General features: G+C 40.6%; 2 protein-coding genes across 8 annotated transcripts in view; both read left to right on the forward strand.

Annotated features, from left to right (window-relative positions):
- Positions 1–12,428, forward strand: part of LOC128693925 (uncharacterized) — a 13,419-nt gene extending 991 nt beyond the window's left edge. For 5 of the 6 annotated variants that reach the window (XM_053783824.2, XM_053783821.2, XM_053783820.2 and 2 more), the window contains 5 exons: positions 1,217–1,260; positions 2,251–2,353; positions 2,496–2,788; positions 5,219–5,399; positions 12,175–12,428. In XM_053783824.2, the coding sequence (XP_053639799.1) occupies positions 1,217–1,260; positions 2,251–2,353; positions 2,496–2,788; positions 5,219–5,399; positions 12,175–12,247 (694 nt within the window). In that variant the 3' untranslated portion in view covers positions 12,248–12,428. The remainder of the gene's footprint in view (positions 1–1,216; positions 1,261–2,250; positions 2,354–2,495; positions 2,789–5,218; positions 5,400–12,174) is intronic. The other variant, XM_070090973.1, reaches the window with a different exon arrangement.
- Positions 12,429–31,041: 18,613 nt separating this feature from the next.
- On the forward strand, positions 31,042–52,384 carry LOC128693927 (uncharacterized). Of its 2 annotated transcripts, none has more exons than XM_053783828.2 (5): positions 31,042–31,229; positions 40,947–41,057; positions 44,093–44,327; positions 44,888–45,285; positions 50,332–52,384. In XM_053783828.2, the coding sequence occupies exons 2-5, from the start codon at positions 40,955–40,957 to the stop codon at positions 50,478–50,480; spliced, it is 885 nt and encodes a 294-aa protein (XP_053639803.1). In that variant the 5' UTR covers positions 31,042–31,229; positions 40,947–40,954; the 3' UTR covers positions 50,481–52,384. The 2 variants fall into 2 exon arrangements, with proteins under 2 accessions (XP_053639803.1, XP_053639804.1); XM_053783829.2 differs by lacking the exon at positions 50,332–52,384 and adding an exon at positions 49,812–50,215.
- Positions 52,385–72,089: the final 19,705 nt, after the last annotated feature.

Genomic DNA, 72,089 nt, shown 5'->3' on the forward strand with positions numbered 1-72,089 from the left:
GTCAATAAAGAGAGGAATAGTATTAATGAAAACTGGATGATGCGAACAATGAATTGAGAGTATAGCACAAGAGAGGAAATGGGATATTATTTAGTGGTATTTAGGTCATTCACTCTTCATTCTTACTTTATCTCTTCTGTCATTAAGACTCCTCAAATATGTGTTGGCTGTCTTCTGAATACCCTGTTCTCTAGGTACACCACTATTCTCCTGATTATCTTTTTCCATTATTTAAGACAATGCACATGTCAAGGTTACAAGTTTGTAGTTCAGTTCGTGTTTGTACCACTTGCTCGAATAGTTTTAAATACATTCCCTGTTTTCTATCTTCATAGTCATTGTCCTGTTATCAGTGACAGTTTTTTTTTTTTTTTGCTAGTGACTCACAGTGTGTATGCACTTACCTAGTTGTACATATGTAGCTGTGTTTTCAAAGGTCTATTTAAAATGTTTGATCCCCCTCTTAGTTCTTACTGACCTACTTTACTGATGATCCCTAGTCTCCAGAGCGTGAGCACACCTATTCTTGGAACTGTGTTCGCTTCCACCGCTTCTTCATCTAGGTTATTCGGCTTATTTACCACCATGAGGTTGAAAATGTACTCCCTAACGTTCCAGAGGATCTTACATCTTTAGCTGTCATCTGTCTCCCCTGGGCCCACTCTGTGTATTCCATACAGCCTATCCCCTCTTCATGATCACTACTCTCCTGATCCTCATCTTTTCATGTGATTTTAGATAAGGTTTGTTAATTCTTTCCTTGTAGTTTAATTCCTTCAGTTCTGGTATCAGTCATCTCGAATCTTCAATAAAGACCTCTTTGAGCTTTCTAATAAATTGTCCACACACTTCCCTGTTGTCCTTTGTCAGTTCACCCCCTCTGTTGAGCCTTATTACTTGGCACCTTATTGTCTTCTTTGTTTTATGTTGCTGTGCAACAGCTTAACCTCTGGTTTAACTAACACTGCACTTATTTTAATTGTATTTTTTCTTCTCTTCTTATCCTTGCATTATAATTCTTAGCTCTGCTGCCTATTCCAATCTTTTCTGCCATGCATCTTTGCTTGATGTCTGGGAAGGATGGTCTGGCAGAAATATGAGAGCCTTTTCACTCTGCAAGCATGTGCGGAGGAGGGCTAGAGATTGTAAAATATAATATATACATGTTAGCACACATGCTGGATTGAGGCACTCATTGTGCTGTGACTGTCTACAGCGGTTTCCAGCAATATGGGGAGCGGTGTACCCGCAACTTGTTGGGTGAGTTTGACCTGCAATGTCTACTGTAGACCGCTAGCTAATGTATTGAATATTTTTGACGATTTCAACTGCCTGTTCTGTCACTGCTACTACTCCTTGCTTTCTCACAGCTGCTACTGCTACTATTTGTTTTGCCACTGTAGCAGCTGTCATGTATTGTATATGGGTAGCAGTTTAATTTGTTGTACTTGGGTTTTCCGTGCTTATATTTTATTGAGATATCACATGTATTGTTGCAGGTTTACATTGTATCGTAACTGCACTATGTACCGGTTGTATTGTGGTAGGTTGTATAGTGTATGGTAATTGTATTATGTACGGGTTGTATTGTGATAGGTTGTATATTGAATAACTGTACTATGTACAGATTGCATTAGGATATGTTGTATACTGTATGGTAGATGTACTGTATATGGGTTGTATTGTGGTAGGGTGTGTATTATATAGCAGTTGTACTATTAAGGGGTTGTATCATGGTAGGTTGTGTATGGTAACTGGTGTGTATGGATTGCATTGTGGTACAATGTATAGTAATTGTACTATATATGGATTATAGTATAGTGAGTTGCATATTTTTATGATAGTTGTATTATGTATGGGTTGTTCTGTGGTACTTTTTTGTATGGTGGTTGCATTATATATGATAATTGTAATATGTATGGGTTATATTGCGGTGAGTTGTTGAGTGTATTGTTGTTGCACAATGTACGGGTTGTATTATGGCAGGTTGTACCAGGACTAGCAGACTGTATGTTGTACCAGGACTAGCAGACTGTATGTTGTACCAGGACTGTAACAGACTGTATGTTGTACCAGGACTAGCAGACTGTATGTTGTACCAGGACTGTAACAGACTATATTGTACCAGGACTGTAACAGACTGTATGTTGTACCAGGACTGTAACAGATTGTATGTTGTACCAGGACTGTAACAGATTGTATGTTGTGTTGTGCCAGAACTGTAACAAACTTAACGTTGTGTTGCACCAGGGCTACAGCAGTGGGAGATGTTGCTGATCGCCTTGTTCGTCACCCTGCTCTTCCTCGCTGTCTTCCTGGGCTGCATCTACTTCCTTGTATCCAGACTTGCTAGGTAGGTACTACTCTTTAATTATATTACTTATAATGAATTAATCATATTTATTTCTAACATACGTATATTTATTTGTTCCTATTTGAGCACAGGAGTTATAGTACAGAGCTTGCCGTTAAGGTACGCAATTTCCTTCTTGCAGGCGGTACCGTCAGACCCTTCCCGCGGGAGAGCTAGTCCCCGGTAGTTTCCAAGACAGCTCCCCCAGCAGCAAGCGAGGTAGCATCGAGGACACCAGCATCAAGAGTATCCGGATTGCGGAGACTCAGCTGGTGACTGGGGCCATGGAGAGCAAGATGGTGGAGCAGATGGCGCTGACAGGTCAGCTGGAGGGCAGAGAGTTGGTGCTTGATGCAGAGAGGCTGTGGCCTGCCTCGCCTACGCTGCCTGCCACACAATTTATTCTTCCCCTCCAGTACCAACACAACACCATTGGTAACAGCAACAGACCATGTGGATGTTTGTATACACACCAGATCTATTTGTCTTAGAATGAGTTTCCATTCCTCTGGTGGTTCCACAGGATGGGTATGGAGTGCATAAAGATACTAAACTAACTTCCCAAGTTAGCCTCTATACAAAAAAAGTATAATTCGAGGCCTATAGTGTGTGTGTGTGTGTGTGTGTGTGTGTGTGTGTGTGTGTACTCACCTAGTTAAGGTTGCAGGGGTCGAGTCCGAGCTCCTGGCCCCGCCTCTTCACTGATCGCTACTAGGTCACTCTCCCTGAACCGTGAGCTTTATAATACCTCTGCTTAAAGCTATGTATGGATCCTGCCTCCACTACATCGCTTCCCAAACTATTCCACTTACTGACTACTCTGTGGCTGAAGAAATACTTCCTAACATCCCTGTGATTCATCTGTGTCTTCAACTTCCAACTGTGTCCCCTTGTTACTGTGTCCAATCTCTGGAACATCCTGTCTTTGTCCACCTTGTCAATTCCTCTCAGTATTTTGTATGTCGTTATCATGTCCTCCCTATCTCTCCTGTCCTCCAGCGTCGTCAGGTTGATTTCCCTTAACCTCTTCTCGTAGGACATACGTCATAGCTCTGGGACTAGTCTTGTTGCAAACCTTTGCACTTTCTCTAGTTTCTTTACGTGCTTGGCTAGGTGTGGGTTCCAAACTGGTGCCGCATGCTCCAATATGGGCCTAACGTACACAGTGTACAGGGTCCTGAACGATTCCTTATGTGTGTGTGTGTGTGTGTGTGTGTGTGTGTGTGTGTGTGTGTGTGTGTGTGTGTGTGTGTGTGTGTGTGTGTGTGTGTGTGTGTGTGCGCGGTTTGGAAGTTCGTATCAGTTGAGTATTCTCGCAAATGACAAGGTTTGCGTCTGTGTGTAGAGGAAGGTTTAAGTAATATACACACTACAAAGAGGAATGGCAGCTATATTTTGGAGATAACAAGAGCTTCATTTTGATTATAATAATAATAATGGAGATAACAAGAGCTTCCAGATTATTGTATAGAATAGGTATAGTCAGTATTTACACTACATATCCAAGTATATCATACGATGCAGCCAAGTAATAGTGCTGTCACATTCCAGAAAATGCAATACTACATACATATGCTTGAGGGGTACTCCTGGTAACGTCACCTCAGATTACACATGCCTAATATAGTTCCTGAATCATTCAGGACCTCCAAAATTCTGCCCTTTATCTCAAGAAGGGACAAAATGACTAACGCAGCCAGGATTTCAATCTGGAGTGGGGTGGGGAAAACATCAAAGAAATCATTTAAAAAAATGTGAATTTCAGAATATATGTGAAATATCTTAAGCTATTGTGGTCACTGGTCAATATAACAGTAAAATTAGCCAATAATTGAAAAAATGTCTTTGTATCCGGGGGGCTTAGGCCTCTCTGTGGCTACGCCACTAGACACACATGACCTTACCTGGACGGTGTTCCGGGGGTCAACGCCATGACTGACATTAGTTTCCCTACACAACCTCTCCGCCCAGTCGCATTCTCCTCGTATAACTGTTTACCATGTCTTGTCAACTGTCAGTAACCTACGCAACAATATTTCCATTGCCATCTTCAACAATTATTTACTGATCGTATTTGTATTCGACAGTTTACTTGACCAAGGGCATTGTCCCATATGGGTACACCAGGGCCGGGTTAGGAGTAGGCTAGCCAGGCAGCTACCCAAAAATATTAAAGCCAAAAAAATAAATAAATAAAATACACTCCCCCCAAAAATTATGTGTAGCAAGTTATAATGTTACTTATAGTAAATCAGTTGTATCTGCCACCACTGTGGAAGTTTTAAACAAATATTTTAAATGATATTGGTACTGGTCTGTCAGGGCGCCTAAACATAAGCCTGACCAAGGCACCCAAATTTGTCTGCCCTGTACTGCAGGGCAGTTAAGGTCATACTGTGGAAGGTGAGTCTATGATGGGAGGGAGAAATACAACCAGAACATACACACATACTATACCATTAATTCTCACAGCCATTACACCCTTCGAAGGGAAGAAAGTACTTTATTGCTGTTGAAGGGCTTTTGATCCAAGGAATTGGATCACACTTGATTAACTTTCTAAGCACCGTATGACCCTGAGGGTTCATACAACTTTTACGAAGATTTACTATAATTTAATAAATAACAATAAGAAAGTATAATTTCAAGTAATAATTAAGAAACAATATTCTTTATATGACCTATATTTGGAGTTAATCTGGCTGTGCTTCACATAAGAAGGTGATGGAATTAGAAAACAAGCTCAACGTCTTTAATCATGGCTAATTAATGTGTGGTAAGTCATAATCTGGCCTTCAGAGTGACAGTGGGAAATCCATGAAAGAAAGCATGTTACTTTACATAGATGACTGATTGTATTTTTAGATTTTCAGACAATGAAAATGGGAAGTAGCCTTGGCTCTGCGGCGGACACGTCGAGCCTGTCTGGTCAGAGCAGCAGTGGTGGGTCACGGTCATCACGGGGGTGGCAGTCTATCTCCACTGAGCAGGAGCTTGATAATTATATCCCCAGTTGGCGATATTATCGCGTACCAACTGCCTCCAGGTGAATATCAATGCCTCTTCTTCAGTTTGTTGATAGTGGAGTTCATTACATTTGTAAATTGTGAGTTCATTACCTTTGTAAATTGTGAGTTCATTACCTTTGTAAATTGTGAATTCATTACCTCTGTAACTTGCTCAGCTATCAAAACTTTGGAGTCCAGTCCCTGGACCAATTATGTACCTCTAATCTTTTGACTACCGCCCACAGGATGGGTATGGGGTGCATAATAAACATATTAAACTAACTGTTGATACAGGTAAACTCCAGGGAAGCCCTCCTGATGAATTCTCTTGATATTTCGAGATTGCTATTATTATTATTATTATTATTATTATTATTATTATTATTATTATTATTATTATTATTATTATTATTATTATTTATCCTTGAAGGCATGAATGATACTTTACGGTCAGTGTTTTTTTTTCCGCTATGTTACGTATGTGCCATACTTAAAGAATATCTTTTAACGATTTAGATTTTTAGATTTTGCCAGAACTAAAAGCCATAAATGAAATCGAAAGAAACCCAAAGTATTTCTTCTCCTATGCCAAATCAAAATCGAGAACAACGTCCAGTATTGGGCCCCTACTTAAACAAGATGGGTCCTACACAGATGACAACAAGGAAATGAGTGAGCTACTCAAGTCCCAATATGACTCAGTTTTTAGCAAGCCGCTAACCAGACTGAGAGTCGAAGATCAAAATGAATTTTTTATGAGAGAGCCACAAAATTTGATTAACACAAGCCTATCCGATGTTATCCTGACGCCAAATGACTTCGAACAGGCGATAAATGACATGCCCATGCACTCTGCCCCAGGGCCAGACTCATGGAACTCTGTGTTCATCAAGAACTGCAAGAAGCCCCTATCACGAGCCTTTTCCATCCTATGGAGAGGGAGCATGGACACGGGGGTCGTCCCACAGTTACTAAAAACAACAGACATAGCCCCACTCCACAAAGGGGGCAGTAAAGCAACAGCAAAGAACTACAGACCAATAGCACTAACATCCCATATCATAAAAATCTTTGAAAGGGTCCTAAGAAGCAAGATCACCACGCATCTAGAAACCCATCAGTTACACAACCCAGGGCAACATGGGTTTAGAACAGGTCGCTCCTGTCTGTCTCAACTATTGGATCACTACGACAAGGTCCTAAATGCACTAGAAGACAAAAAGAATGCAGATGTAATATATACAGACTTTGCAAAAGCCTTCGACAAGTGTGACCATGGCGTAATAGCGCACAAAATGCGTGCTAAAGGAATAACAGGAAAAGTCGGTCGATGGATCTATAATTTCCTCACTAACAGAACACAGAGAGTAGTCGTCAACAGAGTAAAGTCCGAGGCAGCTACGGTGAAAAGCTCTGTTCCACAAGGCACAGTACTCGCTCCCATCTTGTTCCTCATCCTTATATCCGACATAGACAAGGATGTCAGCCACAGCACCGTGTCTTCCTTTGCAGATGACACCCGAATCTGCATGACAGTGTCTTCCATTGCAGACACTGCAAAGCTCCAGGCAGACATCAACCAAATCTTTCAGTGGGCTGCAGAAAACAATATGAAGTTCAACGATGAGAAATTTCAATTACTCAGATATGGTAAACATGAGGAAATTAAATCTTCATCAGAGTACAAAACAAATTCTGGCCACAAAATAGAGCGAAACACCAACGTCAAAGACCTGGGAGTGATCATGTCGGAGGATCTCACCTTCAAGGACCATAACATTGTATCAATCGCATCTGCTAGAAAAATGACAGGATGGATAATGAGAACCTTCAAAACTAGGGAGGCCAAGCCCATGATGACACTCTTCAGGTCACTTGTTCTATCTAGGCTGGAATATTGCTGCACACTAACAGCACCTTTCAAGGCAGGTGAAATTGCCGACCTAGAAAATGTACAGAGAACTTTCACGGCGCGCATAACGGAGATAAAACACCTCAATTATTGGGAGCGCTTGAGGTTCCTAAACCTGTATCCGAAGTGGCTAGTTTATTGTGCACCCCATATCCATCCTGTGGACGGTAGCGCGAGAGCATATGGATACACAAAAGGCCTAGGAACTAGGCCCCAAAGGGTTAACAGGAATACATATGGATTTATATCTACATATCTATAGTTCACTTATCTGTTACAAGCAAATTTAGGAAATTTGCTTAGTATATCTGGTATCTTATTTTCATTAATAAGATATCTTGACATGTCACATAGGTTATTATACTGTCTGTCTCTGTATTCCTCAATAAGTGGACAATTAAGCACATAGTGTTCAGTGACCATATGCCTGATCACATAATTTACATTTAGTTTGATCATCATCTGTGTCTCTCCCAAACTGCCAGAAGTACTTGTAACTAAGCCTAAGCCTGGCCACTACAACATCAGTCAGTCTGTTCACATTGCAAGTTGCTCCATAAACATACTTATCTACGTTCATGTTATCATAGTGGGTTATAGATCTACTCAGGCTTCTAACTGCATTCCTATAACAATCATTTTCATTATTTACTTCTCTCCTAATATTATTCCTAATGCTAGACACAGTTATACCAAAGTTATATTCTACATTCTCCTTCTGGGTACTCTTCTTGGCTAACATATCAACTTTATCATGAAGGAGTAATCCAATGTGTGATGGGATCCATAGCAATTGTACATTAATTCCTTTGTCCCTAATTTTTGAGTATCTATACCTGGCTTCCCCAATGAGCATGTTGTTGGAGTCATTACATGAGTCAAGAGCCTTCAATGATGACATAGAATCAGTAATGATGATAGAGTCAAGCTCAGTGTCATAGGTTAGCTTTAGCGCCACTAGGATTGCAAACAATTCAGTTTGCAGTGTAGACGCCCAGTTGTTAATTCTTATGCCTAACTCAACAAATTTATTATGGTTCTTAACTAGGGAGTTGGCAACAAGAGCAGATGCAGCCCTGCCAGAAGACTCCTGTTTAGATCCATCAGTGTATATAACTTGTGATAACTTATTACTACCGGCTAGGTGAGAAATTTCTTCTTGAGCAGTTGCTCTAACAAGAGATTTAAGGAAGGGATTACTAGCAATGAGCTTCTTGGGAGGGACTTGTAGGTATGTGATATTAAATGAACACATCTTCCATGGAGGGGTGAAATGCTCTTGTTGCCTACAGTGATACAGTTCATGCAAGTTATAAAACTTAATGCAATTGCACGTTTTCACAATCCATTTAGATCTGTGTATTTACCTCTAGACACTTGGTAAGATTCACTGTGACAGTGTCTGGTTCGTTTCTCAACATTCTAATACCGAGTACAGTGTTAATTTCAACAATCCTATCACTGATACTAGAAATACCAAGCTTAAAACTTTCAATAATTGTATATCTTTACAAAAGTTTTGCAACGAAAATGGCGAGTCAACTGAGAGCTGTTATGTATTTATTGCTGTCATAGCAGTATCACCCTCACCATTCTCACCTGAGATGGCGCAAGCAAACCATGTCACCTACACACAGTTGCTTAAGTAACAAACTCCATACGTCACAAAAGAACTCATTAATGACGCCAGAGGCGTCGCTAGAGTTGGTGTCACCCGGGGCGGAATCTCTGGTGTCACCCGGGGCGAAATCTCTGGTGTCACCTGGGGCAGCATCTTTGGTGTCACCCGCATGAAATTCAAGGGCGAGGGAATGGGGGGAGTAAACTCCAGTTACGTCACTACTTGATGACCAGTGACTAATGTTTAACAATAGGAACGTTTAAGGGCCATAAACTAAACAGGAGAATACTTCTCAACTTTATTAATGATAAAATAAATAATCGTAGTAATATTGAGGAAACATAAACTCAAATATCACTTTGAGTACAGGCAACAGATCCTACATTTATTCACCTTCAACAATGCAAAAAACAAAAAAAAACTTGAAAAATAAAGAAAAACATTGTAATATCAGAGAAACGCTAGTTCCGATTTGATCTTGAGTACAGGTAACATCTCAGTGAATCTGATCTTACATTTGACCTTGAGTACAGGTAACATCTCAGTGAATCTGATCTTACATTTGATCTTGAGTACAGGTAACATCTCAGTGAATCTGATCTTACATTTGACCTTGAGTACAGGTAACATCTCAGTGAATCTGATCTTACATTTGACCTTGAGTACAGGTAACATCTCAGTGAATCTGATCTTACATTTGACCTTGAGTACAGGTAACATCTCAGTGAATTTGATCTTACATTTGACCTTGAGTACAGGTAACATCTCAGTGAATCTGATCTTACATTTGACCTTGAGTACAGGTAACATCTCAGTGAATCTGATCTTACATTTGACCTTGAGTACAGGTAACATCTCAGTGAATCTGATCTTACATTTGACCTTGAGTACAGGTAGCATCTCAGTGAATCTGATCTTACATTTTCTTACCTTCAATTATGCAAAATCATCTATCACATCAAAATCAATGATTTTCCCTACATAGACTTATTTGTACTTTGTTATTATATAATAGGCTATATAGAAACGAAGGATTCTTCTCTTACGTTGGTGCAACACTGTTTTGTGCATTAGTGTCACCTTTAGAGACTGGTGTCACCCATTAAATGGTGTCACCCATTAAATGGTGTCACCCGGGGCGGCCCCCCCCCCCGCCCCCCCTTACGAGGTCCCTGAATGACGCATATTATCTGTCCGGTACTTCCTGTATAGAGATAGTGTAACTTGTATCTCTGAGAGAATGAGAAGTTTTCAATTTTATCTTGAAGTCTGTCTTTAAAATAACCTAGAGACTGTTGCATTGCGTTCCATACACTTATACTCGTATATCATATATCCTTCTTTAACCAGTCTAACAATTTAGTAATTTTAGTAATTTAAGCATACAAACAGAGGTACAAAAAATACAGGTAAGAGCAGCATGCCAAAGCCACTTATATGCATAGCATTACGGGCTGGCTTAAAATTAACTTAAGATTAACTAAGCAATGATGAAATCAGTGATAAAACATTATTGTAAACAGATAACTATAAAGCACAAATGAGTATTACAAAGACAGGTCATATGGTTGCTTGCATTGCTGTACATTCAGTCGAATGGAGTATTCTGTTAGGTAGTGTATTTAAAAAAATAATAGTTAGATTGGGTCCTAGGTTTAACATTTGTGTGATATAATTGTGAGTAACATATAGGATATACAATTTATAAGGTTCAGTTATTCAGTATTTATTTGATTTTGAGTGAGTAAGTGATCTTTGAGAAGAGACTTGAATTTATAAACAGGTAGTGTTTCTTTTATATTTACAGGTAATGAATTCCAGATTTTAGGGCCTTTTATGTGCATTGAGTTTTTGCATAGCGTGAGATGGACACGAGGAACATCAAAGAGTGATCTGTGCCTTGTGTTATGGTCATGTGTTCTGTTGAGGTTGGCAAGGAGATGTTTGAGGGGAGGGTTAATATCAGAGTTAAGTGTTCTATGTATGTAATAGGTGCAATAATAAGTATGGATGTTTTGTATGGTGAGTAGGTTGAGTGTTTTGAATATTGGTGGAGTGTGTTGCCTGTAGTGAGAATTTATCATTCTAACTGCAGCCTTTTGTTGGGTAATTAGTGGTCTGAGATGGTTAATTGTTGTTGAGCCCCATGCACAAATTCCATAGGTGAGATAGGGGTAAATAAGAGAGTGATATAGGGCCAGGAGGGCTGACTGTGGAACATAGTACCGTATCTTCGATAGTATGCCTACAGTCTTGGAGATTTTCTTAGAAATTTGTTGTAAATGTGTATGAAATTTGAGTCTATTATCGAGGTGGATTCCTAGGAATTTTCCCTCTGTTAGCTTTGTGATAGGTGATACGTTTATTGTTATGTTAAGAGGTACATCTGTAGCTCTGTTACCAAATTAAGTTATATCTGATTTTAATATTATATTCTTAAAGCTAAATATATTACATTATATGAAAAAAATCAGTATATTGATAGTAGTTTTTTCCATCATGTTAATTTTCATATACGTTTTCCAGCATCAATTTGCAATCGTTCTCTGTAAGCTTACAACTGGTATTTAATTTTGTTGGTTTAGGTAAATGTGTTGGGTTGCTAACGATATATATATATATATATATATATATATATATATATATATATATATATATATATATATATATATATATATATATATATATATATATATATATTTTTTTTTTTATTATTATTATCACACCGGCCGATTCCCACCAAGGCAGGGTGGCCCGAAAAAGAAAAACTTTCACCATCATTCACTCCATCACTGTCTTGCCAGAAGGGTGCTTTACACTACAGTTTTTAAACTGCAACATTAACACCCCTCCTTCAGAGTGCAGGCACTGTACTTCCCATCTCCAGGACTCAAGTCCGGCCTGCCGGTTTCCCTGAATCCCTTCATAAATGTTACTTTGCTCACACTCCAACAGCACGTCAAGTATTAAAAACCATTTGTCTCCATTCACTCCTATCAAACACGCTCACGCATGCCTGCTGGAAGTCCAAGCCCCTCGCACACAAAACCTCCTTTACCCCCTCCCTCCAACCCTTCCTAGGCCGACCCCTACCCCGCCTTCCTTCCACTACAGACTGATATATATATATATATATAAATATATATATATATATAAATATAATATATATAAATATATATATATATATATATATATATAATATATATAAATATATATATATAAATATATATATATATATATATAAATATATATATATATATAATGTGTGTTTCCTCTACAGAAGCGCAGGCAGAGTGTATCGTCCACTGCTGCTCAAGACTTCTACTTTCTCTGAGAGTGATGAATCTCCATGACTGATGAACTTATGCGACACATCATTACTTCCATGCATGGATGTCATTCTTATTACAGTTTAATTTGGAACAATGAACTGAAAAGAAAAAAAATCACGAAAACATCAGTGTTTATGATATTTTCGTTACATTAATATAAAGTTAAATCTACAAGGATCCCAATGAAAATAAGTAACTTTGACTTTTTTTAATTATCCTAGGTAATTTACACCCGTTACTAGGTATGATAATTGTACTTATGTGTACTTGTACCCAAATAAACTTGCTATCATAGATTGTTGCGTAGGTGGCAGACTTGTCGGCTGGCTAGCGCGCAGCGTTACTAGCTTGGCTGAGTCAGGGCATCTGATTGGCTACTGGGGAACCAAGTAATCTTATTGGCTGCTGGGGAACCAAGTCATCTTATTGGCTACAGGGGAACCAAAGCATTTTATTGACTGCTGGGGAATCAAGGTATCTGATTGGCTGTTGGGGAGCCCGGTCGTATGTGGCTGCAATCCGGTATACACGGAGGGTGTTACAGGGGACAACGCCCCCGCGGCCCGGTCCATGACCAGGCCTCGCGGTGGATCAGGGCCTGATCTACCAGGCTGCTAATGCTGGCCACACACAGACCGACATACGAGCCGCAGTCCGGCTGGTCAGGAACTCACTTTAAGTGCCTGTCCAGCCCCTCTTGAAGACAGACAGGGGTGTATTGGTAATCCCCCATTTGTATGCTGAGAGGCAGTTGAACAATCTTGGGCCCCTAACACTTATTGTGCCGTCTCAGCCTACTAATGGCGCCCCTGCTTTTCATGGGGGGGGATGTTGCACCACCTGCCGAGTCTTTTGCTTTCGTAGGGAGTTACATATTTCCGTATGCAGATTTGGGATTAGTCTCTAGGGTTTTCCAAGTGTATATTATCATTATCTTTCTCGCCTGTGTTCCAAGGAGTACAGGCAAGGGACTTCAGTCGTTCACAGTAATTCAGGTACTTTATTGTACCTATACGTGCAGTGAAAGTTAGGTTAAAGATAAGTTTCTAGGGCAGAAGTTTCATGAAGACATCATCACCTGCATACATGAAGACAGAGAAATGCCTTTAGGGGCTCCAGGTAAACTCCAGGATGCCCGTAATTGCGTCGTCTTAGGATTCACTACCATGTACTGACTTCGTTTTCCTTTTAAATGATCATGTATAGGAGTGAAGCTGATTCATTACCTCTGTAACTTGCCATGATTGTGACCAGATCTACCTGGAGTTCATTACCTTTGTAACTAGTTCAGCTATCATAACTTTGGGGTCCAGTCACTGGACCCATTATGTACCTTTGCAATCTTTTGACTACCGCCCACAGGATGAGTATGGGGTGCATAATAATGATATTAAAATGAAGTGTGTGTGTGTGTGGTGTGTGTGTGACTCAACAATCAATATTTGCACCAATAACTCATTACAGTTGTGACCGGGTGTGGAAGTGTGAATTGCTCATTACTCTATAATTTGTTCATGATTGTAGCCATGTATAAACGTAAGTAACCATTCTACAGAATTCATTACCTTTGTAACTTGTGAGCTCATTACCTTTGTACCTAGTTCAGCTATCAAAACTTTGGGGGCCCAGTCCCTGGACCCATTACGTACCTCTGTAATCTGTAAATACCTTTGTAACTTGTCATGATTGTGACCAGACCTACCTGGAGTTCATTACATTTGTAAATTGTGAGTTCATTACATTTGTAAATTGTGAGTTCATTACCTTTGTAAATTGTGAGTTCATCACCTCTGTAACTTGCTCAGCTATCAAAACTTTGGAGTCCAGTCCCTGGACCAATTATGTACCTCTGTAATCTTTTGACTACCGCCCACAGGATGGGTATGGGGTGCATAATAAACATATTAAACTAACTAACTAACTGTTGTCACTCTTAAACAGTCATGATAATGTGCAAATTGTAGGTGACCTTGAACCCACACATATCTATGGAGGTGTCGTTGATCTGTGCCTGGGCTTCAACATTACTTCTGCCAGCTGTGAGTCTTCCATTGTAACAGATATAGCGTCTGATCATTTCCCAAGGCTAACCTCTCTAGCTATTGGTAATACTATCCTCCCTGGAGTTTACCTGGAGTTTACCTGGAGAGTGTTCCGGAGGTCAACGCCCCCGCGGCCCGGTCTGTGACCAGGCCTCCTGGTGGATCAGAGCCTGATCAACCAGGCTGTTACTGTTGGCTGCACGCAAACCAACGTAAGAGCCACAGCCCGGCTGGTCAGGAACCGACTTTACGTGCTTGTCCAGTGCCAGCTTGAAGACTGCCAGGGGACTGTTGGTAATCCCCCTTACGTATGCTGGGAGGCAGTTGAACAGTCTCGGGCCCCTGACACTTATTGTATGGTCTCTTAACGTGCTAGTGACACCCCTGCTTTTCATTGGGGGGATGTTGCATCGTCTGCCAAGTCTTTTGCTTTCGTAGTGAGTGATTTTCGTGTGCAAGTTCGGTACTAGTCCCTCTAGGATTTTCCAGGTGTATATAATCATGTATCTCTCCCGCCTGCGTTCCAGGGAATACAGGTTCAGGAACCTCAAGCGCTCCCAGTAACTGAGGTGTTTTATCTCCGTTATGCGCGCCGTGAAGGTTCTCTGTACATTTTCTAGGTCAGCAATTTCACCTGCCTTGAAAGATGCTGTTAGTGTGCAGCAATATTCCAGCCTAGATAGAACAAGTGACCTGGTGGGATATTCAAACGGAAACGTCTTAATGTTTCCCCTGATCAACATGATGACTTTGTTGCACATGTGACTGACTGGTATAATTCCTATGAGTGTACCTCTGTCGAGACTTTTAACAATGACCTTGTGAGCAGTATTCAGAACTTCTTAGAGCCGCCTCTGAAACCTCCTACTACTCTAAATCCAAATGACTTCCATAATAATCATAAGTCTTATAAAAATCATACCTATTACAATGATTCTAAACTTCGAACATTGAAACGTACTGCTCGCAGACTAGGCCTAGCCTATAGAAACCATCGTACCCCTGAAATGCTGAGCCTCTTCCAAACTGCCCTTGCTGCTGCCAGAGAGCGTATGACAGAGCTGCGGCAAACAGACTGGGAACAATTTGTCAATGGTCTCAATGCTCACACCCCACTTAGCCGGGCATGGAGGGACATAAATAGAATTAAGGGTAACAGAACTGGGCGGATCGCGCACCCTCATCTCTTGCATAAGGCGAATGAGTTAGTCGGTGCTTGGGCTGCTACATCTAGCTATGACAATCTTCCCAGTACCACACAGGCAAAATTAAATGACAAATATGATGCAAGGGAGAGACTTGTTTGCTTTATGCTCAGCAAGGCAGATGACTGCAACATTCCTTTCACTAATTATGAACTTGATGCAGCACTAACTCAGGGCAACTCCACGTCGCCTGGTGAGGATGGTATTACTTACAACATACTCAGATTGCTGTGTCGAGTACCAGGTAATCCTTTACTTGAATTATATAACATGAGTTATGTCACTGGGGAGCTCCCTAAATCATGGACCAATAGCCTCATTATTCCCATTCCGAAGCCCAATCAACAAAACTCATTTCGCCCAATATCCCTTACTATCTGCTTGTGTAAAACATTCGAAAGGATGATTCTTAATCGTCTTATGCACAGAATTAAGCAGTTCTTGTCTCCCCGGTTGCATGGCTTCATGCATGGAAGGAGTGTGCATCATTGCATTACCACCTTTCTCACTCTGCACACTGACAGCTCATACACTACCTTCCTTGACCTTAAATCCGCTTTTGATGTAGCCAACCGACATGTAATCATTAGTGAACTTGCCAGAATGGATGTTGGAGGATGGCTTCTCCGCTGGATTGAAGGTTACCTGTCCAACAGAAAGTCGTCTGTGTTGTTCCAAGGACATAGAAGTGTAATTAAAGATTTTGAATTAGGAACCCCACAGGGAGGTGTGCTTAGTCCCACCCTTTTCAACATTTTGATTAATGCCTTACTTAATGCCATGCCTAGCCAGCCCCATCATTATTTGGTTAGTTTTGCTGATGACATAATGATTCACACCACCGGATTCTCCAACACCCAAAACATTCTTAATCATGTACTACCCTCGTGTCAGGATCTGGGGTTAATAATCTCAGGGAATAAAACAAAGATACTCAACAGGCGTCCTCCTCGACAGAGAGGCACAGTTCGTCAGATCCAGTTGCATGATGGGTCTCTTCTAGAATATGTAAGCAGATACAGGTATCTAGGCTTTGAGGTTCCACTACTTGGACCTGTTGTAACGAGACTTTGTCGCCAATACAAAGAAAGACTAAGAGCACTTAGAGTTGTGGCAGGGCTTCACCCCAGGTATGGTGCTAATGTTAAAATTGTGAAAATGATGTATCTTGCTTATATTAGATCATTGGTTGATTATGCGGCGCCACTACTTGCACTCGTGTCTGACTGGAAGCTTGAAGGGCTGGAAAAACTGCAAAACGAAGCAATGAGGATCATCCTAGGATGCCCTCGTACTGCCAAAATTTTAAATATGCGTAAAGAACTTAATATTCCAAGCATTAGAGATCGTGTTACTGAAAGAAATATCCTTATTGAGGTCAATATACTTAGGCTAGCCCATTCAAACCCCTGCACAGAAGCCCTCCAAACTTTCCTCAGCACTGGTGAACATCCTTCCAGATGGATCGAAAAAACTGGAACCGACCTCCGCATGAACCAGCTACATGATCTATATCAAGTTAGACAACAGAGACATTTCCCTGCTCCATGGGATATTACCCCATTCCAAACTACCATTCCTCCATTTCCCCCTAAAACTCTCTTTAAATCACAACCAAAGCTTCGTCTTGAAGCCAAACATGATGCCTTAAGCTGTATTGATAACTTAGTCACACAGAACAATCTTTCACAAATTATTTACGTTGATGGTTCTGTTCACCAATCCACTGGTGCAGCTGGTAGTGCTGCTGTTGTCACACAGAGTGATGGCTCTCATAAAGAAATTAGAGCACGCATCAATAACTGGGCCTCTACCCTTCAAACAGAACTGTTTGCCATACTCCTTGCACTCAAATGTGTCCATGTATCTAAGGTTGACACTTTAATTGTAACCGATTCTCTGTCATCCATAAATGCTCTCAACTCATTAAGTATAAATTGTGGCATGCTTGTGTGAGAAGCCAGACATAGGTATGGTAAGATTGTGGACAGTGGAGTCAGAGTGCACATGCTGTGGATTCCATCTCACATTGGTCTTCAGATGCATGATGGAACTGATAAATTGGCTAAGCTGCATGCTTTCAAAGAGGGGGTAGATTACAATCTTGGGTTGTCAGTTAGCAGTTTGAGAGCAATAATACGAAAAGAACTTTATTGACTTAAGACTTAGGGAGATTGACACAAGTCAGTCCATCTATCATCATTCCATCATGCAGGAGGAGCCACATGTCTATGGTGCATCCAACAAGATAAGCAGACTCTTGGAGGTCACTACTGCCCGGCTCCGGCTGGGTTACAAGTATCTATGGGAGGTTAAATCACCACCACCAGATGTAGACCAAACGAAATGTAAACTTTGCCAGATGGACTATTGTCACACCTTGCATCATTATGTACTGGAGTGTTTACCTGGAGTTTACCTGGAGAGAGTTCCGGGGGTCAACGCCCCCGCGGCCCGGTCCGTGACCAGGCCTCCTGGTGGATCAGAGCCTGATCAACCAGGCTGTTGCTGCTGGCTGCATGCAAACCAACGTACGAGCCACAGCCCGGCTGGTCAGGAACCGACTTTAGGTGCTTGTCCAGTGCCAGCTTGAAGACTGCCAGGGGTCTGTTGGTAATCCCCCTTATGTATGCTGGGAGGCAGTTGAACAGTCTCGGGCCCCTGACACTTATTGTATGGTCTCTTAACGTTCTAGTGACACCCCTGCTTTTCATTGGGGGGATGTTGCATCGTCTGCCAAGTCTTTTGGTTTCGTAGTGAGTGATTTTCGTGTGCAAGTTCAGTACTAGTCCCTCTAGGATTTTCCAGGTGTATATAATCATGTATCTCTCCCGCCTGCGTTCCAGGGAATACAGGTTCAGGAACCTCAAGCGCTCCCAGTAATTGAGGTGTTTTATCTCCGTTATGAGCGCCGTGAAGGTTCTCTGTACATTTTCTAGGTCAGCAATTTCACCTGCCTTGAAAGGTGCTGTTAGTGTGCAGCAATATTCCAGCCTAGATAAGATAAGATAAGATTTCGTTCGGATTTTTAACCCCGGAGGGTTAGCCACCCAGGATAACCCAAGAAAGTCAGTGCGTCATCGAGGACTGTCTAACTTATTTCCATTGGGGTCCTCAATCTTGTCCCCCAGGATGCGACCCACACCAGTCGACTAACACCCAGGTACCTATTTGCTGCTAGGTGAACAGGACAACAGGTGTAAGGAAACGTGTCGAAATGTTTCCACCCGCCGGGAATCGAACCCGGGTCCCCCGTGTGTGAAGCGGAAGCTTTAGCCACCAGGCCACCGGGCCACCGCCAGGCCACCGGGCCTGGAACAAGTGACCTGAAGAGTGTCATCATGGGCTTGGCCTCCCTAGTTTTGAAGGTTCTCATTATCCATCCTGTCATTTTTCTAGCAGATGCGATTGATACAATGTTATGGTCCTTGAAGGTGAGATCCTCCGACATGATCACTCCCAGGTCTTTGACGTTGGTGTTTCGCTCTATTTTGTGGCCAGAATTTGTTTTGTACTCTGATGAATATTTAATTTCCTCGTGTTTACCATATCTGAGTAATTGAAATTTATCATCGTTGAACTTCATATTGTTTTCTGCAGCCCACTGAAAGATTCGGTTGATGTCCACCTGGAGCCTTGAAGTGTCTGCAATGGAAGACACTGTCATGCAGATTCGGGTGTCATCAGCAAAGGAAGACACGGTGCTGTGGCTGACATCCTTGTCTATGTCGGATATGAGGATGAGGAACAAGATGGGAGCGAGTACTGTGCCTTGTGGAACAGAGCTTTTCACCGTAGCTGCCTCGGACTTTACTCTGTTGACTACTCTCTGTGTTCTGTTAGTGAGGAAATTATAGATCCATCGACCGACTTTTCCTGTTATTCATTAATAAATAACAAAAAGGCACAATACCGTGACTGGAACGATACACAAATAACCCGCACATAAAAGACAGAAGCTTACGACGACGTTTCGGTCCGACTTGGACCATTGACAAAGTCACACTAACAGAGGAGGAGCAGGACGGCTATATATAGGCAGGAAGAGGTAGAGGTAGTAGTAGTGGTAGTAGTAGTAGTAGTAGTAGTAGTAGTAGTACAAGAATTGTATATAATACCGACAGGATGAAATGACACATGCACAACACCCGGGCATCCCCACCGTAGACGTTTCGAAATCCAGCCAGCCACTGGATGGCGTGTGTGTGTTTCCTGTTATTCCTTTAGCACGCATTTTGTGCGCTATTACGCCATGGTCACACTTGTCGAAGGCTTTTGCAAAGTCTGTATATATTACATCTGCATTCTTTTTGTCTTCTAGTGCATTTAGGACCTTGTCGTAGTGATCCAATAGTTGAGACAGACAGGAGCGACCTGTTCTAAACCCATGTTGCCCTGGGTTGTGTAACTGATGGGTTTCTAGATGGGTGGTGATCTTGCTTCTTAGGACCCTTTCAAAGATTTTTATGATATGGGATGTTAGTGCTATCGGTCTGTAGTTCTTTGCTGTTGCTTTACTGCCCCCTTTGTGGAGTGGGGCTATGTCTGTTGTTTTTAGTAACTGTGGGACGACCCCCGTGTCCATGCTCCCTCTCCATAGGATGGAAAAGGCTCGTGATAGGGGCTTCTTGAAGTTCTTGATGAACACGGAGTTCCATGAGTCTGGCCCTGGGGCAGAGTGCATGGGCATGTCATTTATCGCCTGTTCGAAGTCATTTGGCGTCAGGATAACATCGGATAGGCTTGTGTTAACCAAATTTTGTGGCTCTCTCATAAAAAATTCATTTTGATCTTTGACTCTCAGTCTGGTTAGCGGCTTGCTAAAAACTGAGTCATATTGGGACTTGAGTAGCTCACTCATTTCCTTGCTGTCATCTGTGTAGGACCCATCTTGTTTAAGTAGGGGCCCAATACTGGATGTTGTTCTCGACTTTGATTTGGCATAGAAGAAGAAATACTTTGGGTTTCTTTCGATTTCATTTATGGCTTTTAGTTCTTCCCGCGATTCCTGACTCCTATAAGATTCCTTTAGCTTGAGTTCGATGCTTGCTATTTCTCTGACCAGTGTCTCCCTACGCATTTCAGATATACTGACCTCTTTTAGCCGCTCTGTTATTCTTTTCCGTCGCCTGTAAAGGGAGCGCCTGTCTCTTTCTATTTTACATCTACTCCTTTTTCTTAGAGGAATAAGCCTTGTGCATACATCGAGTGCCACCCAGTTAATCTGTTCTAGGCATACGTTGGGGTCTGTGTTGCTTAGTATATCTTCCCAGCTTATATCGGTTAGGACTTGGTTTACTTGGTCCCACTTTATGTTTTTGTTATTGAAGTTGAATTTGGTGAATGCTCCCACGTGACTAGTCTCATTATGTCGGTCTGGGGCTCCACGCATACATGTCTGAACCTCAATTATGTTGTGATCTGAGTATATTGTTTTTGATATGGTGACATTTCTTATCAGATCATCATTGTTAGTGAAGATGAGGTCTAGTGTATTCTCCACTCTAGTAGGCTCTATTATTTGCTGGTTTAAATTGAATTTTGTGCAGAGATTTAAAAGCTCGTGTGAGTGTGAGTTTTCATCAGAGCTGCCTCCTGGTGTTATTACTGCAATAATATTATTTGCTATATTCCTCCATTTTAGGTGCCTTAAGTTGAAATCTCCCAGGAGCAAGATGTTGGGTGCAGGAGCTGGAAGATTTTCCAGACAGTGATCAATTTTTAACAGCTGTTCCTGGATTGCTAGGATGTTGCATCCGGAGGCTTGTAGACTACCACAATGACTAGGTTTTGGTTCTCGACCTTTACTGCTAAAACTTCCACTACATCATTTGAGGCATTTAGCAGTTCTGTGCAAACAAGTGACTCTGCAATGTACAGGCCAACCCCCCCCCCTTTTGCCTGTTCACTCTGTCACATCTGTATAGGTTGTAACCTGGGATCCATATTTCGTTGTCCAAGTGATCCTTTATGTGGGTCTCAGTGAAAGCCGCGAACATTGCCTTTGCCTCTGCAAGCAGTCCACGGATGAAAGGTATTTTGTTGTTTGTTGCTGTCTTTAGACCCTGTATATTTGCAAAGAAGAATGTCATCTGACTGGTGGTATTGTTGGTACTGGGGGGGGATTTTTTATCCGGCATTAGTATCTGTATCTGTTGGTTTGGTGTGGAGGCCATCGACTGTGGTTCCACTCCAGGAATGACTGGATTTGGTGTACAATTTCTGCCGTTTCCTGCCAGTTTTTTTTCCTTCCTGGCACTAAAAAACCTCTCCCTCTTGAGTGGCTGTGGCTACCCAGGTTTTCCCATGGCCTGGATGTTTTGTATCTTTTTGTACCCTTTAGATGGTGTGCCTGGCAATTTAAGTTATAGCACAGTCTTTCCTGTACTGAAGAGGTACACATTTCAGGGTGAAAAAGCTTACAGGAAGGGAGTTTGCATTTTCCTGTTGTCATATGGGCATGGCATTTTCTAGGGTGGTCATAGTTGCATGTCCCGTCTGTTTTTCCAGATTTCCCATGTCTGCAGATACCAAGTGCATAGTATGTGCACAGGCTTGGTTTCCGTTTGCCTTGGGTTTCTGTGACTGTATTCCCTGTTGGTGCATGTTTCCCTGTCTTATTCCTATCCTCCCTAGCACCAACAATGGAGCTCCCACCAGTTGTTTTTGGTAATATATCCTCACTATAGCTAGTGGAGTCCTCTTGTTTGCTATTTCCTGTGGTATTTCTAGTTTGCAATATTGGTTTTATCTTATCTTTGACTACACTTGTTTCCCCACTACGGCTCCTGTCCCCTATGTGGTCATTTATATGTATTCCTTCCTGCGTATAATTCCCGACTACCTGGACAAAATCTCCAGCTTCACCATTACTGTCTCCCAGGACAGCACCTCCAGCTTCACCATTACTGTCTCCCAGGACAGCACCTCCAGCTTCACCATTACTGTCTCCCAGGACAGCACCTCCAGCTTCACCATTACTGTCTCCCAGGACAGCACCTCCAGCTTCACCATTACTGTCTCCCAGGACAGCACTATCAGCCCCACATTTACTGACTACCAGGACATCACCTCCAGCCTTACAGTTTCTGACTACATGGCCAGTATCAAGGGCAGTACCATTCAGCCCAGACTTTTTATGTTCCCATCTGTTGTAGAAAGCTTCCAGGTTGTCTATGAAAGCAGCTTTGATGTTATCCTCTTTTAATACCCTTGTGATTTTAGTCCACAGATTTTCCTCATTTGGGCATACCCAAAAACACTTCCCTGTTTTAATACTGCTTGTAGCTAGTTCTTGGATATCTGCACAAGGGGCGTGACACCAATTTCCACAAAAATGACAATTTATCCATGTGGAAGCCCGTTTGTTTGATTGACTGCAGACTATACAGAACTTCATAATGATTTGAGTGGTTGATTTACTGTAATTCTTCTAGCAACCTCTTGAATACTCTATTAATAACCTCCTTAAATGAAGCTCTAGCTATTTGTATTTCTATTTCTAACTAATTGGACAGCTTACCGTGCATGTTCCTGATTTATATTTATTGTTTGTGTTTGATAAGGGCGCCTACAACCCCATCCGTTTACAGTCTGCTTTATTGTCCAACGAATCCGTTTGAAACCAGTCAAGGGTTCGGACCATCAAGGGTTCGGACCAGTCGAGGGTTCGGACCAGTCGATCTGATCTGATCAGTGGGTCACTTATTTAAAATATACTGAAGAGTGTCATCGTGGGCTTGGCCTCCCTAGTTTTGAAGGTTCTCATTATCCATCCTGTCATTTTTCTAGCAGATGCGATTGATACAATGTTATGGTCCTTGAAGGTGAGATCCTCCGACATGATCACTCCCAGGTCTTTGACGTTGGTGTTTCGCTCTAAATTCTGGCCACAAAATAGAGCGAAACACCAACGTCAAAGACCTGGGAGTGATTATGTCGGAGGATCTCACATTCAAGGACCATAACATTGTATCAATCGCATCTGCTAGAAAAATGACAGGATGGATAATGAGAACCTTCAAAACTAGGGAGGCCAAGCCCATGATGACACTCTTCAGGGCACTTGTTTTATCTAGGCTGGAATATTGCTGCACTCTAGCAGCACCTTTCAAGGCAGGTGAAATTGCCGACCTAGAAAATGTACAGAGAACTTTCACGGCGCGCATAACGGAGATAAAACACCTCAATTACTGGGAGCGCTTGAGGTTTTTAAACCTGTATTCCCTGGAACGCAGGAGGGAGAGATACCTGGAGTTTACCATGATTGTATACACCTGGAAAATCCTAGAGGGACTAGTACCGAACTTGCACACGAGAATCACTCACTACGAAAGCAAAAGACTTGGCAGACGATGCACCATCCCCCCAATGAAAAGCAGGGGTGTCACTAGCACGTTAAGAGACCATACAATAAGTGTCAGGGGCCCGAGACTGTTCAACTGCCTCCCAGCACACATAAGGGGGATTACCAACAGACCCCTGGCAGTCTTCAAGCTGGCACTGGACAAGCACCTAAAGTCAGTTCCTGATCAGCTGGGCTGTGGCTCGTACGTTGGTTTGCGTGCAGCCAGCAGCAACAGCCTGGTTGATCAGGCGCTGATCCACCAGGAGGCCTGGTCACAGACCGGGCCGCGGGGGCGTTGACCCCCGAAACTCTCTCCAGGTAAACTCCAGGTACATCCCACTGACACAGCTAACAAGATAAACGACTTCTTCTCAACCATAGGATCTAATCTCGCCAATAAAATCCCACATACCAATGCCCATGCCGGGGACTACCTAGATGGGAATTTCCCAAATTCCTTCTATCTTGCACCAACTGAACCCACGGAAGTCACCGAAATTATAAGTCACTTAAAAATAACTCAGGGAATCTGTCTCATGTCCCACCATTGCTGTACAAGCGAGTGGCCCATGTCCTTTCGCATGCTATTTCATTACTTTTTAACAAGTCACTAGAAACTAGCACCTTCTCGAAACTACTCAAGATGGCAAGGGTTACACCAATACATAAAGGTGGTGACCCTACAGACTTAAACAACTATAGGCCAATATCAAACTTACCATTGCTATCCAAAATCTTTGAGAAACTCGTGCACAGGAGACTATATTCATTTATAACGACACAAAACATACTCAACCCCTGCCAATTTGGATTCAGGAAAAATAAAAGCACTAATAATGCAATCATAAAAATGTTAGATCTGCTTTACACAGCATTGGAAAATAAGGAATATCCACTAGGAATTTTTATTGGCCTAAGAAAAGTTCATTACCTTTGCAATTATTCATGAGTGTGACCAGCTCAACCTGGAGCTCATTACCTTTGTAACTTGGTCATGATTATGACCAGATCTAGTTCATTACCTTTGTAACTTGCTCAGCTATCAAAACTTTGGAGTCCAGTCCCTGGACCAATTATGTACCTCTGTAATCTTTTGACTACCGCCCACGGGATAGGTATGGGGTGCATAATAAACATATTAAACTAAACTAAACCTTACTAATAGGTATCAGTATGTCACCATTAAAGACACAGCATCAACAACACGGCCACTTGATACTGGAGTTCTGCAGGGAAGTGTCCTTGGTCCCCTGCTCTTCCTCATATACATCAATGATCTTCCAAACGTATCCCAACACCTGAAACCCATTCTCTTTGCTGACGACACGACTTATGTCATCTCTCACCCTAATCTTGCCACCCTCAACACCATTGTTAACGAGGAGCTGATCAAAATATCGACTTGGATGACAGCAGGTTATTAATAGAATATTCAAGAGGTTGCTAGTAGAATTGCAGTAAATCAACCATTCAAATCATTATGAAGCTGTGTGTAGTCTGTGGTCAGTCAAACAAACGGGCTTCCACATGCATAAATTGTCATTTCTGTGGAAATTGGTGTCACGCCCCTTGTGCAGATATCCAAGAACTAGCTACAAGCAGTATTAAAACAGGGAAGTGTTTTTGGGTATGCCCAAATGAGATAAATCTGTGGACTAAACTCACAAGGGTATTAAAAGAGGTCAACATCAAAGCTGCTTTCATAGAAAACCTGGAAGCTTTCTACAACAGATGGGGACATAAAAAGTCCGGGCTGAATGGTACTGCCCTTGATACTGGCCATGTAGTCAGAAACTGTAAGGCTGGAGATGATGTCCTGGTAGTCAGTAAATGGGGGGCTGATAGTGCTGTCCTGGGAGACAGTAATGGGGAAGCTGGAGGTGCTGTCCTGGGAGACAGTAATGGTGAAGCTGGAGGTGCTGTCCTGGGAGACAGTAATGGTGAAGCTGGAGATGCTGTCCTGGGAGACAGTAATGGGGAAGCTGGAGATGCTGTCCTGGGAGACAGTAATGGTGAAGCTGGAGATTTTGTCCAGGTAGTCGGGAATTATACGCAGGAAGGAATACATATGAATGACCGCATAGGGGACAGGAGCCATAGTAGGGAAACAAGTGTAGTCAAAGATAAGATAAAACCAATATTGCAAACTAGAAATACCGCAGGAAATAGCAAACAAGAGGACTCCACTAGCAATAGTGAGGATATATTACCAAAAACAAATGGTGGGAGCTCCATTGTTGGTACTAGGGAGGATAGAAGTAAGACAGGGAAACATGCACCAACAGGGAATACAGTCACAGAAACCCAAGGCAAACGGAAACCAAGCCTGTGCACATACTATGCACTCGGTATCTGCTGGCATGGGAAATCTGGAAAAACAGATGGGACGTGCAACTATGACCACCCTAGGAAATGCCATGCCCATATGACAACAGGAAAATGCAAACTCCCTTCCTGTAAGCTTTTTCACCCTGAACTGTGTACCTCTTCAGTACAGGAAAGACTGTGCTATAACTTAAATTGCCAGGCATACCATCTAAAGGGGACAAAAAGATACGAAACATCCAGGCCATGGGAAAACCTGGGTAGCCACAGCCACTCAAGAGGGAGAGGTTTTTTAGTGCCAGGAAGGAAAAAAAACTGGCAGGAAATGGCAGAAATCGTACACCAAATCCAGTCATTCCTGGAGTGGAACCACAGTCGATGGCCTCCACTCCAAACCAACAGATACAGATACTAATGCCTGAAAAAAAATCCCCCCCCAGTACCAACAATACCACCAGTCCGATAACATTCTTCTTTGCAAATATACAGGGTCTAAAGCCAGCAACAAACAACAAAATACCTTTCATCCGTGGACTGCTTGCAGAGGCAAAGGCAATGTTCGCGGCTTTCACTGAGACCCACATAAAGGATCACTTGGACAACGAAATATGGATCCCAGGTTACAACCTATACAGATGTGACAGAGTGAACAGGCAAAAGGGGGGGGGGGGTTGGCCTGTACATTGCAGAGTCACTTGTTTGCACAGAACTGCTAAATGCCTCAAATGATGTAGTGGAAGTTTTAGCAGTAAAGGTCGAGAACCAAAACCTAGTCATTGTGATAGTCTACAAGCCTCCGGATGCAACATCCCAGCAATTCCAGGAACAGCTGTTAAAAATTGACCACTGTCTGGAAAACCTTCCAGCTCCTGCACCCAACATCTTGCTCCTGGGGGATTTCAACTTAAGGCACCTAAAATGGAGGAATATAGCAAATAATATTGTTGCAGTAATAACACCAGGAGGCAGCTCTGATGAAAACTCACACTCACGCGAGCTTTTAAATCTCTGCACAAAATTCAATTTAAACCAGCAAATAATAGAGCCTACTAGACTGGAGAATACACTAGACCTCATCTTCACTAACAATGATGATCTGATAAGAAATATCACCATATCAAAAACAATATACTCAGATCACAACATAATTGAGGTTCAGTCATGTATGCGCGGAGCCCCAGACCGACATAATGAGATTAGTCACGAGGGAGCATTCACCAAATTCAACTTCAATAACAAAAACATAAAGTGGGACCAAGTAAACCAAGTCCTAACCGATATAAGCTGGGAAGATATACTAAGCAACACAGACCCCAACTTATGCCTAGAACAGATTAACTCGGTAGCACTCGATGTATGCACAAGGCTTATTCCTCTAAGAAAAAGGAGGAGTAGATGTAAAACAGAAAGAGACAGGCGCTCCCTTTACAGGCGACGGAAAAGAATAACAGAGCGGCTAAAAGAGGTCAATATATCTGAAATGCGTAGGGAGACACTGGTCAGAGAAATAGCAAGCATCGAACTTAAGCTAAAAGAATCCTTTAGGAGTCAGGAATCGCGGGAAGAACTAAAAGCCATAAATGAAATCGAAAGAAACCCAAAGTATTTCTTCTCCTATGCCAAATCAAAATCGAGAACAACGTCCAGTATTGGGCCCCTACTTAAACAAGATGGGTCCTACACAGATGACAACAAGGAAATGAGTGAGCTACTCAAGTCCCAATATGACTCAGTTTTTAGCAAGCCGCTAACCAGACTGAGAGTCGAAGATCAAAATGAATTTTTTATGAGAGAGCCACAAAATTTGATTAACACAAGCCTATCCGATGTTATCCTGACGCCAAATGACTTCGAACAGGCGATAAATGACATGCCCATGCACTCTGCCCCAGGGCCAGACTCATGGAACTCTGTGTTCATCAAGAACTGCAAGAAGCCCCTATCACGAGCCTTTTCCATCCTATGGAGAGGGAGCATGGACACGGGGGTCGTCCCACAGTTACTAAAAACAACAGACATAGCCCCACTCCACAAAGGGGGCAGTAAAGCAACAGCAAAGAACTACAGACCAATAGCACTAACATCCCATATCATAAAAATCTTTGAAAGGGTCCTAAGAAGCAAGATCACCACGCATCTAGAAACCCATCAGTTACACAACCCAGGGCAACATGGGTTTAGAACAGGTCGCTCCTGTCTGTCTCAACTATTGGACCACTACGACAAGGTCCTAAATGCACTAGAAGACAAAAAGAATGCAGATGTAATATATACAGACTTTGCAAAAGCCTTCGACAAGTGTGACCATGGCGTAATAGCGCACAAAATGCGTGCTAAAGGAATAACAGGAAAAGTCGGTCGATGGATCTATAATTTCCTCACTAACAGAACACAGAGAGTAGTCGTCAACAGAGTAAAGTCCGAGGCAGCTACGGTGAAAAGCTCTGTTCCACAAGGCACAGTACTCGCTCCCATCTTGTTCCTCATCCTTATATCCGACATAGACAAGGATGTCAGCCACAGCACCGTGTCTTCCTTTGCAGATGACACCCGAATCTGCATGACAGTGTCTTCCATTGCAGACACTGCAAAGCTCCAGGCAGACATCAACCAAATCTTTCAGTGGGCTGCAGAAAACAATATGAAGTTCAACGATGAGAAATTTCAATTACTCAGATATGGTAAACATGAGGAAATTAAATCTTCATCAGAGTACAAAACAAATTCTGGCCACAAAATAGAGCGAAACACCAACGTCAAAGACCTGGGAGTGATCATGTCGGAGGATCTCACCTTCAAGGACCATAACACTGTATCAATCGCATCTGCTAGAAAAATGACAGGATGGATAATGAGAACCTTCAAAACTAGGGAGGCCAAGCCCATGATGACACTCTTCAGGTCACTTGTTCTATCTAGGCTGGAATATTGCTGCACACTAACAGCACCTTTCAAGGCAGGTGAAATTGCCGACCTAGAAAATGTACAGAGAACTTTCACGGCGCGCATAACGGAGATAAAACACCTCAATTATTGGGAGCGCTTGAGGTTCCTAAACCTGTATTCCCTGGAACGCAGGAGGGAGAGATACATGATTATATACACCTGGAAAATCCTAGAGGGACTAGTACCGAACTTGCACACGAAAATCACCCACTACGAAAGCAAAAGACTTGGCAGACGATGCACCATCCCCCCAATGAAAAGCAGGGGTGTCACTAGCACGTTAAGAGACCATACAATAAGTGTCAGGGGCCCGAGACTGTTCAACTGCCTCCCAGCACACATAAGGGGGATTACCAACAGACCCCTGGCAGTCTTCAAGCTGGCACTGGACAAGCACCTAAAGTCAGTTCCGGATCAGCCGGGCTGTGGCTCGTATGTTGGTTTGCGTGCAGCCAGCAGCAACAGCCTGGCTGATCAGGCTCTGATCCACCAGGAGGCCTGGTCTCAGACCAGGCCGCGGGGGCGTTGACCCCCGGAACTCTCTCCAGGTAAACTCCAGGTAAACAGCCAATAAACTTACGCTTAACACTGACAAAACCTACTATATTATGTTTGATAGCAGAGCAGGAGATGCACAAATTAACATTAAGATCGACAACACTAATTACCAGACATAATGAGGGCAAATTCCTAGGCCTATACCTTGACAACAACCTGAATTTCAGCACCCATATCCAACACAACCAAAAAAGTATCCAAAACGGTTGGGATCCTCTCCAAGATACGATACTACGTGCCGCAAAATGCCCTTGTCACACTATACCACTCATTTATCCATACCTCACCTATGCTATTTGTGCTTGGGGATCAACTGCAGCAACACACCTAAAGCCAATAATAACCCAACAAACTGCTGCAGTAAGAATAATCACTAAATCCCATCCCTGGCAACACCCCCCCCCACTCTTCATAGATCTAAACTTACTCCCTGTTCAGTACATCCACACTTACTACTGTGCAATCTACATCTACAGTACCTTAAACTCCAATATCAACCTTGACCTAAAATGCTTTCTTGATAGCTGTGACAGAACCCACAGGCATAACACCAGACAAACATCTCTATGACATTCCCCGTGTCCGACTAAACCTTTATTAAAATTCAATGCATGTCAAAGGCCCTAAAATCTGGAACACCCTACCTGAGAACTCTAGAACTGCAGACACATTCATCACCTTCAAAACTACCATTAGAAAACATCTTATCTCCCTGATACACCCCATCAACTAACTACACGAATACCACCTGGTGGTTCACACTTACACTCACTCACCCATTTGACCATAAACAGAAATATTAATCTCAATCTTAAAATAATGAATCCTGTGATACTCCAATACTGAAACTATGTACTGTGCCAAAACAAAAGCATTCACATTGCTAAACTCACAAACTAGTATTTAGTCACTTAGCCATAATACCAACTTACCTCATAATTTGTAATATTTTAAAATAAAGAATTAAACTAAGTCTGCCCGAAATGCCTAGCCATGCTAGGCGTTCTAGTGGTACACTCTGTAATTATTATTTTACTACATGTAAACCACACAATAACCAAATTCTGTAAACTCAGCACTGTAATCCTTATAGAGAATAAACTTTGAATTTGAATTTGAATTTGAATATGCTGAAGGAATGTGAATAAGAACTCAGTGGTGCCACTAGTTATGGTCCGCTGTCAGACCTTGGTAACTTTGCATCACCTTAAATACAGATCATGTTTTACTGAATATAATAAGAAAACATTAACGTAAAAATAAATATGCTATACACATCTAAACGAACTTTCATTACAAGTATAGTAAGTTTTATGCCTTGCGATAATTTTATATAAAAAACTAGAATTTTTGGTGACTTTTGATATTAATTCCATTCTAAATTATGCGGATGTAATACTACGTGTAATTGTATTTAAATGTGTTGACATGAACTCGACATTCCTCTCCAGTTCTGACATTAATCGAGCTATAGCTCCTGGTCCAAATACTCTCCATTGCAGGCAGAAGTTGAGTTGCAGCTGCTGGTCCTGATCAAACCTTCAAGCACAGGGTTATGAAGACTTTGACATAACAGTGGTGTGAGTAGCTCGAAGTTTATTTAGGCACAGATACACATAAGTATTAGTATCATACCTAGTATAAATTGCATAGGATAGTACTATTTAGAGTATTAGTTCTAGAGAGTTAGTGTCCCAGGATAACCCGAGAAAGCCACTTGCCTGTTTCCAGTGAGGTCTTTTAAGTTCTTATTCCCAGGATGTGACCCACGAGAGTTGACCAACAGTTATGCTGTAAGTTTATTTAGCTACAGGTATATACAAGTACAGTTATCATACATAGTTTAAGGGTGGCCTGTAGCTCGATCGCTAGTGCACTCAGCTCACACACTGAGGTCTGTGGTTCGATCCTTGGTACGGGTGGAAACAATAGGACATGTTTCCCCTAAGATAACTGCTGTCCATGTTCACCTATCAGTAAAATTTGTAGGTCGCATCTTGGGATAAAAATTGACCTAATTTGTCCGAAATGCTCTGCAAAACAAAGGGCTTTCTTTATAGTATTACATTATTTTTATTATTATTATTATAGTATGTCATTGATGGTATTTAGGCCTGTATACCTTGTATATATACTTGTAGAAATAAAGATTATTATTATTATGTGTAAATTACCTTACAATTTCTGTATAACATTTGTGGGTTAAGTGCTTAATTTTAATTTCAGTAAAAATAATCTTACAATTTGGTACTGATTATTCTTGGTATATACTTAACTTAATTTTGTGGCTCCAGTTGCTCACATAAGGTATATTATTATTGTTGCTGATCTGCATTATATTGTATTCTGAGATATTACATTACAGTTTACGTTTCCATTTATTATAATTTTTCCAAACACATTGACAATCATTGACGTGCCTTGAGCTAGAACTCCATTTGTGTTGCATTGGTGAAGGAAGAGTGTTGGTAAGGGCTGAAGACATCAGCATTTCATATTTTGCTATGCCATCCTGGAGTTTTGATGCACTATAAAGTATGTGCTTGCCTGATATCTTCATTCTTTCCATTGAATGTGTGTGTGTGACATGCCATCCAATAAATGGTAATCTTCATGTAAACTAGACCTACTGTGATGTAAAGGATAAAACTGTAACAATATGAGGGTTAATTTGGAATTTACACTAGATACAGTACTCTACATACAGCACACAAAGCTTGCATTTATAACAAAACTGTAACTATATAATGTAAAAAGCATTCTCATTGATGCATACATGTCGTAAAAGTGATAATCTTTAAACCCTAATAACCAACAAAAATGAACAAGTGCTACCTACTACTGGCTGGAGACTCAACATTAACCTTGGCGTAGCAGATGACCAACCAGTAACTGATTTCATTAATAGTATGAACAGTTCACTACTCGTACCAGCTACAGCTAAATCTACAAGGTTAACCGAGACGAGTGCAACCATAATGGTCCATATATGGACAAATATATTAGCTCCCCTCAAATAAGGGATAATCAGTTACCCTACCTTTCTCCTAACAAACATTTCTAAGCAACCTTTGGCATATAGGAAGATTTCGTTTGACTCCATGATGAGGCATCAATGATGATAATTTTATTTCTGCACGATACAATGTTTATACAAAGGACATTTGGGTGTACATGCTGAAAGCCCCTTTATATGCAGAACATTTCAGGCAAACTTAAGACGAACCTAAGATTAATAAAGCAATAACAGTGCGTAATTTTGTACATACAGTTACTTAGGTGAGTGTAATTGTAAATTTAGGAGTTTACAATGAGCAGCTTCACCACCGTGTTAATTTCAGTTGACTAGCCTGCAGAATTTACCAACGCCATAGGTGTTGACGAATGGATAAAAAATTTTCTGCAAAAAATACATAGACTGTACAACAAACATTGTCCCATAAAAACTAAACGGATCTCTACTAAATAGCTGGGTTGCCCATGGCTTACAAATATGTAGCATCCTTAGATAAGAAACATCACTATGAAAAACAATATAGATGGGGCTTAATAACTAAAGAACTTGGTAAAAACTGTATGTCAGTCCTCACCAAGCTAATAAGAAAGTCCAGACAACTGTATGACTAATAGATTCACTGAAATGAAGGGTGATATAAAAAACACCTGGTAGACACACTCAAATTCTGGGCACCCAGAAGGTGAACAAAACTAAGAGATATTATTGTGACTAAACCCAATGAGCCACAGCTTTGGCCTACTGAAACAGCCAGAAAGATAAGTTATTTCTTCTCAACCATGGACCAAGTCTTGCTAACAAAATTCAAAGCACCAACACCTGAGTGAGTGATTACACCAACCATCCGACTTACGACCTGCTCGACATATGACCATTCGACTTATGACCGTGTTTTGTATGCCAAATTTCTGGGAAATAAACAACCATTTGTGTTGTACACAGTGTTTATCCTAAACCTTACAGTATAAAATACAGTATTAACAGCATAAAAAGTAAAGTAAAAAATGAAATACCAAAATAAAACAATAAAATAAAGTCATTACAAAAATGTGATGTTGATATTCAGTAGTAAGGTTCGACTTCTGTCCATTTCGACTTACGACCGGTTGGTCGGAGCCAAACTCGGTCGTAAGTCGGAGGGTACCTGTACTTAGACGGAAACTTCCCAACATCCCTCTATCTTTCTCTATCAAAGCCCACTGAAGTCACCCTGATTATTAATTCACTAAAAAATAAATCGGGAAATCTAGCTCAGTTACCACCACCACTTCTGTTCAAACAAGCGGCTCATGTCCTCTCAGCCATATTTACATTATTTTTTAACAAATCGCTAGAAACCAGCACTTTCCTGACATTGCTCAAGATAGCAAGAGTTACTCCAATACGCAAAGGTGGAGACCCAACTGATGTAAACAATTACAGGCGAATATCTAACTTACCTTTGCTTTCCAAAATTTTTGAGAGACTCGTACCCAAGAGACTGTACTCCTTTATAACACTGCAAAGTATTCTCAACCCCTGCCAGTTTGGCTTTAGGTGAAACAAAAGTGCAAACAATGCAATTATTAAAATGCTTGACCTACTTTATGCAGCACCTGAAAATAATGACTAGGACTCTTTGTCGACCTAGGGAAAGCTATTGATGCAGTAGACCACAGCATCCTACATCTCAGACTTGATCATTGCTGCATCAGAGATCATGCACTTGCATATATATAAAGTCTTATTTTAATAACAGCAATATATCTATTATGGACACAGCCTCTTCGACAAGACCTCTGAACATTGGCGTTCCAGAGAAGCATCCTTGGCCCACTGCTTTTCCTCTTGTACATCAGTGACCTTACAAATGTTTTGCAGCAGCTTAGATGACACAACTTTTGTCATCTCCCACCTGAATCTTGCATCACTCAACAACATTGTTAATGAAGGGCTCTTAAAAATATCAACCTGGATGACTCCCAGTAAACTGTCACTTAACATTGACAAAACCTTAATGTTTGGGAGCAGAGCAAATAATGTTCAACTAAACTTCATGATTAACAATTCTCTTGTTACTAAGCATAATGAGGAAAAATTTCTGGATCTTCACCTTGACAGCAACTTGAAATTCAACACCCACATCCAACACATTACAAGAAAAGTATCCAAAACCATTGACATCCTCTCCAAGATACATCGTTATGTACTGCAAACAGCACTACATACATTATACGTACTACTCGCTGATCTACCCCTACCTCACCTATGCTATTTGTGCCTGGAGATCCACAACCAGTTACCTCAAGCTAATGGTAACTCAGCAGAAGGCCACAGTACGAATGATCACACAGTCCACTGCTAGACAGCACCCCCTCCCCCCCCACTCGTCAAAGACCTAAATCTACTTGCTATATAAAATTTTCACTCTTACTACTGTGCATGCTACATATACAGAACAATAAATTCTAATGTTAACCCTTTGACTGTTTCGGTTGTATATATATGTCTTACGAGCCAATGTGTTTGACGTATATATACTAAAAAATTTTAGCGGTTTCAAATCAAGCAGGAGAAAGCTGGTAGGCCCACATGTGAGAGAATGGGTCTGTGTAGTCAGTGTGCACCACATAAAAAAATACTGCAGCACGCAGTGCATAATGAGAAAAAAAAAAACTCCGACTGTGTTTTTGGATTAAAATGCCAACTTAGAGGTGTATTTTCATATAATTTTTATGGTTATATTCCTGTTTTCGTAAGCACATTTGATAGAATGGAAAACATATATTTTAGAAATAGAGGTGATTTTGATTGGGTTTACTATGAAAAGGACCTTGAAATGGGGCTCAAAGTAGGGAAAGTGTTTGATTTTTGCCGATGTTCAAGAGTAAACAGATGATGTCTTTGTCCAATAAATGTCCAACTAGCCATTCTAATATGTAGTCATGAATGGGTTGATATTATTTATACAATTATTACAATATTACAGTAGTCTGGATAACGGTAAATTAAAAATAGAAAGCAAGAGGGGCCTGGAGACGTGTCTGATGAACAAAGAAAATGTTATTTTAGAGCCAGGAATGTCTGCATTGTTCATTCTGGACCCTTTTTTGAAATTGGCATATTTTTTAATTTGCGTGAAATTGGCAAAATTGCCAATTTCTGACCACTTTATTGGGTAGTCGAAATTGGTAAATGGGCAGTTTCTTGTACTCAATCAATAGAACAAATGGAGTTCTAAAGAAATAGTTGTGAGTTTGGTCAACTGGAACAGTGGAATTAACCGAAAATAGGGCTCAAAGTGGGCGAAATCACCAATTCGTAAATATCGCCAAAGTCACTAACTTCATGAGAGCGTAATTCTGTAAGTTTTCCATCAAATTTCGTACTTTTGGTGTCATTACCATCGGGAAAAGATTATCATTTCATAAGAATTTTTTTTTTTTTTTTTTTTCAAATATTTTGCGATACCAGGAGGCACCTCAGGATTTGGGGTTGCAACAGTCAAAGGGTTAATCCTGAACTGCAGCACTTCCTTGATAGTTGCAGCAGAACCCATAGATGTAATACTAAACTTGGAAATCTCTATGACATAACCCCATATCTGGCTTAGCCTTTGTAAAAACTCAGTGTGCATAAAAGAACCCAAAATCTGGAAAACTCTGCTAGATATCTCAAGAGCCACTCTCTCTCTCTCTGCCAGCATCTTCAAAACTACCATTAAAAAACACCTTTCAAAACATATCCCAGCAACTAAATATGATAAAACTGTATTTTCATATTCTCATTGCCACAATCATATGAAAAACAATATACAGTGGACCCTCGACTAACGATATTAATTGGTACCCGAGAACGATTATTGTTAGTCGAGTTTTTTAACGTTAGTCGAGGCAACATGTTAGCGTTAGTGCATCGTTGGTCGAATTTAACGTTAGTCGATGCCAATGTTGGTCGAGGGTCCACTGTATTCATATTCTCAGTATCTGTAATCTTCACAACAATTAAATACATGTACGTACTATATTGAATGTATGCAAAATATGCTCATATGCTAGAATCCTTACTACCTGTAATCCTTAAAACAATTAAACTTGATAGTAGTGTTCGTGTGTTCATGTGCAAGTGCTGTCACCAGTCATTGCAACACTCTTTAGCAAATCCATCGAATCCTCTACCTTCCCTACAGTTCTCAAAATAGTGAGGGTCATCCAGATACATAAAGGAGGAGACCAAACAGACTTGAATAACTATAGGCCAATATCCAACTTACACCCTATCTCTAAAATCTTCGAAAAATTAATTCATAAGCGAATCTATTCCTACCTCATCTCCCACAACATACTCAACCCCTGTCAGTTTGGGTTCAGGCCTAACAAAAATACGAATGATACTATTATACACATGCTAGAACAAATATACACTGCACTCAAGAAAAAAAGAAGTCCCACTGGGGATCTTCATTGATTTACGTAAAGTTTTTGATCCAGTTGACCATGATTTACTTCATATAAAATTGTCACACTATGGTATAAGAGGGCACTCCCTCAACTACCTAAAGTCATACCTCAGCAACAGAAGCCAATATGTGTACACAAATGGAGCAGACTCTTCCGCACAGCCAATTACAGTTGGTGTCCCACAGGGAAGTGTCCTTGGCCCTCTTCTCTTTCTCGTTTACATAAATGACCTGCCAAGTGCATCACAATTACTCAAACCCACACTATTTGCAGATGACACTACATACGTCTTCTCTCACCCAAGCCCAGTCGTGCTAGCCAATACTTTAAATACCGAATTACAGAAAATATCTACCTGGATGATGACTAACAAACTTACTCTCAACATTGACACAACCTACTTCATTCAGTTTGGTAATAGAGCTACAGATGTCCCTCTTAACATAATGATAAATAGATCACCTATCACAAAGCTCACAGAGGGAAAATTCTTAGGAATCCACCTTGATAATAGACTCAAATTTCAAACACATGTACAACAAATTTCCAAGAAAATTTCCAAGACCGTAGGCATACTATCGAAGATACGGTACTGTTCCACAGTCAGCCCTCCTGGCCCTATATCACTTGCTTATTTATTCCTATCTCACCTATGGAATTTGTGCATGGGGCTCAACAACAATAAACCATCTCAGACCATTAATTACCCAACAAAAGGCTGCAGTCAGAATGATAACAAATTCCCACTACAGGCAGCACACTCCACCAATATTCAAAACTCTAAACCTACTCACCGTACAAAACATCCATACTTATTATTGCACCTACTACATACATAGAACACTTAACTCGGATATAAACCCTCCCCTCAAACGTCTCCTTACCAATCTCAACAGAACACATGACCATAACACAAGGCACAGATCACTCTTTGATGTTCCTCATGCCCATCTCACACTATGCAAAAAAATGCACATAAAAGGCCCAAAAATCTGGAATTCATTACCTGTAAATATAAAAGAAACACTGTTTATAAATTCGTCTCTTCTTAAAAATCACTTACTCACCCACAACTAAATAAATACTGAGTAACTGTATCTCATAAATGTATAACCTGTGACCCTATCAAACTTTTTTTTTTTTTAATTACATTACCTAATAGAATACTCCACTCTATTGAATGCACAGCAACTCAGCAAATGACCATATGACCTGACTTTGAAATACTCATTTGTGTTTGTTATTTGTTTACTATAATTTTTACCACTGAATATATCATTGCTTAGTTAATCTTGAGTTAATTTTAAGCCTGCCCATAATGCTCTGCATACAAGGAGCTTTTGGCATGTTACACTTAACCACTGTATTTCTTTGTACATCTATGTATCATGTCCAAATTAATAATTAAATAAATAAATAAAAATTCTAAATTTATTGTTACATCCCCTTAGAAACCATATATAAAAGCAATCAATTAATTATTTCCTTATTAACCTTAAGACAGGCTGAAGTTTGTCTGAAATGCTCTGCATACAAAGGGGCTTTCTGCATTCACACCTAAATGTCACCACCTCTGTACAACATTGTATCATGCTGAAATAAAGAATCTTTAATATTTAATCTTTTAACTTGCATAAAGTTCTTTCCATACCTAAATTAAAATCCAGTTTAAATGAAAACTTATTTAGTATACAGTGGACCCCCGGTTCGCGATGCTATCAGTATCCGATAAATCCGGTATCTGATAAATCCGGTATCCGATGCATTATATCGCAAAAAATTTGCCTCGGTTCCTGTTACAAAACCCGGTATGCGATACGATTTGTACGAGACGTGTCCACGTGTGGCCTAAACTGCCCCGTGTGTGCCAGTGTTTACAAGCCAGCCAGTGTGCGCGCATCTAAGGATACATTCGGTACATTCCATATTATCCATATTATCACTGTTTTTGGTGCTTGTTTCTGCAAAATAAGTCACCATGGGCCCCAAGAAAGCTTCTAGTGCCAACCCTGTGGTAACAAGGGTGAGAATTAGTATGGAAATTAAGAAAGATTTTGAAGGGTTTGGGGCTAACCCTGAGAAGCCTATGCCAGTTGTGGAATCCATTGTCCCTTCTTCAAAAATTAAGGAAATGCGTGCACAGTGGGTTGAACTGCAAACCTTTATGGATGAAAATCACCCTAACACAGCTATTGCATGCCGTGCTGGTGACTATTACACTGACAATGTTGTGAACCACTTTAGGAAAGTCATAAAGGAGCGAGAGGTACAGGCCTCTATGGACAGATATGTTGTGCGACAGAAGTCCAGTGACTCTCAAGCTGGTCCTAGTGGCATTAAAAGAAGAAAGGAAGTAACCCTGGAAAAGGACTTGCTACCTCAAGTCCTAATGCAGGGGGATTCCCCTTCTAAACAATAGGTTCAACACTCCCCTCCTCCCATCCCATCAATCATCACCAGATCTTCATTAAAGGTAAATGTCAATTATTCTATTATTATTCTGTTGTTATTGTTGTTATTGTAAATATTCTATTGCATTAAACTTAATATTTCATGTGGTAAAAGTTTTTTTTTTTTCATACTTTTGGGTGTCTTGCATGGATTAATTTGATTTCCATTATTTCTTATGGGAAAATTGATTCGCTTTCCGATAATTTTGGCTTACGGTGAGCTCTCAGGAATGGATTAATATCGCGAACCGGGGGTCCACTGTAGTTTTATTTAATCAAGTTTGAGGAAAGAGATGGCATTACCAAAGGGTTTATAGCATTAATGATCAACTTACAAGTGCCCCAACTTACGAGTTTTCCGAGTTACGAGCCGTTGCTCGGTTGATTTTTGCTTTGAATTGCAAGCCAGAATCTGAATTACAAGCAAGCTTCAGATACGCTGCCACTAGTTGGCGCAACGAACACCACAACAGTGCACATGGTTACCTCACTGTGGAAGCATCTCTCTTGTGGTGTTTGCTTTTTGTGCAGTTATTTTGCCAAATTTCTTTTTTCAAACAATGAGTCCTAAGAAAGTACAGTAAGTGCAAAGGACAGTGCTGAGAAGAAGAGGGTGATGTCCATTGAATTAAAGCATGAAATCATAGAAAAACATGAGCGAGGTGTGCGTGTAGTCGACTTGGCCTCGTGCCTTCTCACAGAAGGCATGAGGCATTCACCCAAAACATAGGCTGGTCTTCTGACCCGGGGGAAAAAAATTCTAGTGATCTAGTGCAGTTAGCCTCTCAAACACTCTGTTTTCTCTTATAATAAGACCTCAGAAGGGAAAGAATGGGAAGATATGGTCAGAGCGATAATTATTTTTTACCTCGGGAGTGGCCGCCACCACTCATCACATAATGACATATTTTATTCATTCTAGAGTATATATCATGTTTCTATGTTATTTATATTGTTTATTATGTCATGCAAGATCAGTTGTGTTATATTCATATGAATATATCACAAATGATCTAATGTGACATAATAAACAATATAAATAACATAGATAAATAAGTCATAGAGTTGATATTAGCGTTATAGTGAAGTATTTTCTCCTGCCTTCCAAGAGCCAGAAATTCCTCTGGAACAGATTATTGGCATTCAGTTAATTTCAACGAGGAAAATTGATTTGATATATGAATAAATTGAGTTATGAGCTGGGTCACGGTACAAATTAAACTCGTAAGTCAAGATACCACTGTTTCTATAGTAGTGTAATGTATACAATTGAATATTTAATATTTAAGATTGTTAATATGAATGATTGGTAGGTACTGGATATAAAAGGGAATTTGTTGTTAATATGAATGACTGGTAGGTACTGGATATAAAAGGGCATTGTTGTTACAGGTATTGAGATGCCTTATCGTTTAAGGGTCACAGTGGAAGAAGTGCGTGAGGAATTGGCTCTATTAGGCTTCAGAGATGTAGCAGATGAAACAGTCGAAAGTCTCCGTAAAGGTATGTAGGATAGCAGACATTGCTGACATGTAGGATGGCAATTATTGCTGATAAATATGTAGGATGGTGGGTATTGCTGATATTTATGGGTAGAAAGACACCTAGTGTAGTGCAGACTTTTGTTATAAATGATGTTTTACATAACATAAGAACATAAGAAAGAAGGAACACTGCAACAGGCCTACTGACCCATGTGGAGCAGGTCCATCCCCCCGCCCCCGGATTAGACCAATGACCCACCCAGTCTGGTCACCTCCACTCAAGGATGGAGCATGGCACCAGACCCAGCAGCACAAGCTAGTCAGGTCCAACTCACACCCACCCACACCCACTCATGTATTTATCTAACCTATTTTTAAAACTACACAATGTTTTAGCCTGAATAACTGTACTCGGGAGTTTGTTCCACTCATCCATGACTCTATTACCAAACCAGTGCTTTCCTATATCCTTCCTGAATCTGAATTTTTCCAACTTGAAACCATTGCTGCGAGTCCTGTCTTGGCTGGAAATTTTCAGCACACTATTTACATCCCCTTTATTTATTCCTGTTTTCCATTTATTCACCTCGATCATACCCCCCCTAATTCTACGCCTTTCGAGAGAGTGCAGATTCTGGGCCCTCAGTCTATCCTCATATGGAAGATTTCTGATACATGGGATCATCTTTGTCATCCTCCTCTCTATGTTTTCCAGAGTATGTATTTATATCCATTCTGTAATACAGTGACCAGAACTGAGCAGCATAGTCTAAATGAGGCCTAACCAAGGATATATAGAGTTGAAGAATAGCCTGAGGACTTCTATTATTTATACCTCTAGATATGAAGCCAAGAATTCTGTTAGCTTTACTGCGAACACTAATGCACTGTTGTCTTGGTTTTAGATTACTGCTAACCAGAACTCCTAAATCATTTTTGCAATCAGTAGTATTAAGATTGCATTATTTAGTTTATATGTGGCATGGTTATTTAACTGTCCAACATTTAGAACTTTGCATTTGTCAATATTAAACTGCATCTGCCACTTCTCCGACCATTGCATCAGTCTATTCAAATCATCCTGGAGTACTCTAGTGTCCTCATTAGAATGAATTGGACGGCCTATTTTGGTGTCATCAGCAAATTTGCTTATTTTTTTTTTATCATCACACTGGCCGATTCCCACCAAGGCAGGGTGGCCCGAAAAAGAAAAACTTTCACCATCATTCACTCCATCACTGTCTTGCCAGAAGGGTGCTTTACACTACAGTTTTTAAACTGCAACATTAACACCCCTCCTTCAGAGTGCAGGCACTGTACTTCCCATCTCCAGGACTCAAGTCCGGCCTGCCGGTTTCCCTGAACCCCTTCATAAATGTTACTTTGCTCACACTCCAACAGCACGTCAAGTATTAAAAACCATTAGTAGACATTTACTAAAAAAGAGAAGAAGAAAAAATTTGCTTATGTCGCTATTTATTCCCTCATCTATGTCGTTTATGTAAATTGTGAACAACAACGGGCCCAACACTGACCCATGAGGAACACCGCTTGTGACGTGCCCCCATTCTGATTTCTCCCCATTTATGCAAACTCTCTGCTGCCTATTTGTTAGCCATGCCTCTACCCAGGAAAAAATTTCTCCTCCTATTCCGTGTGCCTTAAGTTTCCTCAATAGCCTCTGATGTGGAACTCTATCGAAAGCCTTACTGAAGTCCATGTACACAATATCATATTCATTACCATGATCTACCTCCTCAAACACCTTAGTGAAAAAAGTTAGTAAATTCGTAAGACAGGAACGCCCCTTTGTAATACCGTGTTGAGATTCATTAATCAATCTGTGCCTATCAAGATGGCTACAAATTGCCTCGGTAATTATTGATTCCATAAATTTTCCCACTATGGAGGTAAAGCTTATTGGTCTATAGTTCGAAGCCAAGGACCTGTCACGTGCCTTATTAATAGGTATTACATTTGCCATTTTCCACTTATCAGGCACTATGCTGGTTTGTAGTGATATGTTAAAAAGATTAGCCAATGGTATGCTAAGTTCCTCGTTACATTCCTTCAACACCCTTGCAAACAGTTCATCTTGAAGCTCTACCCAGAGCAAAATATTATCTATTCTAAATGTTTTCTTGCATTGCTTATCTTTCTACCATGTGCAAATGAAATTTAATTTTCATGCATTAGTGCATCTTGAATACTGATATTGTAAAAGAGGGCGCATGGATGTTACCACAAAAAAAATGTTGTGAAAGATTTAAGGGGTACACTGTTGGTATTTGAGGTCACACTAGTTGCCCCCAAAAAACTTTTAAAATATCCCAGAAATTAAGTCCCCTAAAGTAATAAATAAAAGATGATTTAATTTAAGTTTCTTCTTTGACTTTTTTTTTTTTTTTTTTTTAGTAATTGAATATAGAAGGGGTTTCTAGCCCCTTTCTACTAGCATTCTATTTTTTTTTTTACGACAAGCATTAGCCCACTATTCCATGCAGTCAGAGGATAATCTGAATTGTGATGTCAGTACACTTCTGGAAAGACAGATGAAATGAATGATGGTGAATGTGGTTTCTTCTTTGAATCACCCTGCTTTGGCCAAATATGTTTGTTAAGGTAATAGAAATATCAGTATGAAACATGATATCAGTGTTGTATAAGTTGCTAGGAATGTTGTAATTGTAACCAGTTTTCAGTCCTTTTCTAAATATTTTTTTCCTAACGGGGGCAAAAGAGAGTTGCATAAAAAATTTGCTTGCCTATTTATTTTTTTTAAAATCCACTTGAGTGGAGGTGTGCTTATACATACTGTATTGGTAATATACTAAAATATATTTATTTTTAATTTTTGTTATATATATGATGGAAATTGAGTTTGAAAAATTACAGTATTATACGTGGTTGTGTGTGCATTCATGTGTGCGTAGCATCTGTTGTAATGTTAAGCTGTTATTACAGTATGGTCTCTTCCTGTAACTATTAATTGGTATTTATACTTTTGCACAATAAAAAGTCAGAAATTTCCTCACTGTAAACCACTTTTTCTAGATCTCCTCAAGTTGATCAAGAATGATCTTCGCAAAGTCAAACTACACAAAAATTTATCTGGAGACTTGAACCAATCTGCCAGTCATAATGAAGCCTGTGCCATACAAAGTAAATTTGACAGTCAAAGGAATACTAAGAAAATGTACACTCCACAAGGTACTTGCACACCAGATCTTTCTGAGCCACAAATGCAATCTACTCGGGAGTCTTCAGTCAGGCACAGGGAAATGCATGGGTAACTATTGAAATTGTTGTGAAAATATCCTTCGTCACTGGGCTAACATTATCAGCATTTTAGGTGAATGCAGAGCAGTACAGAGGAAGATATGTAGTTATTTGATAGGAAAAAGTTGTATGCAGTGTAAGGTACAGTATTTAATAGAAAAGATGGTTTGACTATGTGAAACAAATTCTGCATTAGTGTTTAGCATTGGTATAGAATCTTGCAAGTCAGTTTCTGCTTCTTTTAATCACTGTTGAGGAAGATATGACAAACATAGAAAGTATTTAAGATTGTAGTTTAGTTTTTTAATTGTAGAGCTCATAGTATAAACAATGCATAGTATAAACAATTCATTCCAGTATTCAGCCCTATTGTTTGTGGAAAGCTTTGCATATATATTTTTTAACAAATTTTGAACTTTGTTTTTTATAGCTCCCTTGATCATAGTGAGATAAGTTTAGAAGATACAAGATACTGTATCCGGTTTAATGTAGTAATAAAGAATATGGATACTTTTCATTGGCATACATTTTCTCATCATTTGTAATGCTTCCTTCTTGGTCACTTGGCAGTTTCACAACCCAAAAAGAGAGATGTTTAAATAAAGATGCTGAAGAAAGTGGATATTCAGACTTTGAGAGTACAGCATCAGCTACTTCTGAAACAAACGAAGAGGAGAGTGACTCCATCTCAGTTTTGTATTTACTGGGCGATAAGGCTTCAGCGGCTAGGCTGCCTAAGAAAAGTACCAGATCATTTTCTGGTATATTACAAAAAAATACAGCTGAAGATGGAGGAACAACCTCTAGGGACACTGATGGTGATTCACAAAAAGTGCCCACAGTGTCAGTTGTTGCTTCACAACTCACACAGCAGTGCTCTGTTACTGAACTACCCAAAAGGCTATCAGATGGGAGTAAATTGAAGCAGAATCTTGGGCAACAAAAATTTAAAGCGACAAGAGACAGGGGTAAGTGAGTTTTGCAGTATTGTAGTTATGTTCTTCCAGGGGGATACCTTGATGTTGAAGGGCTCTTGATGGAAGAATTGAAGCTCTCCTCTCTTTAGCCCCTCATGGGAGGTTCCTTGATACTGTTGAGAGGGCTCTTGATCTGAGAAATTGGATTTGTCCTCCTTGGATCAAACCTAATTACCTCCCATTTTCCATGCACTGTACAATCCATATGAGTTTAGTGTTTCCCATTAGCCCTTAAACGGTCCAAATGTATAAATACGTTCTCTCGTGTAGCGCCCCAAGCATATATATACGTTTCATTTGTCATTTATTCAACATTGGCACGGTAGGCCTGAGTCATCTAGACATGAGAGAATGGGTGTGTGCACTCAGTGTGTGCCATATGAAAAAATTGGGGATGCCTGGGTACCACATGCTCTTTTTTCCTATAAAAAATGACTTCTTTTTTTTTTTTCTCAAAATATTCGGGGTGCTGCGCAGGTGAACGTATATATACGTTTGGACCGTTTAAGGGTTAAATATAATGATAATAATAATTCTTGGCAAATATGATTACTGCAATTTATGACTTGTGGGTTTAGCGCTTTGCCATGAATTTGATAATACTTTGTATATTATGTGATAAATTATTATTTTCCCATTCATGTAAGGTACACTAAACTTGTATGGGTCATAGTGCCTGGGGATAATGAGAAGTAATCAGATTTGACCCAAGGAAGAAAATGGCTCCAGTGCCTTAGAGACCCCACCCAAAATTATTTATTTCATGAGCACTTTTAATGTACATAAATTGAACTTATCAGTGATAGATTTCATTATTATTGTTTAATTACATTTTGAAGTTTAAGAAAGCATGTGGTTCAGAATGTTATACTGTATTACATATACACATATACACTTTGTGCCTGTCTCCGAGTATATCAAAGACACTTGTCAAGGTATTCGTAATTTTGCATGGTATTTTAACATGCATTTTATAACCTTCTGCTTGATTGGATCATTATGGCATCCAGTTCTTCAGTGTCTAACCAACCCAGTGAGGAATAGGTAAACACAGCATTGCCTGAAATAGACTTCTAATAAATTTAATTGAACAGGATGACCAGGAAATGAGTGAAATACTAAAAGAACAGCATGAGTCGGTGTTCAGCAACCCACTAAATGACAGCAAGGTAGAAAATACAGAAGCATTTTTCACTCCAGCAGAAGGCTGGTCAGACCAACTAACTGACATTAGTACAAATCCCATAGATTTTTGAAAAAGAAATGGATAACATGCCCACTCACTGAGCACCTGGACCAGATTCATGGAATGCCCTATTTATAAAGAACTGCAAAGTACCACTAGCACAAGCCCTCAGTATTCTTTGGAGAAAGAGCTTAGATCTAGGTGAAATACCAGAGGCCTTAAAGAGTGCAGACATAGCTCCTTTGCATAAGGGAGGTAGTAGAGCACTACCTAAAAATTAGACCAGTAGCCCTAACTTCTCACATAAAAATCTTCGAAAGAGTGATGAGATGGCAGATTACAAATTTCATGGACCAGCACAACCAGCATAACTCGAACCAGCATGGTTTTAACCCTCTAATTGTCCAAACGTAGATCTTCGTTTGCTTGCGTAGCGCTCCGCACTTGATTTTCTCCATAAGAAAGAATTAAAAAACATAGATCTATGTTTGGAGTGCTATGCAAGCAAACTTAGATCTACGTTTGGACAGTTTAAGGGTTAAAGAAGGACAATCATGCTTGTCACAGCTGCTGAACCATTATGACAGAATTATGGAGGCATTTGAAAATGACCAAAATGCAGATGTGATTTACAAACATTTGACAAAAGCAATCATGGAGTGATAACACACAGAATGAGGGCCATGGACATTACGTGTAAGGTGGGCAGATGGATTTTCAGGTTCCTAACACACAGAACACAAAAAGTAGTAGTGAACAGAGCAAGATCAAGCATAAGTGAGGTAAAAAGCTCAGTGCCCCAAGGTACGTACTGTTGTGGTATCTGCTGTTTCTCATCCTCATAGCAGACATAGATAAAAAACACCCGTCACACTTTTGCATCATCTTTTGCGGATGACACAAAAATAAACATGAAAGTCACTACTGTAGAGGACATTGAAAAATTACAGGAAGACATAAGCACTCAGGGTTTTCCAGTGGGCAGTGGAAAACATAACATTCAATGGTGATAAGTTCCAGCTGCATAGGTTTAGAGGGAATGAAGAACTCAAAAGGAACACTATATACAAAACTCAAGAGGGTCACCAATTAGAATGAAAGGAACACGTAAAAGACCTGGGAATAATAATTATGTCAGCTGACCTTTCTTTTAACCCTTAAACGGTCCAAACGTATATATACGTTTTTACAACGTCTGAAAGTATGTAAAAAAATGTAGATCTTCTTTTTTGTTTTACATTTGAAAACGTGTAAAAAAACTTTTATCTAAATTTTTTTTTTTGCTATATTTGAAAATATGTAAAAAAAAGTAGATCTACTTTTGTAGCACTACAAATTTGAACGTCGATCTGTTTGGACCGTTTAAGGGTTATTAAAGAAACAGCCGACGTGTTAAAAAAAAAAATCATGGCAGCCAGGAAGATAATGGGGTGAGTATCAAGAACTTTCAAAACGAGGGGAATAATGCCAATGGTGACACTCTTCAAATCACTAGTGCTCCCTCATTTAGAATATTGCTCAGTGCTGATGGCCCCATTCAGAGCAGGAGCAATATCAGAGCTGGAACAAATACAGAGATCGTTTACGGCTCACATTGAGTCAGTAAAGCACCTAAATTACTGGCAATGCCTTTTAGTCTTGAACATGTACTCACTGGAGCAGAGGAGAGAAAAATACATGATAATATAAACATACCTGGAAAGTACTCAAGGGCCTGGTCCCAAATCTGCACACTGCCATAACAACATACTGGAGTGAGAGATACGGGAGGAAGTGCACAATATACCCAGTGAGGAGCAGGGGTGCAGTGGGGACAATAAGGGAACTCTGTATCAACATTCAGGGTCTCAGACTATTCAACATCTTACCAGAAGATATCAGAAACATGGCTGGAGCAAGTGTAGAAGCCTTCAAGATTAAACTGGACAAGTATCTTCACCAGGTGCCAGATCAACCAGGCTGTGATGGATATGTGGGGGCAGCAGGCCTCCAGCAGCAACAGCCTGGTTGACCAGGCAAGCACCAGACGAGCCTGGCTCATGGCCAAGCTCCGAGAGTAGTGAAACTCGAAATTCCAGAGGTATGTCAAAGGTAATTAGAACAAAATGTTACACAATTTCTCATACAAATAGGCATAAAATCCCACGTTTCCTCATTTTAATCGCCTGCAGAAACTCATGGAGCACCAAAACAATATTTACAACCATCTGAAAATATCAGAACGGCACTTGAAATACAACTACTGTACCATTTTGAAACATTGGACTGTCATCCCTCCCTTCCTGGCTGCATTGCTAAACAAAAACTTTGCTATTTCCTCCAGAAAACCCCCTACACTTTATCCCTTAAACTGTCCAAATGTAGATCTACGTTTTTTCAACATTTGAAAGTACATGTATGTAAAAAAACGTAGACTTTTTTTTTTTTTTTTACATTTGAAAACGTGTAAAAAAACTTTGATCTACATTTTTTTTTTTTTTTGTTATACAGTGGACCCCCGGTTAACGATATTTTTTCACTCCAGAAGTATGTTCAGGTGCCAGTACTGACCGAATTTGTTCCCATAAGGAATATTGTGAAGTAAATTAGTCCATTTCAGACCCCCAAACATACACGTACAAACGCACTTATATAAATACACTTACATAATTGGTCGCATTCGGAGGTGATCGTTATGTGGGGGTCCACTGTATTTGAAAATATGTAAAAAAACGTAGATCTACTTTTGGAGCACTACGCATGTGAACGTAGATCTGTTTGGACAGTTTAACGGTTAAAACTGTGAACAGGTGACTTGCATCTTGCCCAGTCGTTGGTGAGTAGAAACATAACCGGATGCATACAGTTGGCTGCTATTAAATTGCAATACCCTTGTGGTGCCAAGCTTGAAATGCCCTTTTCTTCTTGCTGCTTCTAATCAACTAACTCGATCACTCATGATGTTATATGCTTGCACCTCTTCTTTCAAAAACCTGACTTCATTCCCAAATACATTTCTTGTAAATTATTGTTTAACAGCTTGCACTCAACTTACAGTATTTTACAAAAAACCATGGATATATATTTACAAAAAGACACCATTTATTTTTAAAGACCTATGATTGTGGCAAAGAAAAGATAAATTTTAGCCACAGTTGTCTGTCCACTTGTATAGTCACAACTTCTGCAATGTACATATTTGCCATTATATACAAGTGCATGCATTCCAATTTCTCATGGGTATTCCTTACTTTGAATTTTGTTTGTTGATCTTGACAATTCTCCAACTGATAGCAACAATATTGGTCTGAGTTTGTCTATAATTAATTGTTTTCTGTCAAACCACATTTAGGTGTCTGGTCATCTTCCTACCACTGTTGTGTATGGAAGACTACACACACTTATCTGTGTATCAGCTACGTCTGATTCGCTCACTGACACCTCATGGAAAAATTCCTGGCACCGCTCAGTGAGGACTGTTGGTTCAGCATATTTTTAAAGATTGTCCAGCTTATTAGTGGGCATGCAGACTTCACATCTTTCATCTCTGCAGCCCCAGCACATTAAATCTGTGACATCACTGAAATTCTTATGTTTGACATTTTCTTTGACTTTAACAGAAACAAACTTACTGCACCAACTGATTTTTCCTTTTCCTTATGCACCCTTATCTACCCCCACTAATCTCTGCCCTTCATGCGCTCATTGCTTTTACGCAGTCCTCCTTTTACATATCCCTACCTGCAGTGCTGTATTACCCTTTTGGGTTTAGCACTTAATTTGATATTATTATTCTATAACCAGGATAATCTGTCCTGGTAATAGAATAATATCCTAGTCAGTAACTTAGCAAAAATAATTTTGTTCTTCAGATTGCTTGCCAGTGTACCCTACTCGACGTGATCCAGTCACCCTGTATCATTACTACAAGGCACATTGGGATAAGTTCAAAGTTCCTGGTGAAGATCCTAGATCAAAACTTCGTTGGGCTGTGCGTGAGAAATTGTTTTATTCCAAATAAAAACCTAACAAAATTGGAATCAGATGGGATAGTTGTCCTAGTTGTTTTTAATTTGTTTGCATTTTCATAACTTGCTCATTATATTTCCCTGGTATAGTATTTAAATCAGTATGCAAAGATTTTTAGGGTGAATATTTTAGGAATTATTATTTTGAAGATATGGATTTGTATGATTTTAGAAATCTCATAATTTTTTTTTTTTTTTTTTTTTTTAATTTCTTTTCTTGAAGTTTAAAATAGTATTTTTTGATAAATTTACAGAAGTCTAGAGGAATATGAATCAGTGCAGTACTTAAATAAATATGGTAAATTAGCATACCAAAAAAAAAACGACATTTTTTTTAAAGGTGCACGTACAGTACGTATAGTGAGGTACTGTACCATATTTGGATCATTTAAATAAAAAAATTGATGGTACATATAAGGACTATACTCAACGAATATACAAAACAGAAATAACAGACCTTGTATTATGAAGTGTATGCATGCTGTAGTAATATATGGTGGTATTTTTAGGTAATACAGTGGACCCCCGCATAACGATGGCATCGCATAGCGATTTTTCCGCATAACGATTACTTTTATCGCAAAATTTTTGCCCCGCATACCGATTAAAAACCCGCATACCGATTTTCGTCCGAGACGCGTCCAATGTGCCCTCACATGTGCCGGCCGTCCCATTGTTTACCAGCCAGCCTCCGCGGTAACATCCAAGCATACACTCGGAATATTTCGTATTATTACAGTGTTTTCGGTGCTGTTTGTGGAAAATAAGTGACCATGGGCCCCAAGAAAGCTTCTAGTGCCAACCCTGTGGTAAAAAGGGTGGGAATTAGTATGGAAATTAAGAAAGATTTTGAAGGGTTTGGGGCTAACCCTGAGAAGCCTATGCCAGTTGTGGAATCCATTGTGCCTACTTCAAAGATTAAGGAAATGTGTGCAGAGTGGGTTGAACTGCAAACCTTTATAGATGAAAATCACCCTGACACAGCTGTTGCAAGCCGTGCTTGTGACTATTTCAATGACAATGTTATGGCCCATTTTAGGAAAGTCTTGAAGGAACGGGAGGTACAGAGCTCTATGGACAGATTTGTTGTGCGACAGAGGTCCAGTGACTCTCAAGCTGGTCCTAGTGGCATTAAAAGAAGAAGGGAAGTAACCCCAGAAAAGGACTTGCTACCTCAAGTCCTAATGGAAGGGGATTCCCCTTCTAAACAGTAAGAAGATAATGCTCTCCCCTCCTCCCATCCCATCAATCATCACCAGATCTTCAATAAAAGTAAGTGTCATGTAATTGTGCATGCCTTTTTCAGTTTGTGTGTATTAAAATTAACATTTCATGTGGTAAAAAAAAATTTTTTTCATACTTTTGGGCGTCTTGCACGGATTAATTTTATTTCCATTATTTCTTATGGGGAAAATTGATTCGCATAACGATTATTTCGCATAACGATGAGCCCTCTTGCACGGATTAAAATCGTTAACCGGGGGTCCACTGTATTTTATTATCCTTGAAAATGCATGTCAATGTGAAGGAACATGGGATAGCACAATAAAAACACATTATACGCTAAACAGAATTCCATGATGGTAATTGAGGAAGCTGAGGAATTTAACAGTTTGGAATGTCTTTACAGAAACACACAGTCTGCCATATTGTTGTGGCTAAGGATTTTTTTTTTTTTTTTTTTTTTACATTTTATAAATAGAACTTTATAGGTAGGGTCTGTAATATATTTTTGGTGAGGTTAAACTATAAGGTTCAGAAGTCTGAATACTCCATTCTACTGAATGTACAGCAATGCATGCAACCATAGGACCTGTCTTTGTAATACTCATTTGTATTTTTTAGTTATCTGTTTACAATAATGTCTTATCACTGATTTCATCATTGCTTAGTTAATCTTAAGTTAATTTTAAGCCAGCCCGTAATGCTATGCATATAAGTGGCTTTGGCATGCTGCTCTTACCTGTATTTTTTGTACCTCTGTATGCTAAAATTTCTAAATAAATAAATAAATAAATAAACTATAAAGTAACATAATTACGAGATTTAATGAGTTTTAACCCTTACACTGCCCAAGCAGATCTATGTTCACATGCGTAGTGCTCCAAAAGTAGATCAACGTTTTTTTTTACATATTTTCAAATATAACAAAAAAAAAAAAAAACAGATCAAAGTTTTTTACATGTTTTCCAATGTAAAAAAAAAAAAATCTACTTTTTTACATATGTACTTTCAAATGTTGAAAAAACGTAGATCTACGTTTGGACAGTTTAAGGGTTAATGAGGGATGTTAGCTTGCCAGAGGAAGAGTAAACATTGTTTTCTTTATCTATTTTTGAGTTGTATTAGCTATTTGTTTTGGAAGGGTTAATATACTAACATGGTTCTCAGATGTTTATAGTATGGTTTTGAATAAAATTAAGAAAGTTATAAAGTAGGGTAAGAGATACATTTAGGATTTTTTGATGGTTGAAACTTTTTGGATAAATATTTTTTATTGTTACAAGTTTAATTATAGGTAATTATAGGTAGTAGGTTGGTAGACAACAACCATTTGGGGAGATACTACTGTCCTACCCAGTGAGTGTAAAAAGGAAGCCTGTATTTGTTTTACATGATGGTAAGATTGCTGGTGGCTTTTTTCTGATTTTTTCCTAATGGTTCTTGTTCTTATTGCTTTACTTTTCATATCCATGGGGAAGTGGAATAAGAATCTTTCCTCTGTAAGCCATGTGTGTTGTAAAAGTCAACTAAAATGCCGGGAACAATGGGCTACTAACCCCTTTTCCCGTATACCCTACTAAAAAGAAAGAAGAAAACTGTCAAAGTAGGATGTTTGAATGTGTGTGGATGTGCGAATGATAAGAAAGAGATGATTGTGGATGTTATGATTGATAAGAAGCTGGATGTCCTGGCTTTAAGTGAAACAAAGCTGAAGGGGGTGGGAGAGTTTCAGTGGAGAGAAATAGATGGGATTAGGTCAGGGGTTTCAAATAGTTAGAGCTAAAGAAGGAGTAGCAATAATGTTGAAGAATAAGTTATGGCTGGAAAAGAGGGAATATAAATGTATAAATGCAAGATTATGTGGTGTAAAATAAGGGTTGGATGTGAAAAGTGGGTTATAGTAAGCATTTATGCACCTGGAGAACAGAAGTGTAGAGGAGAGAGAGAGAGATTTCGGGAAATGTTAAGTGAGTGCGTGGGGAGTTTCGAACCAAGTGAGAGTGTACTTGTGGTTGGGGATCTCAATGCTAAAGTGGGTAAAAATGTTGTGGAGGGAGTAGTAGGTAAATTTGGGGTGCTAGAGGTAAATGAAAATGGAGAGCCTTTAACCCTTAAACTGTCCAAACGTAGCTCTGCATTCACTCGTGTGGCGCTCCAAATATTTTGAAAAATAAAAAAAAAAAAATTTCTTTTAAAATGAAGAGCACATTTTTCTACACGCTATAGGATAAAAATTTTTTTAGGGTCAGTACTTACCGAGATATAAGACCGTGAAGTTGGCTCTGGATGCTCACCTGTCAGCAACATCGATTCCTGCCGCTTGCAGAAGTGTTGCCGATATACCTTTTTTTCTTGTTTTTATTTTAATTTATATATTTTTTATGTTCTGATAATTACAATTTATAATAGTTCTTGTAATTTCATAGCCAATCTTTGTTCTGACACTAATATTAGGTACTGAAATAGTGTTCAGATAGTCACAATCACATTGACAGGTGAACATTTATTCCTGCTTGGATTATTTACTATTGTCTAGAAATATATACAAAGTATTTATAGGTCCCAGCAATGTTTTAGATACCCTGGCATATACCTTGAAGCATGTTGTTATGAAAGGCATCCCTATACTGTTGACAGCCCAGTGACATTTGATAAATGCCCACTGCTCCAGCTAACCCTCGCTGTATTTATCACTGTTACACACAAACATGTCTTGTCTCTGTCTATCTGCCTGTGTCTGTCTGTCTGTCTCTGCTTATCTGTCTTTATGTCTGCCTGGAGTATATGTATATCACACTCTTTGAAGAATCGTGTTATGACATCTGTTATCAGCTCGGTGACATTTGATAAATGGGTGCTCGGGGGAACCCTGGCTTTATTTGTTTTCACTGATAAACACAAACGTGTTTCTGTCTATCTGTCTGTCTGTCTATCTTTCCCTGGAATTTTTGGATTATTCTAGGTAATTTACACTACATATAATAACTGTACTTATGTGTACATGTGAGACAGAGCTATAGACAGAGATAGAGATATAGACAGAAATATAGACAGAGATATAGGCAGAGAGACAGCCAAAGCAAGCCAGCCGGCCAGCCTGCCGAATACATAAGAACATAAGAAAGAAGGAACACTGCAGCATGCCTACTGGCCCATGCAAGGCAGGTACATGTCCCCCCCCCCCCACACCTTAGACCAATGACCCACCTAGTCAGGTCACATTCATTGAAGGCAGGAGCATGACATCAGACCTAGTAGCACCAGTTAGTCAGGTCCAACTAACACCCACTCACACTCACTCATGTATTTATCTAACCTATTTTTACTTTACTCTTAAAATGGGAGTGTTAATGCGACATGGCATCAGTAAATCCCTGGTGTTTGCCATGCTATTTGCTCTAGCTGGCGCTCAATTGAACTAGTGCTCCCACAAGGTACTAAGTGCTCCCAGATTTTTTTAATAGTGCGCACACTGAGTTCATAGACCCATTCTTTCGTGTCTAGGCAACTCAAGCCTATTGTCCCAAATTTGAAGGAATGAAAAATAAAATGTTGATCTACGTTTGGAGCGCTACGCCTGCAAACGTAGATCTATGTTTGTACAGTTTAAGGGTTAATTGAACGATGCGGAGAAAGAGGTTTGGTAATAAGTAATACATATTTAATGAAAAAGAGGATAAGTATGTATACAAGGTATGATATAGCACATAATGTTAGTAGTTTGTTAGATTATGTATTGGTGGATAAAATGTTGATGGGTAGGCTTCAGGATGTACATGTTTATAGAGGGGCAACTGATATATCGGATCATTATTTAGTTGTAGCTACAGTTAGAGTAAGAGGTAGATGGGACAAAAGGAAAATGGCAACAGCAAGTAAGAGAGGTGGTGTATAAACTAAGGGAGGAGGAAGTTAGTGTGAGACATAAACAACTGTTGGCAGAAAGGTGTGTTAGTGCAAGTATGAGTAGTGGGGGAGTTGAAGAGGGTTGGAATATTTTAAAAATGCAGTATTAGAATGTGGGGCAGAAGTTTGTGGTTATAGGAGGGTGGATGCAGGAGGAAAGAGGAGTGATTAGTGGAATGATGAAGTAAAGAGTGTGATAAAAGAGAAGAAGGTAGCTTATGAGAGGTTTTTACAAAGCAGAAGTGTTATAAGAATAACAGAGTATATGGAGAGTAAAAGAAAGGTGAAGAGAGTGGTGAGAGAGTGCAAAAGGAGAGCAGATGATAGAATGGGAGAGGCACTGTCAAGAAATTTTGATGAAAATATGAAAAAAAATTGGAGTGAGATAAACAGGTTAAGAAAGTCTAGGGAAAGAATGGATTTGTCAGTTAAAAACTGAGTAGGGGAATTAGTTGATGGGGAGCTGGTGGTATTGGGTAGATGGGAATATTTTGAGGAACTTTTAAATGTTGATGAAGAAAGGGAGGCAGTAATTTCATGCACTGGCCAGGGAGGTATAACATCTTTGAGGAGTGAAGAAGAGCAGGATGTGAGTATAGGGGAGGTGCTTGAGGCACTACATAGAATGAAAGAGGGTAAAACAGCTGGAACTGATGGGATCATGACAAAACTGTTAAAGCAGGGGGATATATAGTGTTGGAGTGGTTGGTACTTTTGTTTAATAAATGAATGAAAGAGGGGAAGGTACCTTGGGATTGGCAGAGAGCATGTATGGTTCCTTTATATAAAGGGAAGGGGGACAAAAGGTATTGTAAAAATTTTAGGGGAATAAGTTTAGTGAGTATACCAGGAAAAGTGAAGAGTAGGGTTATTATTGAAAGAATTAGAGGTAAGACAGAGAGTAGGATTGCAGATGAGCAAGGAGGCTTTAGAGTGGGTAGGGGACGTGTAGATCGTATTTACATTGAGGCATGTATGTGAACAGTATTTAGTTAGGGAAGTTTTCATTGCATTTATGGATTTAGAAAAGGCATATGATAGAGTCTAGGTAGTAGGTTGGTAGACAGCAACCGCCCAGGGAGGTACTACCGTCCTGCCAAGTGAGTGTAAAACGAAAGCCTGTAATTGTTTTACATGATGGTAGGATTGCTGGTGTCCTTTTTTTCTGTCTCATAAACATGCAAGATTTCAGGTATGTCTTGCTACTTCTACTTAAACTTAGGTCACACTACACATACATGTACAAGCATATATGTATGTATATATACACATCCCTCTGGGTTTTCTTCTATTTTCTTTCTAGTTCTTGTTGTTGTTTATTTCCTCTTATCTCCATGGGGAAGTGGAACAGAATTCTTCCTCCGTAAGCCATGCGTGTTGTAAGAGGCGACTAAAATGCCAGGAGCAAGGGGCTAGTAACCCCTTCTCCCGTATAAATTACTAAATTTAAAAAGAGAAACTTTCGTTTTTCTTTTTGGGCCACCCTGCCTTGGTGGGATACTGCCGGTTTGTTGAAAAAAAAAAAAAAAAAAATATGATAGAGTGGATAGGGGAGCAATGTGGCAGATGTTGCAAGTATATGGAATAGGTAGTAAGTTACTAAATGCTGTAAAGAGCTTTTATGAGGATAGTGAGGCTCAGGTTAAGGTGTGCAGGAGAGAGGGAGATTACTTCCCAATAAAAGTAGGTCTTAGACAGGGATGTGTAATGTCACCATGGTGGTTTAATATATTTATAGATGGGGTTATAAAAGAAGTAAATGCTAGGGTGTTGGGGAGAGGGGTGGGATTAAATTATGGGGAATCAAATAGAAAATTGGAGTTAACACAGTTACTTTTTGCTGATAATACTCTGCTTATGGGAAACTAGAGAAAAGTTGCAAAGGTTAGTGGACGAGTTTCAGAGGGCCTATAAAGGTAGAAAGTTGAAAGTGAACATAGATAATAGTAAGGTGATGAGGGTATCAAATGATTTAGATAAAGAAGATAAGGAGTATGGAAGAAGTGAATGTTTTCATATAGTTGGGAGTTGGCTTGTCAGTGGATGGGTTTATGAAGGATGAGGTTAACCATAGAATTGATGAAGGAAAAAATGTGAGTGGTGCATTGAGGTATGTGGACACAAAAAATGTTATCCATGGAGGCAAAGAAGGGAATGTATGAAAGTATAGTGGTACCAACACTCTTATACGGGCGTGAAGCTTGGGTTGCAAATGCTGCAGCAAGGAGGCAGCTGGAGACAGTGGAGATGTCCTGTCTAAGGGCAATGTTTGGTGTAAATATTATGCATAAAGGTAGGGAAGTTTTTATTGCATTTATTGATTTAGAAAAGGCTTATGATAGAGTGGATAGAGGAGCAATGTGGCAGATGTTGCAAGTATATGGAATAGGTGGTAAGTTATTAAATGCTGTAAAGAGTTTTTTTGAGGATAGTGAGGCTCAGGTTAGGGTGTGTAGAAGAGAGGGAGACTACTTCCCGGTAAAAGTAGGTCTTAGACAGGGATGTGTAATGTCACCATGGTTGTTTAATATATTTATAGATGGGGTTGTAAAGGAAGTAAATGCTAGGGTGTTCGGGAGAGGGGTGGGATTAAATTTTGGGGAATCAAATTCAAAATGGGAATTGACACAGTTACTTTTTGCTGAAGATACTGTGCTTATGGGAGATTCTAAAGAAAAATTGCAAAGGTTAGTGGATGAGTTTGGGAATATGTGTAAAGGTAGAAAGTTGAAAGTGAACATAGAAAAGAGTAAGGTGATGAGGGTATCAAATGATTTAGATAAAGAAAAATTGGATATCAAATTGGGGAGGAGAAGTATGGAAGAAGTGATTAACGATATTTTTTCATTCCAGAAGTATGTTCAGGTGCCAGTACTGACCGAATTTGTTCCCATAAGGAATATTGTGAAGTAGATTAGTCCATTTCAGACCCCCAAACATACACGTACAAACGCACTTCTATAAATACACTTACATAATTGGTCACATTAGGAGGTGATCGTTAAGCGGGGGTCCACTGTACTTGGGAGTTGACGTGTCGGCGGATGGATTTATGAAGGATGAGGTTAATCATAGAATTGATGAGGGAAAAAAGGTGAGTGGTGCGTTGAGGTATATGTGGAGTCAAAAAACATTATCTATGGAGGCAAAGAAGGGAATGTATGAAAGTATAGTAGTACCAACACTCTTATATGGGTGTGAAGCTTGGGTGGTAAATGCAGCAGCGAGGAGACGGTTGGAGGCAGTGGAGATGTCCTGTTTAAGGGCAATGTGTGGTGTAAATATTATGCAGAAAATTCAGAGTGTGGAAATTAGGAAAAGGTGTGGAGTTAATAAAAGTATTAGTCAGAGGGCAGAAGAGGGGTTGTTGAGGTGGTTTGGTCATTTAGAGAGAATGGATCAAAGTAGAATGACATGGAAAGCATATAAATCTATAGGGGAAGGAAGGCGGGGTAGGGGTCGTCCTCGAAAGGGTTGGAGAGAGGGGGTAAAGGAGGTTTTGTGGGCAAGGGGCTTGGACTTCCAGCAAGCGTGCGTGAGCGTGTTAGATAGGAGTGAATGGAGACGAATGGTACTTGGGACCTGACGATCTGTTGGAGTGTGAGCAGGGTAATATTTAGTGAAGGGATTCAGGGAAACCGGTTATTTTCATATAGTCGGACTTGAGGCCTGGAAATGGGAAGTACGATGCCTGCACTTTAAAGGAGGGGTTTGGGATATTGGCAGTTTGGAGGGATATGTTGTGTATCTTTATATGTGTATGCTTCTAAACTGTTGTATTCTGAGCACCTCTGCAAAAACAGTGATAATGTGTGAGTGTGGTGAAAGTGTTGAATGATGATGAAAGTATTTTCTTTTTGCCGATTTTCTTTCTTTTTTGGGTCACCCTGCCTCGGTGGGAGACGGCCAGCTTGTTGAAAAACAAAAAAAAAAAAATTATGCATAGAATTCGGAGTGTGGTAATTAGGAGGAGGTGTGGAGTTACTAAAAAAGTATTAGTCAGAAGGCTGGAGAGGGGTTGTTGAGGTGGTTTGGTCATTTAGGGAGAATGGATCAAAATAGAATGACTTGGAGAGCGTATAAATCTGTAGGGGAAGGAAAGCGGGTTAGGGGTCGTCCTCGAAAAGGTTGGAGGGAGAGGGTAAAGGAGGTTTTGTGGGCGAGGGGCTTGGATTTCCAGCAAGCATGTGTGAGCGTGTTAGATAGGAGTGAATGGAGACAAATGGTTTTTGGGACCTGATGATATGTTGGAGTGTGAGCAGGGTAATATTTAGTGAAGGGATTCAGGAAAACCTGTTATTTTTGTATAGTCAGACTTGAGTACTGGAAATGGGAAGTACAATGCCTACGCTTTAAAGGAGGGGTTTGAGATATTTACAGTTTGGAGGGGTATGTTATATATGCTTCTAAACTGTTGTATCTGAGCGCCTCTGCAAAGATGGTGATTATTGAGAGTGAGGTGAATGTGTTGAATGATGATGAAAGTATTTTCTTTTTGGGGATTTTCTTTCTCTCCTGCCTCAGTGGGAGAGGGCCGACTTGTTGAAAAAATACATGTATATATATATATTTAGTATATATATATACATATATTCTCCATGGGGAAGTGGAACAGAATTCTTCCTCCGTAAGCCATGCGTGTTGTAAGAGGCGACTAAAATGCCGGGAGCAAGGGGCTAGTAACCTCTTTTCCTGTATATATTACTAAATGTAAAAGGAGAAACTTTTGTTTTTCCTTTTGGGCCACCCCGCCTCGGTGGGATACGGCCGGTGTGTTGAAAGAAAGAAGAATATATATATATACAGTGGCCCCTTGTTTTTCGTAATTTATCTGTTCCTGGAGGAGCTGCTATAAACAAAATTTACAATTTGCAAATCAATTTTCCCCATAAGAAATGATGTAAATACAATTAATCCGTTCCTGACACCCAGAAGTACAGTATTAAAACAAAAATTTTTTTTACATGAAATATACATGTAGTACATAAACAATACAATGGGAAATGATGAATGAAACATTAACAGCATAACACTTACCTTTACTGGAGATTCTTCTTAGTGTGTGGGAGACTGGAGGAGGAGAGAGATTGGATTGTTTACAGTTTGGAAGGGGAATCCCCTTCCAGCAACACCTCAGGTACCAATTGCTTCTCTGGGGTTGCTTCTCTTCTCTGTTTCTTAATGCCACTAGGACCACCTTGAGAGTCACTCTAGTCCTATCTCGCAAAGTAACTGTGGAGAGAGCTCTGTTTCTGGCGTCTCTTTAACACTTCCCTAAAATGGCCCAAGACTTTGTCACTGTACATATTTCTCACCTTCTTTACCACAGGCTTGGCACTAGGAGCTTTCTTTGGAGCCATGGTAGCTTATTTAGTACTTACAAGCACTAAAATGAGTGGAATATTATGAAATATTTCGTAGGAGCATTTGAGGGGACCTTCACTCACTTGTAAACAATGCCAGACTGGCTGGGTAGGGAGGCCGCCCTGGCTCACACCGTGCGTACGCGTCCCGGACGAACTGCTATTCGCGAGCCAACCTATGAAAAGCGAGTCCATGTTTATACGAAAATACCCCTATGATTGGCGAAATTTACGATTGCCGAGAACTATGAAAAGCGAGGGACCACTGTATATATATATTTATGTTATATATATAATATATATACATATATATATATATATATATATATCTATATATACATATATATATATATATATATATATATATATATATATATATCTATATAGATATATATATATATATATATATATATATATATATATATATATATATACATATATATACATATATATATATATATTTTTTGTATTTTTATTATCACACTGGCCGATTCCCACCAAGGCAGGGTGGCCCGAAAAAGAAAAACTTTCACCATCATTCACTCCATCACTGTCTTGCCAGAAGGGTGCTTTACACTACAGTTTTTAAACTGCAACATTAACACCCCTCCTTCAGAGTGCAGGCACTGTACTTCCCATCTCCAGGACTCAAGTCCGGCCTGCTGGTTTCCCTGAATCCCTTCATAAATGTTACTTTGCTCACACTCCAACAGCACGTCAAGTATTAAAAACCATTTGTCTCCATTCACTCCTATCAAACACGCTCACGCATGCCTGCTGGAAGTCCAAGCCCCTTGCACACAAAACCTCCTTTACCCCCTCCCTCCAACCCTTCCTAGGCCGACCCCTACCCCGCCTTCCTTCCACTACAGACTGATACACTCTTGAAGTTATTCTGTTTCGCTCCATTCTCTCCACATGTCCGAACCACCTCAACAACCCTTCCTCAGCCCTCTGGACAACAGTTTTGGTAATCCCGCACCTCCTCCTAACTTCCAAACTACGAATTCTCTGCATTATATTCACACCACACATTGCTCTCAGACATGACATCTCCACTGCCTCCAGCCTTCTCTTCGCTGCAACATTCATCACCCATGCTTCACACCCATATAAGAGCGTTGGTAAAACTATACTCTCATACATTCCCCTCTTTGCCTCCAAGGACAAAGTTCTTTGTCTCCACAGACTCCTAAGTGCACCACTCACCCTTTTCCCCTCATCAATTCTATGATTCACCTTTCTTTCATAGACCCATCCACTGACACATCCACTCCCAAATATCTGAATGCATTCACCTCCTCCATACTCTCTCCCTCCAATCTGATATTCAATCTTTCATCACCTAATCTTTTTGTTATCCTCATAACCTTACTCTTTCCTGTATTCACCTTTAATTTTCTTCTTTTGCACACCCTACCAAATTCATCCACCAATCTCTGCAACTTCTCTTCAGAATCTCCCAAGAGCACAGTGTCATCAGCAAAGAGCAGCTGTGACAACTCCCACTTTGTGTGTGATTCTTTATCTTTTAACTCCACACCTCTTGCCAAGACCCTCGCATTTACTTCTCTTACAACCCCATCTATAAATATATTAAACAACCACGGTGACATCACACATCCTTGTCTAAGGCCTACTTTTACTGGGAAAAAATTTCCCTCTTTCCTACATACTCTAACTTGAGCCTCACTATCTTCGTAAAAACTCTTCACTGCTTTCAGTAACCTACCTCCTACACCATACACTTGCAACATCTGCCACATTGCCCCCCTATCTACCCTGTCATATGCCTTTTCCAAATCCATAAATGCCACAAAGACATCTTTAGCCTTATCTAAATACTGTTCACTTATATGTTTCACTGTAAACACCTGGTCCACACACCCCCTACCTTTCCTAAAGCCTCCTTGTTCATCTGCTATCCTATTCTCCGTCTTCCTCTTAATTCTTTCAATAATAACTCTACCATACACTTTGCCAGGTATACTCAACAGACTTATCCCCCTATAATTTTTGCACTCTCTTTTATCCCCTTTGCCTTTATACAAAGGAACTATGCATGCTCTCTGCCAATCCCTAGGTACCTTACCCTCTTCCTTACATTTATTAAATAATTGCACCAACCACTCCAAAACTATATCCTCACCTGCTTTTAACATTTCTATCTTTATCCCATCAATCCCGGCTGCCTTACCCCCTTTCATTTTACCTACTGCCTCACGAACTTCCCCCACACTCACAACTGGCTCTTCCTCACTCCTACAAGATGTTGTTCCTCCTTGCCCTATACACGAAATCACAGCTTCCCTATCTTCATCAACATTTAACAATTCCTCAAAATATTCCCTCCATCTTCCCAATACCTCTAACTCTCCATTTAATAACTCTCCTATCCTATTTTTAACTGACAAATCCATTTGTTCTCTAGGCTTTCTTAACTTGTTAATCTCACTCCAAAACTTTTTCTTATTTTCAACAAAATTTGTTGATAACATCTCACCCACTCTCTCATTTGCTCTCTTTTTACATTGCTTCACCACTCTCTTAACCTCTCTCTTTTTCTCCATATACTCTTCCCTCCTTGCATCACTTCTACTTTGTAAAAACTTCTCATATGCTAACTTTTTCTCCCTTACTACTCTCTTCACATCATCATTCCACCAATCGCTCCTCTTCCCTCCCGCACCCTCTTTCCTGTAACCACAAACTTCTGCTGAACACTCTAACACTACATTTTTAAACCTACCCCATACCTCTTCGACCCCATTGCCTATGCTCTCATTAGCCCATCTATCCTCCAATAGCTGTTTATATCTTACCCTAACTGCCTCCTCTTTTAGTTTATAAACCTTCACCTCTCTCTTCCCTGATGCTTCTATTCTCCTTGTATCCCATCTACCTTTTACTCTCAGTGTAGCTACAACTAGAAAGTGATCTGATATATCTGTGGCCCCTCTATAAACATGTACATCCTGAAGTCTACTCAACAGTCTTTTATCTACCAATACATAATCCAACAAACTACTGTCATTTCGCCCTACATCATATCTTGTATACTTATTTATCCTCTTTTTCTTAAAATATGTATTACCTATAACTAAACCCCTTTCTATACAAAGTTCAATCAAAGGGCTCCCATTATCATTTACACCTGGCACCCCAAACTTACCTACCACACCCTCTCTAAAAGTTTCTCCTACTTTAGCATTCAGGTCCCCTACCACAATTACTCTCTCACTTGGTTCAAAGGCTCCTATACCTTCACTTAACATCTCCCAAAATCTCTCTCTCTCCTCTGCATTCCTCTCTTCTCCACGTGCATACACGCTTATTATGGCCCACTTCTCGCATCCAACCTTTACTTTAATCCACATAATTCTTGAATTTACACATTCATATTCTCTTTTCTCCTTCCATAACTGATCATTCAACATTACTGCTACCCCTTCCTTTGCTCTAACTCTCTCAGATACTCCAGATTTAATCCCATTTATTTCCCCCCACCGAAACTCCCCTACCCCCTTCAGCTTTGTTTCGCTTAGGGCCAGGACATCCAACTTCTTTTCATTCATAACATCAGCAATCATCTGTTTCTTGTCATCCGCACTACATCCACGCACATTTAAGCATCCCAGTTTTATAAAGTTTTTCTTCTTCTCTTTTTTAGTAAATGTCTACAGGAGAAGGGGTTACTAGCCCATTGCTCCCGGCATTTTAGTCGCCTCATACGACACGCATGGCTTACGGAGGAAAGATTCTTTTCCACTTCCCCATGGACAATAGAAGAAATAAAGAGGAACAAGAGCTATTTAGAAAAAGGAGAAAAACCTAGATGTATGTATATATATATATGCATGTGCGTGTCTGTGAAGTGTGACTAAAGTGTAAGTAGGAGTAGCAAGATATCCCTGTTATCTAGCGTGTTTATGAGACAGAAAAAGAAACCAGCAATCCTACCATCATGCAAAACAGTTACAGGTTTCTGTTTCACAGTCATCTGGCAGGACGGTAGTACTTCCCTGGGTGGTTGCTGTCTACCAACCTACTACCTATGTATATATATATATATATATATATACAGTTGACCACTGTATATATATATATATATATGTATATATATATATATATATGTATATACAGTGGACCCCCGCCTTACGATGGCATTACGTTAGGTTAAATCCGCCATACGATACATTTGAACGCAAAAATTTTGCCTCGCCTCACGCTAAAAAGCTCGCCTCACGTGATTTGTCCAGGATGCGTCCCACGTGTGGCCTGAGCACGCCTCAGCTGCCCCGTGGGTGCCAGTGTTTACAAGCCAGCCAGTGCGGTCGCATCCACGCACACATTCGGTGCATTTCATATTATCACAGTGTTTTTAGTGATTGTAGCTGCAAAATAAGTCACCATGGGCCCCAAGAAAGCTTCTAGTGCCAACCCTGCAGTAAGAAGGGTGAAAATTACTATGGAAATGAAGAAAGAGATAATTACTAAGTACGAAAGTGGAGTGCATGTCTCGGAGCTGTCCAGGTTGTATACCAAACCCCAATCAACCATCGTGAAAGAATAGTGAAATTCCAAGCGCTTTCGTGACTTCTCACATTATCAAGGAGCTATTAAAACAATACATCAAAAGAAGGCATATAAAGGGTCAAGACTACACCTCACCATCACATCCCACAACAAAGAAACACCCGACGCATGATGACACCCAACTCAAGAAAGGAGGAACACTGCAGCAGATCTGTTGGCCCACACTAGGCAGGTCCTTCGCAATCCATCCCACTAACAAAATATTTGCCCAACCCTAGTATTCTATCCAAGAATTAAGATTTATTATTTGTTTAATTTATTATTAAATTCTTCCCAAATTTTATTAATTATAAATAAATCTAATTTATATAAACCAAAGAAAATATTCATTTCATTTTCAAAACTGCTTTTTATGAAACATGATTCAATGATATTCCTGTCGACCATGGACTTGCTTGATACAACTTTCTCAGCCTTTTGAAAATCAATTGGATGGTTTAAAGTTTATTACGGTCAAACTGGTAAAAGTCTTGAACTAAGATTAAAACATCATTAATATAGCATTAGAAGTGGACAAGATTCAAATGCTCTGTTTATTCATGCGAGAAATTTTAAGAATCAATGATTTTCAAAAGGCTAAGAAAGTTGTATCAAGCAAGTCCATGGTCAAGAGGGATATAATTGAACAATGTTTCATATTATTAATATTATAATCAAAAAGAAGCGCTAAGCCACAAGGGCTATACAGCGCTGCAGGGCAGGAAGGAAGCGAGGGCATCAGGTGGCAAAAGGGAGGTGGATGAGTAATAGGTTATGGATAACAGCGGAGCAGTGGATGGTGAAAGGGTAAAGGGCAGCAAGAGACTGAGCTAGAAAGGGCTGAGGGGAGTGCGTAAGGTATCATCATCAGAGTTTGTGGAGTAAATCAGTCGTTGTCAAGAAGTCAATGAGAGAGTCAGGATTAAAGGAGGGTCCATCAGCAAGAAGGGAAGGTAAAGAGAGAGTAGTAGAACGAAGACGGCGTTGGAGGTAAATTCTGCGTGCTAGTTGATAGAGAGGGCAGTCTAACAGAATGTGGCTAATCGATACTGGAACTTGACACTGCTCACAGAGAGGTACAGGATGCCTCTCCGTGAGATACCCGTGAGTAAGACGAGTGTGGCCAATGCGAAGACGGGAGAGAGTGGTCTCCCAACCACGGCACTGATGACAAGAAGACGGCCAGTAACCTATGCTCGGTTCAATAGAATGAAGTTTGTTACCAAGCAGAGTTGACCAACGTTGTTGCCAACGGACGTGAAGGTGGGTAGCTATTGCAGCAAAATAGTCCAGAAATGGAACACCTCTATAGGAAATTGGTAGGTCATGTACTACTGACTGCGCAGCAGTGTCTGCCTGTTCATTGCCCTGTACGTCGACATGACCAGGGACCCAACAAAAAATAATATCTTTATGCTTCGTAGAGATACGGCGTAGCCAAAGTTGGATACGGAGAACTACGGGGTGAGATGTATCAAATTTTCGGGTAGAGCACTAAGAGATACCACAAATGATATCAAATTTTCGTATAGCCTGTAGAGCACTAAGGGAGTCTGAGACTACCACAAATGATGACACAGGCATAGATGCAATACAAATAAGTGCTGCAAGAATGGCATACAATTCAGCAGTAAAACTGCTAGCCGAAGATAGTAAATGCCCCCGCACGACACTGTCCAGAAACACTGCTGCGAATCCGACGCCGTCTGAAGACTTGGAGCCATCTGTGTACACAGTGATGGCATGAGAATGGGAGTGGAAGTGATCAAGAAAAAGAGAGCGGGAAGCCACCGTAGGCAGTTGAGCTTTCGAGCACGGGAGTGAGAAAGAACAGACCCAAACAGCTGGAACTTCCCAGGGGGTAGGGAAAAGTGAGATGCTACATGAACATATAAAGGTGGTAACTGAAGGGAAGACAAGAGCGAATGTAGGCGAAGAGAAAAGGGACGGAGCAAACGGGCGGCGAACGAATAAAGAATGTCTACTAATATCGGTGACCATTCTATAAATGGAAGGATTGTGGAGATCGTGAGAGCGTACATAGTAGCGAAGGCAATGGGCATCACGGCGATCAGACAAGGATGGAACATTCGCTTCTGCATAGAGGCTCTCAACAGGGGAAGAGCGAAAAGCACCAAGGCACAAACGTAATCCTTGGTGATGGATAGGGTTAAGGCTAGAGAGAGTAGCAGGAGAGGCCGCTGAATAAATCTGTCACCATAATCGAGTTTCGATAAAACGAGGGCTGAATGTAGGCGAAGCAGAGTTCGACGATCAGCTCCCCAGGAAAGATGAGCAAGGGTTTTAAGAAGGTTTAGCCGGCTGCGACAAGTTGCCTTCAGAGAGGTAATGTGAGGTTTCCAGGATAACCTACGGTCAAAGAGAAGGCCTAGAAACCTGACTGCATCATGTTCGGGGATACGGGAGCCTTAGAGATACAAAGGATGATCGGAGATGACAGAGCGTCTAGTGAAAGTAATTTGGTGAGTTTTGGTACTTGAAAACTTAAACCCATGCGTGGTGGACCAAGTGGAAACACGGTCGACTGCATGCTGGAGGGAAACTGCAATAAGATGACAGTCAGTGCCTGCACAAGCAATAGCGAAGTCATCAACATAGAGTGATGACCAAATATTGGGTGGAAGAACAGAGGTCAAATCATTTATAGCAAGGAGAAAAAGTGTTGTGCTCAGAACACATCCCTGAGGGACACCTTCAGCTTGGACGAAGTCCGGGGAAAGAACAATATTGACTCGAACACGGAAATGTCTGTCTGTTAAAAAGTTCTTAAGGAAGGATGGTAGATTGCCTCGGAGGCCTAAGGAGTGGGCCTGGGCCAAAATATTATACCTCCAAGTTGTGTCATATGCCTTCTCAAGGTCAAAAAATATGGCAATAACCGAGTGATTATTCGCAAAGGCATTACGAACATACGTATCCAAGCGTAGTAAGGGGTCTATGGTAGAACGGCCCTTACGAAAGCCATATTGACTAGTGGAGAGACTGTTGTGTCTCTAAATACCACATTAAACGACGATTTACGAGACGTTCCATCACTTTGCAAACTGCACTAGTAAGAGCGATGGGACAATAGTGGGAGGCATCATGTCCTGTAGTACCCGGTTTGCGGAAAGGGAGAACAATGGCAGATTTCCACAGCTGGGGAAGAACTCCTTGTGCCCAAATAAGATTGAAAAGGTGTAAGAATACTACAAGGGCTGACCGATGTAAATGTTGTAGCATACGAATATGAATGTCGTCAGGCCCAGCTGCCGATGATCGGCAAGCTGAGAGCGTTGCCTCCAGTTCTTGAAGTGTAAAAGGCACATTATACTGTTCTTCTCTGAGAGAAGAAAAGTCCAAGGGTACTAACTCTTTGGCAGACTTTGAAGAAAGAAACGAGGGGCATAGATGGAGCACCCGGATGTGTGCCAAGTTCAATGGCAACGTCGAGAGGGTTTGCTACATCAACACCAGCGACCCGTAGAACAGGAGCCGGGTCAGGAGAGTATTTACCACTCAATTTCCTCACTTTTTTCCAGACTGCACTCATAGAAGAAGCAGAGGTGATGGTGGAAACATAGTCTCGCCAGCAAGTGCGTTTAGCTTCACGGATGACACGACGAGCGATTGCACGCTTCTGCTTAAAATCAAGAAGTCTCTCAGCGGTTCTATTGTACCAGTACCTGCCCCATGCAGCGCTTTTCAAACGTACTGCACGAGCACAAGCAGGAGACCACCAAGGCACGCACTTCTGAGAATGCCTGCCTGAGGTTTGGGGTATAGAATGAGAAGCTGCGGTATAAACTGACGTCGAGAAGAGGTGTAGGAGCTCATCAATGGAGGATGAAGAAGGAACCTCGCTAAAAGCAGTGAGTTGCGAGTAAAGATCCCAATTTGCCCGATCAAATTGCCAGCGAGGGCTACGGAAAGGTGGTGAATAGGAAGGAGAAGTAAGAATGATTGGAAAATGATCACTGTCATGTAAGTCCAGTAGAACAGACCAGGTGAAGTCTAGTGCAGTGGAGGAAGAGCAGACTGATAGATCGATGCAAGAGAGAGTATGAGTACGAGGATCAAAATGGGTGGGAGTACCCGTATTTAAAACATGGAGGGGGTGAGAGGCGAGAAAAGCCTCCAACTGGATGCCACGTGAGTCACAATGAGACCCCCCCCCCCAGAGGATATGGTGGGCATTAAAATCACCAAGTAACAGAAGTGGTGGTGGTAAGGATGAAACAAGAAAGGTAAAGTCTGGGATAGAAAATGCTTGAGAAGGAGAGAGATATAAAGAACATATTGTAAACCACTTATTCAAGTGGATACGGGCTGCAGTGTAATGCAGCGAGGTATGGACAAATAGTTGACAGTACGGAATATCATTGCGTAGAAGAAGGGCACTTTCATTAAAGGTCCCATCTGAGAAAGGATCCAAAGAATACAATAAATTATAGCCTGAGATAGGTTGGAAAACAACCAAGTGTAATTTTGGTTCTTGTAAGCAAGCACCAACAGGGGAAAACCTGGAAAGCAACATCTGAAGCTCACCCCGATTACCCCTGAGGCTGTGGATATTCCACTGTAAATAGGCCATGATTGGCGATGAAGAAAATACCAGGAATCCGTAGGGAAAGGCACCTACGGACTAGAGGGGTTAGAAAAGTCAACGTGTGGTGGCATTGGAAGACGTTCAAGCAGCGAAGGAACGGAGCGTTGCAAAGAATGGGGTTGTGAAGATGGAGGAGAGGGAAGAGAAGGAACAGGAAGTGAATCAGTGTCCATTGAAGGTTTAGTCTCTGCAATATATTCTGAAATGGCTTCAAGTGTTTCTGAATTCAAAGATGTATGGGAGACCATATTGGAGATAGAAGGGGGAGGGTGAGTAAAGATTGGGACAGTAATGGACTGTACCAAAGTAGAGGGGGAGGAAAGAGTGTAAGGGACTGGAGATGAAGTGTGGGGGGGGGACAGAAGAGGCAGAAACCTGGGAGGTGGCAGAAGAGGGAGAAACTTGGGAGGGGACGGGGGTGGAAGGCATAGTATGAGGAGGAGGGTGAATCTCCACACTTGTAATAGAGCCAGAGAGAGGGGAAGAACTAGGCCCAGAGACTGGAAAGGTAAAGTGTGGAGGTGGATGAAGGGAAGGAAGGGACAAAGAAGATTTGAGCAATGTGGATTTTTTGGACTTCTGAGAAGTAGAGGGGCGATTGGTATTAGGTGTCGTACGAGGTCTTGTTGATACTGGGGCTTGTGAGGAAGGACGCGAAGATGTGAGAACAGACTGAGTTGTAGTCGGGATGTCAGAGCCAAGGACAGCAAAAGGATTAGATGCCAGAGTGGCTATGGGAGGGGTAACAACAGAGGAGGCTGCAGAAGATGGGACTCCAGAAGTGGGGGGATGTTTTGAAACACGAGAATAAGAAACACGGGGTAGTCTCCCTTGGAGGCAGAGATGAGTAACTGCCATAGCATAAGGGAGACCTTCTGCCTCTTTGAGGCAACGGATTTCACGTTCATTTAAGTAGACCTGGCAACGGCGGGAGTACGAAGGGTGAGCTTCATTACAATTAAGGCAAGATGGAGGTGGACTGCGAGATGTATTAGAATGGTCGTCGGCACCACAGACTGGGCATTCGGCCATAGATCTGCAATATTTCGCTGGGTGACCAAAACGCCATCAATTTCTACACTGTTGCGGTGTAGGTATCACCTTTCGAACTTGTAACCGATGTCCCGCGACATATACAGAGGACGGGAGTTCTTGGCTGTCAAAAATTAAACGAGCTACATTGCAAGGATAACGTCTCTGCCCACGGGCAGGAAAGACATAAGTGTCTACTGTGAGGAGGATTGAAAGATCCTGGAGTTCCAGCTGTTCAAGAATGTCATTGCCACATGACTGGAAATTCTGTTGGATTATGGTATGGGGCAGAATGACAGTACCACTACAAGAATTGAGAGAAAGATGTTTTTCAATAGTGATAGGAGTAGTATCTATATGCAAAGGAGAGAAAGATCATGAGCTTGGGTAGCATTCTGGACAGTGACGATGCGCATACCGCTCTTGAGAGCATGAAATGAAATATCTCTACCAACATGACGCAGGAGCGCTTTGCCAATACTATGGTCAGAAAGGTAGGCAGAAGAAGTCGGTCTTAAAGTAAAGAATTTAGTCCATTGTGTGGTCCGAAACTGAGCGTGGAAAGGGAGTGCATGACGTGTCGGTCTTTTCCCGAGTAGAATGGGAAGGTAACGAAGGAGCATCATCAGGAGATTGACGTTGGCGTTTAGGAGTAGGACCGGAGTTGGTCCTGCGTGAAATGGGTGGGCAATTCGAAAATTGCCGTACCGTAGAGGGAGAAGCCGGAAGCATAGTCAAAGGAGAGCGGAGTTCAGACAAAACGAAAGAGTCAGTCGAAGCCCCGGTACCTGAAGCGGGTGAGGAAACAGCACCAGCAAGAGGTACAGGGGCATCAGGAGTGTCCGAAGAGTGGTCTAAAAACAAGGCAGGGTCAGAATGGGGTGCGGTATCAA

The sequence above is a fragment of the Cherax quadricarinatus genome, chromosome 33, assembly GCF_038502225.1.
Source record: "Cherax quadricarinatus isolate ZL_2023a chromosome 33, ASM3850222v1, whole genome shotgun sequence".
NCBI classification, from domain to species: Eukaryota; Metazoa; Arthropoda; class Malacostraca; order Decapoda; family Parastacidae; genus Cherax; species Cherax quadricarinatus.

What these genes read in the sequence shown, in the direction of transcription:
- LOC128693927 (XM_053783828.2), top strand. Translation starts at nt 40,955, where the DNA reads ATGCCTTATCGTTTAAGGGTCACAGTGGAAGAAGTGCGTGAGGAATTG. An exon ending in AGGCACAGGGAAATGCATGG is followed by an intron (nt 44,328 to 44,887) that starts GTAACTATTGAA and finishes GTCACTTGGCAG; the next exon opens with TTTCACAACCCAAAAAGAGA. An exon ending in TAAAGCGACAAGAGACAGGG is followed by an intron (nt 45,286 to 50,331) that starts GTAAGTGAGTTT and finishes TTTGTTCTTCAG; the next exon opens with ATTGCTTGCCAGTGTACCCT.